Genomic DNA, 72089 nt, shown 5'->3' on the forward strand with positions numbered 1-72089 from the left:
AAGAGAGTAAGTGATTTCTTTCTTGCAGCAAGCACTGGCCACAAATCCATTTAAATTCATGGGCAGAAAATCAGGGATTTCCTGACCAGTGCTCCCTGTGAGCACTGCTCTTCACCAGGAGCACTCAATCGGTGAGTTAGTTTTATAGAGGGCTCGATTAGCTCAATGTAACTTTATGACAACAGGCATGCAGAATGGAACAAACTAAATTTGTAGCTGACCTGGCAGTGAGATCTTTAGATGCATTGCTCTGACTTTATCATTAAACTTCTGTGGTAAGCTAATTCCTTTCAGTATTTTATGCGCTCTATTTTTACATTTAATTACTTTGAATGATTCTCAGTTGCTTCTTATTCCTCTGGACTAAACATTCTCCGCTCACTTACTTAGGCCACCTGGGTTGCTGTGACATAATTGTCCTGCTAATAATGGGTAAATTATGTAATTAGGGACTCATGGTTCCTGAACAAAACACACTCCCCTGTGACATCCACTTCATTAGTTAAACTGTAAGTGTATAGTGGGAAGTGTTAGCCAGTGTGCTTAGCTGGAGAATATATTTTATAGCCTCATATTTCTATGAAGATGCAAGGACTTCTCAGCGCAAAATCAACTCTATTGAATCAACCATGTAACTAAGATAACAACTGGGATGGGCCCAGCATTGACTTCATATTGAAAGCCAAGTTACCATATTCTCCAAATAGATCCAGCCTCTTAGTAGACTATTGTATGATGCCTGTAATTAGCACTGCACAGGCTCACATATGTGAAGATTCACCATTTTGTCAGGCAGTTGAAGGGCACTACTAAGGAATCAATACCCTGCCTGAGCCCAAGCTCACAGCACTTAAGGGGGAGAATACCAGAAGACAGGCATGAATGAACAGAATATTGAATGTGCTGTGCTTGCTAATAATGCTGGTGAGGTTGACTATAACTCCCTAATGGCACTGTTCATCTTTTATAGACATAGAAATCCCCACAGCCTGACCAGCCTCCAATTTGTAGCCAAAGATTACGGATCCAATACCCACTTAAACAGTCTGAAAATTTGCTCACAATGGGAGGAACACACCACTAAAGAGACCATCCTCTGGTGAACTTCTAAAATTAGGTCACATTTACCTCCTCATGATATCCCGACCAATTTTAAAACCTATACAAAGGTTCCTACATAATTAGACTTAACGGGCATCCAATAATTTATATTTAAATAGAACTACTCATATGCAGGACGATCTTTCAATGTTTCACTCAAAGTAAGTATAAGATGTAGAATCCATTGAGCTTTGGAAAAAGATAAGAGATGCTAGATTGGATTACTGAAACATGATGAACAGAAGGGTTTTGAAAGCATGAGGAGCAAGTGCAAGGCAAATTGGGTAGAATATTTCAAACGGTAACAGCATAGTAGCTGAATGAGTGGCTTCCAATTGTGAGAAAAGGGAATGAGGAAAGAGGAGGGATCCAGTGTTAGGAACGGCATATGGAGACATAAGGAAAGAGAAATTCATGAAGATAGTGTATGACTGTGAACCGATGTGATAGGCACAACAAGCCAGGGGCACCTAGAGGATAGTGGCAATAAGAGTCTAGGACTTTCTGCAGATGAAATCCCTGGCTGCACTAAGTTGGATACCTTGAAGATTTTGGAGGGATTGAGGGTAGAAAGCTAAAGTCAAGCCTCGAGCTGAAAATCATGTGGACTACAGATTTAACACCCGAAGAACATACTTTTTTATATAAAGATAGATTTTGTGAACTTTTATACCTGCCTCAGAACTACATTCTCCACGGATACTGTAATAAGCTTGGTGTATCAGACAGGTTTTTTGTTGGAAACAGTAAACTTTATTTTCAGAGCTCTTGATGAAGCTACATGTTTGAACCAAGACAAGGACTAGAAAGCTCCACCCCTAAGATTGCTCACGTTTAGGGCTGATTTGTTTGTACAGTCACATGATCCCTAAAACAGTATGCCAACTTTTATTTACAATCACTACATCCCTCTCCCTTTAACTTGTTTTACATCCCTTATTTACAATAATATTGTAATTCATAAGATATACAAATATATACAGCTCTTGGAATTATAGATTAAGTCTTTGAGGTGGTTTTCTGATTTGGGTAGAGCAACGCAGCTCTCCGACTTGAAATTCTACCACGGGATCAACTTGACCTGGAACTGCAGCATCAGGGACATCCTTAGACAATGGCAGTTCAGAATTGTTTAGTTCAACAGAGATGTCAGGTATGTCGTCTATTCATTGTTGATCTGACACCTCAGGGATCAAAGATTCAACTTCAATTTCAGGTGGAGAAATTGTTTGTTGGAGTGTCTCTCTACTTCTTAGATGACCCACTTGTTTCCTAACAATCCTATTTTCCATGTCTACTTGGTATGACAAAGATCCTGTTTCAGAGACAATTATACCAGGAACCCATCTAGACCCAGTTCTAAAATTTTGCACAAAAACTGCTTCTCCCACAGTAAATTTTTGATCTTTACTGTGAATATCACGATTCACTTTCTGACTGCTCTGGTTCTTCTCCACTTTCCCCTCTATGTTAGGGAATACCAGACTCAATCTTGTACGAAGGCGTGATTTCATTAGTAATTCAGACGGTGTTGAGCCCATAGTTACATGAGAAGTCGTGGAGTAGTTGAGAAGGCATCTTGAAATTCATGGGCTGAATCTTCGGCTCGGCGAGCGGGGGCAGGGCCCGCTCACCGAGACATAAAATGACCGACTCGGCTGTGCGCCCGCTGAACTGTCAAAGGCCCATTAAGGCCATTTAAAAAGCCACTTAAGCAATTACCTGAGCTGCCCGTCCAACTTGAAGCTTGGTGGCAGGCAAAGAGCCCAGGTGGCCTTTACATTTATCATGGAGCCTCATCCACGGGCGGGATGCGTTTTCATGAATGATTTTAAATTTTCCCAAAAATTTTTATTAAAATTAATGCACATGTCCCATCATGTGACAGTTGCACATGAGGAGACATGTCATAACAAATTTTTCACCACCTTATTAAACTGTTTAACCTTAAAACTCACCTCCCATGCGTGAAAGAGCGCACTCCGGACTCAGGCAACCCGCCACACCCCCCGCACCCCACCCCTCACCTCCCACCCCCCCCCCCCCCCCCCCCCCCCGCCCCCCGCCCACCCCGCCGGGTGCACGTCACGCTGGGCAGGTCTTAATTGGCCTGCCCACATAAAATGGCGGTGCCCAGCAGATTGGGGGTGCCGATCGGCAGCACGCCCACCTGCGCCCACCAGGCACAACCCCTCCCCCCCCAATGGGGAGGAAATTCTCCCCCATGTTTCTAATGTTCCTTCAGATAATTTCTTCATTCCTGTTTTAAAAGTTTGTACTGCTCTTTCTGCTAACCAATTGGATGAGGGATGAACAACGCTACTTTGGCATGTTTAACCCCATTTAGTTTCACAAATCTCTGGGATTCTGTATTAGTGAAAGCAGTGCCATTACCTGAAACATTGACTTCTGGGAGGCCACATAGACTAAAACATTGGCACAGCATTTCAATGGTTGCAAACGATGTAGGTGATCTCACTTCATACACATCCATCCATCATTGCGCATCAATGATCACTAAAAACATAGTACATAAAAATGGACCTACATAGTCGATATGTAATCTAACCCAGGGTCGACCAGGCTACTCCCGTGGATGTAGTGGAGCTGAAATGGGCATCTTCTGCTGTTGCTGATACTGGTGACAATGCTTAACCATTTTTTCTATACCACTGTCTATACTGGGCCACCAGATATAGCTTTGAGCAAACATCTTAATTTTCCAAATGCCTGGATGTGCACTGTAAAGCTCTGTCAAGAGGGGTTCTCTTCCTTGTGAAGGGATGGCAACTCTTGCTCCCCACAAGATACCATCTTGACAACTTAAGTCAGTTTTACAGGCCTAGAATGGTTTTAACTCTTCAGGAGCTTATGCATTCGCTCATCATTGCAATACATGTTCTCAGATCCTTGATAAAATTGGATCCCGGTTTGTCCAATTCTTTATCTGCTTTGCACAGACTGGCCCTCAGCAGTCTAGGAAATTCAACACAAGCACAGCTTCTTGAGGCACGGAACATGTGTAATGCTATCTGGCAAGGGAAGACGACCGAGGGCATCTGCGTTTGCTTTATGTGCACCCGGATGGTGCATAAAGGTGTTTTCATATGCCAACAAAATCAAAGCCCATCTTTGAATACTAGCAAAGGCTATCAGCAGAATTGCTTTATCTTCACTAAATAAACCCATTAGTGGCTTGTGATCTGACACTATGGTGAAATATCATCCCCGCATATGCTAATGTAGCCTCTTTATTCCAAATATTATGGATAAGCCTTCTTTTTCAAGTTGTGAGCAGCCCTTCTCAGCTGCAGAGAGGGTACTAGAGACATATCCTATTGGCCTTTTCGAACCATCTTCCATCTTGTGTGACAATACTGCTTCCAATTCCTTGGGAGATGCATCACAGGTTCATACTAATTCCTTTGACGGGTCATAGTGTACTAGCAGACATGATGAATGTAATAGCCCCTTGACTTTTACGAAGGCTTCTCCTTGTTGTGCCTTCCACGGCCACTCAATAATAAGTGTAAAGGGGCTAATACAATAGACAAATTAGGCAAGAACTGTCCATAATAATTTATCACCAATGGCTTAGGCTGAAAATGTGCCCTCACGAGATCTACTAGCTCGTGAAAAGATCTGGGCCAGGATCTTCGGGTCAGCGAGTTGGGGCTGGGCCTGCTCGCCGACGCGTAAAATGATGCACGGTGACATCGGGCATGCGTCCCGACATCACTGTGCGTCATTCAGATCTTGAATTTGGCAAGCGCGCACCGGAATCAGCTGCACTCTCACCAAACTGTCAAAGGCCTGTTAAGGCCATTTAAATATCAATTTAACTAATAAGCTGAGCTGCCGGTCCAACTGTAAGGTTGGTGGGCAGGCAAAGAGCCCAGGCGGCCTTCGCACTTATCATGAAACCTCATCCATGGGCGGGATGAGGTGTCATGGTTTTTAAAGTTTAATAAAAATTTTTAATAAAATTCATTGACACTGTCACATGAGGGAATATGTCTTTAAAGTTTTTTTTTTTCTTAATTAAAATTTTCAAAAATCAAACTAATCTCCCTCAGGCAACTCTTTGCCTCAGGGAGGTTTCTGAGCTCCTTCACACGCATGCGTGAAAGCGCGCAGGCCCCGACTCAGCCTACTATCCCCACCCACGCAAGGAACGCTCAGTGCTTCATGGTGCGCGTCATGCTAAGCCCACCCATGTAAAATGGTGGCACGCAGCCGATCGTGGGTGGCGATCGGCTATGTGCCCACCCGCGTCCGCTCCCTTCCAACCCCCCAGATGGGGAGAAAATTCTCCCCCTGGAACGTGGCAAGTTTGGAGCTGTCAGACTATGGATGAGGTTATGTGTCTTGCTTCCGCAGACACTTAGAAGAATCGCTTTCTGTTTCTCCTCCGCTATTATTTCGTTTGGAACGAAGTACAAACCTAGATGCCCTATATCCTGACTCCAGTCTTCCATGGACAAGTCGTATGGGTCGAATCTGCCGAAGAGTGGCATAACTGGTGAGCATACTCTTCTTTCTTCTCTTAAAATATGAAATTCTCGCATTCCGGAGGTGAGGTGCAACGTCAGAGCTATTTATCCTCGTCACCAATTGTAATAAACTTGGCATGCTGGGCAAGTTTCTTGTTAGAACGTGGTACTTTATCCAATGCCTTTTATAAGTGCAAATACACATCAACCATAGTAGCCTCATCAACCCTTCCATTACCTCATCAAAGAATTCAGTCCAATTAGTCAAACATGATTTGCATTCAAAAAATCCGTGCTGACTTTAAGTTATTCGTCCATACTTTTCCAATTGCCAAATAATTTTGTCCTTGATTTTTGTTTCTAAAACTTTCCCAATCTTAGGCTGACTGGCCTGCAGTTGTTGGGTTTATCCCTCGCCCTTTTCCAAAAGGGGGGTGTAACATTTGCAGTTGTCCAGTCCTCTGTCAGCACACCCCGGCCAAGGAGGATTGTAAGAGTACCGCTACAGCCTCTGCAGTTTTCACTCTTACTTCCCTCAGGATGCGTCCCATCTGATTGGGTGACCTTTTTACTTTGAAGACTGCTAGCCTTTTAAGTATTTCCCCTTTATCCATTTCAACCCTAACCAATATTACTACAGTCTCCTCCTTCATTGCTACAATGGCAAAATCCTTTTCTCTGATGAAGACATGCACAATAGCCCAGACATGCCCTCTGTTTCCACAAAAAGTCTCTGTTGATCTCTGATCAGTCCCCCCCTTTCTTTGACTGTCATTTTACTATTTATAAAAAATTGCTTTTTTACATTACTTCTAATCTGTTCTCATACTCTCTAGTTGTTCCTCTTACTCCTGTTTTTAAAATCTCCTCTGTACTTTCTATGCTTAGCTTGTTTCTCTCCTGTATAATGAGTTTTACAATTGTCTTAACCCTTCTTTCTATGTCTCATTATAATCTCTATATCCTGAGTCATCTGAGGAGCCCTAGCTTTGGATGCTCTTCTTTTCCTCCTCATGAGAATGTGTCTGCTTTGTACCTGAATCATTTCCCCTTTGAAATTCCCCCATAATTCAGTTCTTTTTTGCCTATCATTAATTGGTTCCAATCGACGTGGACCAGATCCCTTTTCAACTCTGTGAGTTTAGCCCTCCTCCGGTTAAACATTTTTATGCTTCATTTTTTTCTGTCCTTTTTCCTAACGAGACTAATCCTAATGATATTATGGTCATCAGTCACCATATGGTCCTCCACTGAAACATGCCCCACTTGCCTTACTTGGACTGGGAACACAGCAATGAAGAAAATTCTCTTGTTCACATTTTAGGAATTCCTCCCCCTCTTTTTCCTTTACACTTACTATGTCAGTACAATTGAAGTCCCCTATTATCACAACTCTAGTTCTTGCACACTTCTGTAATTTGCCTGAAAGTGTGCTCCTTCCCACTATTTGGTGCCCCATATTACGCACACCATAGTGTAATGGCTCCTCCTTTTTTCCTTGATTCTAACTAAATATATTCCACCTTTGACTCCTCAGCTAAATTATCACTCGCTAGTGCTATGATAGTTTTTTTTGATCAGTACCGTTGCAGTAAAACTAATTGGATTTATCCACCAACACAATTTATTCACCGACAAATGATTTGGATTCATTGTTGTTATCCTGTGTACTTTAGTGTAAAATTCCATGTTTACCTTTCCAATACAATATCAGTAAACAGTTTATTTCATGAACTTTCTATGATTCTTATGGCACAACTTCCAATTTCCCTTTCTGCTGCAAATTTGCAGCTCTCTCTTTCATTTTATCCCAGTCACTCTCGGCGGTAAATTCCTTTCTTTTGCCTGTCCCAAGCTTCAAATCCACCACCGTACATGCTTGTCTGCACTCTCGTCGTGGTGAAATGAAGAATTATCTCCTGCTCTGATTTTCCTTATTCTTCCAAATAGGAGCTGTTTACCTTCCTCACTCTTTCCTTTCTCTGACAACATTCAAGTGTTTCAAAATTCCAGCTTGATCTCAGCTGATTTCTATTTCTTTCTTACGTTGCAACAATGCCTACACTTCAAAAGGACTTAGTTGGCTGTGAAGAGCTTTGAGACGTCCTGAGGGTGTGGAAGGCACTATACAAATGCAAGCTTTCTCTTCCATGTCATTCTTCTTGATTTACTTTGTCTTCTAGCAAGGTTTTTTTTTCAATCGTGGTGGTGTCCGATAGTACAGGTCTTCAGCAAGCTTTCTCAATTATGAAGAGCTTATACATCCTAGCCTTTACTAATGCTGGTGTTACAATCCCTGTAGAGATCGATAACTTTTAAAACAAAAATTCATACTTCTAGTTAATAGCTGAACAGCTGACACAACACGATTTCGTGTTATAAGATGTTTCCTGTAACAAAAAGACTAAAATCACTATTGATTGAAAACTATTTTTGTAGGTAACTTATACTTTAAGCTACGGAACAGAACTTTTAACATATCCAGAAAACCACTCCCAGGTATACATTACAATGCCCCTTAAGTAGACAGTCTATTTTCCTAGAACCAGTCCAAAATTACGCTTAGCTCCTGAGTGTTTACTTCTGATATTTCCCTCTCCTAGCTTGGAAACCTTTCACTCTGGAATGGTCTTTCATTGTGTTAGTTTTCCTAGAGACTTCTCTCTCTAGCTAAAGCTAGGAAAATCTTCCAGCCTCATTTTAACTCTCCATGAATTTGTTTTTTTCAAGCTGAGCACAAGCTCACACCCATATCCCTACACCATGAGCCATGGAAACTTCAGCTGCTTTCTTTCTCCCAGACCATTGCAGGCTGCTGGTATCTGTGAGTTTTCAAAGCTATCTTAGAAACCCTAACCCTCTCAAAGCCTATCTCAATGACAATGTGAATCGCATGGGCCTTGCATCCAAGTAGGAATGCTGATTGGATATCCTTGAGACTTCAACTCTCTTTTATCTTGGTAGAAAATGGAAAGCTTGAACAGTAACTGTTTACAACCTGTTTACATTCTCAACATTTTTTGGGACTTTGGAAACTCACAGTCTATCCACTGTTACCACAAAGGCTGTTGCCACTGGGTGGAATCATTTCAGACTTGCACTAAGTTCTGTAGCAGGCAAGTAAAACGATGTTTTACTTGCCGGCTACAATGGCAGATTTTCACACCTATTCATCCTAAACCCACCGCATTAATTATATATTCCTGGGAAGCACACCGTTCCCATGGCGGGCAGCTCTCATTCGCCCGCCATGCCATCACCTCGCTGCTTCATCATGCCGGGCACCATATTTAAAGTCCAGCTGCATGCACACCTCTCAGTGCTTCCAGCCCAGGACTGCTACAAAGAAGATATGGCCCTGAAAGGTAAAAAGACTTCATCCCCCAGATTCAATGACACGTCCCTCGAGCACCTTTTGGGCATAGCCCAGCTCTGGCCGCAGGATGGGTGATGGTCAGCGCTAATGTCCTGCAAAAGAGGACAACCCCCCAATCCAATAGGGGATGGTTGGTCTCATCAGTTCCACCAAGATGATTCACTCTTCTCATCACTCTCAACTCACACTCACAAACCCATCACACATCCACAGGGATCTCACACCTAAAGAGTCAACACCACTAACTCTCACACACACCCTCACAACTCCATCAGGCTCATATCCTCTTGAGCTCGTGTTCTCACCCTGTCCATGGCTCTGCTTACCACACAAACATTCCACGCGGTGCCATGTGTCCTGCTCACACTCATTCAGGAGAAATCTGCTCACATCAGCAGGTAGAGGTCCCAGGCCGGGGATGGAGTGGCCCACGTTAGGGTCCTCACTCACTTTGAGGAGTGCGCCATCACACTGACTGCTGAGGGCACGGACCGTGCCTATGGTGAGGGGTGAGGTCGGCGGCGAACACCCTCATAATGACCTTGCACCACATCATCCCTCCCTCAGCGCAACTGTGAGTGCAGTCTCTCCTGCTTTTGACTCTGCTGCCATGAACTACTTATGTCTACTTTGGTTCACAGGGAGCTCTGCCAAGTGACCAACACCCTCAGCCAGCCGTTCCCTCAGCTCCATCCACATCCTAACCTCCAGCCATTGAAGAGCTGGAAATAAGCAGCCATCACAGCGCTCACCCACCCTCCACCAACACAGAGACACACACCTCGGTGGGATCTAGATCTAGAGCTGACTCGGGTTCACAATCTGGTGGTCACCACATGGGCACATGTCTGCAGTAGAAGGAAGCAGGTTCGTGCGAGCTCCCCGGCACTCAAAGGACGGTTGAGGATTAGGCATCTGTGAGGTCCGAGTCAGATAACGAGCCTCTAGATTTGACCTTTCAACTCATCCTGGAGGGTCAGCAGAAGATGGGGGAACATCACACGGAGCTGTTGTGGCACACAAGTCAGGTGAGTTCATCTGCCTTCTCTCTGATCAAGTGCTGCCCACATTTTGGAGATCTCCATGATGGGACAGCAGATGCCATGGAGAGCCTGGTCCAACAGAATATGGAGATGTGCGCAGACCTGGGCTCCATCGCGGGATCCATGGGTGAGTTCCTGCAGTAGCAACACGAGTGCAAAACAGGGCAACCGGGCACCTGATGGGAGAAGGAGCAGCAGATGGACACCACTAGGTCATCCATTCAGGAATCTCAGAGGCTGTCCTCTTCCTCCCAGTCCTCTTTGTCTGTGAGCCCCTCAACCTTATCCTCTGTCACCACAGAGGGAGTAGCTGGCCAACAAGTGATTCTGGAGGGAGAAGTGTGTGTGGCAGGGCCTTTCGGAGCCTCATGCAAGCACTCTCCCACGCACGCATATCCCTCACGTACCTTACTCGCTTCAAGTCCTGAATATTTTCAGTGCTGCCTGCTGAGGTTCACTTTCGATTGTCCATCTGAGCTGACCTGCTTCTCTGCCCACCCACTGATCACACTCCCATGTAGCACCTGATCTCACCCACCACGACTCTCATTTCACTTTCCATTTAGGCAGCATGGTCTGGATTCATTTTTTTTGTGTGCTCCCCTGCTTTTCCCCTCCCCCAGTCACCCATTACCTTTCCCCCGTTACCTTCCACCTCCCCTCCGTGACCTACCAGGCACAACCCTTTTCCTTCAGTGATGTCCAGCTGAAGGTGCACGTTCCCTTCCTTCCTAAAAATCCCACCCCCATCCACATTCACCTCCGCGACCTCCTCCTTCCCATCCCCAGGGTCCATGTCTGCCTCCGAGTCTCCACCAAGTATCCTCGTAGCCCCTTTTACCGCTAATATCGAACCCTCACCCTCCCACCCTACTGCCTCACTCTGCCCTCGGTCTTTCTCACCATTCCCTCATACTACACCCACCGTCAGTTCACTCCCCAGGAGGCAACCATGGACCCATCAGACCCCTTGCACATTCATCTGGATACTCCTTTGGGCCCCTTGCCCCCCAAGAACTCCTTCTCCTCTCCGGACACTTTTCCCCCAGAACCTCTTCCTGCCTCCGGACCACTCCCACCAGAACCCCTTCCTCCTTTTGGGCCCCTTCCCCCCGCAACTCCTTCCCCCCTTGGAACTGCTTCCCCCCTCCGTACCCCTCCTCCCCAGAATTCTTTCGCCCCTCCGGAACCCCTTCCCTCCCCTTTAATCTTCCCAGACGCCCAGATTCCCCACGCTTAGTCCCTCCCCCTTCCTGACTCCCTCAGACGCTCTTACTTCCTCTGCCACTTTTAGTCCTTCCCCACACCAACTCCTTCCTCCAGCCTTATCTCTTCCTTCAGCTTCACATCTTCCTCCAGTCTTACTCCTCCCCCATTCCTGACTTCCACAGACACCCTCACTTCTTCAGCTCCAGCTTCACTCCTTCCCCCTCCCCGACTCCTTCCTCCACCCTTACTCCCTCCCCTCTGCACACTCCTTCCCCACTCCAAACTCCTTCCCTTACACCTTCCACTCCTGTTATAGCTACCTCCCCACTGCCATCTTCTCCCTCGGTAGCCCTTACTCCCCCGTACTCTCTCCCCACTTCCCAGCCTCACCCCCTGACACCTCTTCCTCTCCCAGTCAATCCGAGGCCTTGCTCTCTCACCTCCTCGACCATCATCCATTGTGAGCATTAAAGTGACTTTCCAACTCCCGTGAGCTGCTTCGCAGAAGAGTCATGCCCATGAGAATCCATCCAGCATACCATGGACATTCCTCCAGGATCCCATTGCTGTTGGGCTCCACCATCTTCTGCTCCTTGGATGTCTGCAATGTGTACAAGACCCTGGTGGTAAATCTGTTGCACATCAGAGTTGTCAAGACATGTTCTGCACCAGCGTGTTTTCCCGCCAACATGGGCGGACAATCCAACGGGGGGGGCGGGAGGGTGGAATGAGTCTGGTGGGCTGGCCTCATAATGATATGTTGATGTATTACAAAGAGGTTCCCGACGCCTGATGGCGGGGAATGTGTCCCGCCATCGACAGGCCGAGCGGACGATCGCAAACAGGTTTCACGATGTTGCGAAATCGATTTTTGGCCTTCTTGCCCATGTTGCCCGCTCACACCACCGAGCACGCCCGATGCCAGCAGGCACGGAAAAGCCCGACCATTGTCTCCAAGTGTAAACATCTTGCACCTTCTTCCCAGTAAAACAATCCGGGCCTCCTTTAATACCTAACAATCAAACCACTCAGGCTTGCTGTTCTGTCAGATTTCAGGACACATCACATGACCCTCTTCATTCTACCTTAAATTAAAGACACAGTCCCAAAACATAGCAATCTTATAAATCGCATAATGGTAATGATGGTCTTAACACAACACACTTGAACTCTCCTCCTGTGTCCCTCCTTGCTTTTCCCTTCGATTGCCACCTAGCTACAAAAAGCAATGGGAATCTGAATTGCCGTCCCTATAACCCACTAAGAATTTTCGTGTTGCCAGTGGGCACATTGGATCTGTGAATCGTGTCATACCAGATAATTAAAAGGTTTCGTTTCTCCCTCCTAGTTTAAAGCGTTATTGCATTCAGTGGGAATTATGCTCGCAGATATATTGTAAAACTACACAGACAACATCTGGTATGTACTCACAGCCTTTGAATCATTCAAGTGGCTCAGCCTGAAGTGAGCTAATGTGGAATTTATCCCCAGGATATTTATGAGAGAGAAAGGGAGAGGGAAACACAATGCTCGCTGCCGTACAAAACATACCAACAAACTGTGTAAAGCATGCTATCAGGAATTAGACAGCATTTTAATGTCGCCATTACTAGGTATAATAATAATTTTCAAATTAATGACAAACAATGGGAGCATCCACAGGGCAGCACTCTGTCACCATTAGTGCTGTTACAAATAGTAATTTACTGAAGTTGACTATCTGACCTATTGCCTTGTTGAATAAATTAAAAGGATTCTGATAAATTGAAATGATTCTTGTCTGCTTTGTTACCACTAATAAAATTTAATGATATAAAGCAGGAGGAAATGTCTTTCCATGTTAACATACTCCATGTATTTTTTTCACAGTCTTTTGTGAAAACATGGTTACTCCAGACAGTCAGAGGTCACTATGCCATAACCTTTATCAACATGTTACTACAGAAATAGAGCAAAGGTATCTCGAAGTAACACTATGAACAGGAAAGTATTCAAAATTATATGCATATTCTTAGAACACACTGAATTCATTTTCACTCTATGTGGAAAGGATATTCAAATCAAACACTAAACTTTACAAACTTAATCTGGAATACATTAAATTTGCAATGCATGCCATGGACCCTTATTTTGGCATTAATGCTCTATAACACAAAATCACCCCTGCAGCTGCACACTTTCATTCCTGAGTTTCACATCTCCAGAAGCTGCAGATTTATATCTATATCTAAAGCTAAATACCGCTATTGGAGCCTTAGGGAACTTGCTTTGTCCTGAGTTTTCAAGGGCAAAGGCACAGGAGATCCATTTAAAATATCAGGTCCAAGTCGGATGAACCCTGAAAACGGGTGCAGGGGATAATGCACGGCCAAGCCATGCTTCTTTGTTGTGATGCAAGCAAGTGCATGCGTTTTGTGCTGTCTGCTTGTTGTGCGAATAGTAACATGCAGCCCAGTGCTAATGGCAGCTGGTGGGGGGGGGGTTATGGACAATGAAGCGGGAACTGAAATATCAGTAACCCGCCGGTGTAAAATGACAGCACGATCTTCTGCTCTCAGCAGCTGTGACGGGATTGCAACTCCCACTGAGAGGCCAGCATGAATCCGACTGGCATCCCCTTACTGGGCTGCAGATTGAGGGCCCGACCGGAATCGCCATCCCAATGCCCGATCGTCCGTGACGCCAGCGGGAAATCACGCCGCTCCAGAACGCGTCTGGACCAACGTGGCATGTAAAAGGCCTGGGGCAGCTCGAGGAAATGAGGAAGAGATGGAGGCCTCTAGTGACCAGTCCCTGGAACACCACATGCTGCACTGGGTGGGTGGAGTATCAGCCACGTGGACCTTCTCTGCACAGCAGCATCCAAAGGGGTGGTTGTTCTCGGTGCAGCAACTTCCCCCAGGGCTCGGATATTCAACCAGGAACTTGTCCCAGGGCTCGGATGTTTGAGCAGCCGCTTCTTCCTGGGTCTGGGCCATCAAGCTGCAGATGGAAGACTGCAGGATGTACTGCTGGGCCGTGAAGGTCTGTCGGCAGTGGGGGGAGGGTTTGGGCGGGAGGCAAAAGGTGGGGAGGAGAGGAATGATAAAGCGGGATGGGTGTGCAGGCCTAGAGGAGGATGGGGGAGGTTGGGGGTGCTAAGGGACAGAGAGAGATTCAGCGGGGGTCTTGCAATGAGTGAGTTGGTACGGAGCGGCAGGGTGTGAAGCGCCGGGTTGGGTTGCGGGCGGAGTGTGCTTGTGCAGGTATGAAGGGGCATGGAGGCTTATGCAAAGATGTGGACGTGCATGAAGGGGCTATTGAGGGAAAAGGGGGTCAGAAGGAGGGGTCAGTGGGGTAAATGGAGGATTCTTGGGGGAAAACTGAGGGAGCTGGTGATAGGAGGGATAGTAATGGTTAAAGGGGGCAGTGGGAGCTGGTAGGGTGGGAGGGTGAGGGTGAGACAACGTCGTGTGAAGGGGCACTGAGGGTTGTTCGTGAGGATATGGAAAGTGACTCGGATTTGGGGGGTCAAAAGGATAAAGGCAGGCATGTCTATCATTACGGGGGTGGAATTTCCGGCAAGGAAGGGGACCCCTACATTAACCTGGAGAGGATGGAAGGTGATGGGTAGGGTTGAAGGGTGAAGCCAGGGAGGTCGACTGTGATTCTGGGATGGTCTATGGTTATGGGGGAGAGGGTGTGGGTAATGGGAAGGGGAAAAGCCTTATCTTCAAAGAAAGAACCCATATTACTGTTTACCAATCCTTGTTACATGATCAGTACATTTGTGACAAACACAAGAACGCAAAACTGCAGAGGACGTGGATGAGGTCTTGGATGGGTCGGCAGACAGGAAAACCTGATATGCTTGCATACAGAAATACCTGACATATTGACAGGTCTACCAGGGAACTTGTTGCCATGTCAAAGAGCATGCACGAGTCTGGCTCCAGATTGGCACACAACTTTCTGAAGAGCTTGGAGTTCATCCTTTCCGCTGTGGAAGTAGTGGCCAACTCCATGGCAACACTTGCAAACACAACCAGGATGCAGTGTCTGATGGGCAATGCCTCATCTTCCATTGTAGCACAAGTAGAAGGCACCCAATGTCTGAGTGTTGCAGCAGAGCTTTCCCCCAGCCATGCTGCAGCCACAGTTGTGGGAGTATAAGGGCAGACATAGGCACCTGCAAAACTAAGGGATGCACAAGGGTGACTAGTTAACTTTTGTATAAAATATTGGATAGTTTGTTGGTTAAAGTTGGTTTGGAATGGTTTCTTATTTGTAGCTTTTACTTCAGCATTGCAGCCAAGACAATGCTGTGGTGGCCAGTTAGAGAGGGAAGGTTAGGTCTGTGACTTGATGAATGGGGGATTTATGCTGTGCTTAAAGATATTGCAGCCAGATGAGGTTACCACAGAAAACCTGGTCGGCCAGCAGCATGGATAGAAGGTTGGTGGATGGACAGAGAAGCAATTGTTAAGGTGAATGGGCACTGCTCAGGAATTGGAAAGGGTTAAAAATGATGAACCCCAAGGTTTATTGCTAATTCCACTTTTGATGTGTCTATATCACAACCACATGTATGAAACTGATTTAGACTAGATATTAGAAATGTCACAATGTCTGGTTGTGGTATTATAGATTTTGTAAAAAAAAAAGCCAATCTTTCTTTCTGAATGGACACAAGAAGCCTCAACAATGGCTGCCAAAAGTCACCTGACCTTTCTTCAACTGTAATGTGGTCAAGCTCTAGAAAGCTCCAAGTAGATTGCAGGTAGACTATCCAAATATGTGAAGATGCTTGAAATTCAATTCGTACTTCCACAAGGGGCAAGCAGGATTTCATTGTGGCTTCCCTGGAGGTGTGAATAGCTCTTTCCTATCTCTTCAAACCCAGGAGAATGGGAACCATTCAAGTTAATTTAAATGTTAATTACCTCGGCTCAAAAGACAATGGATGGGACAATGCTCCTGAGACTAACCCAATATCCAATATGGAAGCGTGGTTTGTCAGTTTGGGAGCAGCCATTTTTGGATTTCATAATCTAAGAAAAGTCTGGAAGCTGCCTAAAGGGAGAACCATCTTGAGCATCATGAGAGAAACACCTTGATACAGAAACTGCTTCTCAACAGGGAGAGACTGTGAATGGTTTCCAGAAACAGCTAGCGGACTGCTAAATCAGGCTACTAGGAGCCACATCCTATAGTACTGCAAAAGTGAAAACTGGAGCATTCGCTCACTCTCAGGACCTGTTCTGCTTCCTGACACCACCTGCAAATGCAAACTCCAACTCTTCAGCTACAGGAACCATTGCAGCTGCTAAACTGAACATCAAATTTCAACCCCATTACTTTGGAAGGAAGGAATTCAAGATATCTCACAGAGACTGATTGAAATCTCATCTTTAAGTACCTTTTTATCTTTATCTGCTTCTAATCTTTGTATCTGTATTTTAGTTAATAACTTAATCACTGTTACTTAAGTAACTTTCAGCAGTAGTTTTTGTAATAAACTAACCTTTACCTTGTTTGAGACTAAAGCTTGTCTGCTGGGTTATTTTTAAATTGAACCATCTGCAAATTAAAAGAGGGCTACATAAACATGCACAAATTCTTAGCCCCTGGATCACTTTAAGGGAAACTCATTTTACATGGTCAGGACCAAAGCATAATGACAAAATTTGTTGATGACACAAAGTACTACAGCAAGGAAGACTGTAGTAGGGCTTAAATTAGAGGAAAGGGGTGACAGCTGACAGATGCTATTTGCTTTGGAGAAACACGAGTTAATACATTTTGGGAACGGCCTAATGTCTGTTTTAGGCAGCCGCCAGGGGCACTAGCAAAAAGGCTCAACTCTAGATCAGGCCAATGGTTTTTCAGGGATTCTTGGGGCAGACACTGGGATCCAGAATTTGGTCCTTGTAAATTCTGCCTGTAAAATCAGTCTCCAAGTTCACACACATGTTACTGCGCTTTTATCACTCATGCTTTTCCAAAGCTCTGTCCACAATTTAGCCCTGAGTAGATTATTCATCATTTGCAGTGCAAAGAGGTTACATCCTCACTGGGGATTCGCTTTTCTTGCTGTTTAGGCATGCAAAAAATGTACCGATAGACATTTTTTTTTCTCTTTGCTGCTACGCATAAGTATACTTTCTTAAAGGAAAGAGCAATCTAAAACGCAGTATTTGAAGCTGTCCAAATTCAGGCATTTATTGAATCAGCCAAAATTAGTCTGATCAAGAGTGCTTTGATTTTGGAATTTGGTTCAGCCTTCATTCCAATCAAATACACGTGCCTGACTTTAGAAAAACAGACACCTTAATTATTCTGTATCCTCAGGTGCCATCTCCGATCTGAAGGTTGGCGGCCTTAATGGTGAATCTCCCTCGATCCCAAGCCAGTTGTACAATCTGGTTGACCTTTTTGACTTCAATTATTAAAGCTGTGTAATCGTCTACAGGGAAAGCCAGTGATCGGGCTTATCTGGTGTGAGCTAATTCATTTTTTAATAAAATCTCAGGGAACGACGTGGAGAAGGAATTAAAGACATTTTCAGTTAATTCTCAGTGTCATAACCAGGCATAAGCCTGTACAATAGAAGTTTCAATGCCCACTTGCCCTCCTCACCATCCACCATCACCACCTCCCCCAACCCCAATGTGTGGAGGACGTTTAGAATGGGCCTGTTGTAACTGATCTTGCTTTCTAAGATTTGTCCCTTAACTTATCTTTATGCATATGTTAGCCCTGGCTTACTGGTAGCACCCTCATCTTTGAGTCTGAAGATTGTGGGTTCACAGAATCACAGAAACTTTACAGTGCAGAAGGAGGCCATTCAGCCCACCAGGTCTGCACTGGCTGTATGACAGAGCATTCTACCTATTCCCACTCCCCTGCCTTATCCTCTTAACCTTGCACATTCTTTTTTTTTAGATAGCCATCCAATTCATTTTTGAATACCTCAATCAAACTACCCTCCAGACTTGTTGCAGACTCCAACCACCCTCTGGGTGAAAACATTTTCCTCACTTCCCTTTTTCTCCTTTTGCCAATAATTTTGAACCCGTGCCCTCTAGTTCCTCAAACCCCACTTGACAGACTTCATTATGTAATATGGTTAACACCTCAACCCAGTAGTGAAGGAGTGTTACAAAGTCAGAGGCGCTGTCTTTTAAATGAGACATTAGACAGAGGTCCTGTCTTCCCTGTCCGGCAGGCATTGAAGATCCCACTGCACTATTCAAAGAACAGCAAGGGTGTCCCCTCCAGTGTCCTGGCCAATATTTATCCCTCAATCTACATCACTGAGCCAGATTGTTTTGTCCTTATCATGTTTCTGTTGGTGGTATCTTGCTCTGCACCAATTGAGGGCCGATTTCCTACATTACAAGAGTGACTAAATTCAAAACTAATTCACTGGTTGTAGAGTGCCTTGCAAAATGCTGAGGTTGTGAAAGGCTCTATATAGATGAAAGTCTTTCTTTCTTTGCAGAGGACTAAAACTCACTCACTAAGCAGGCTCCATACAAAACTGATGTTAATATATGCTGCACATCCCTTGCCCACCTCACCAAACATCTATAATATTACTAGTTACTACAAATGCTACAAAATGCTTCTTGCTGCCTGTTGTGCTTACCTGCACTTCAGCATGGGGAGAAACATAAAGCCCCCCAAAAAAATCAATTTGTGGTTTTAAAAAGCTACAAAAAAGTCTAATAAAGCCAACTTACTACAGAAAATCACATTCTGCCATATTTGTTAGTTTGCCAGCTGGGGGCTGAATTACGTTTTAAGTTATAGGACTGGTGATTTTCTGCCAGAAGCATTTTGTCAGAGCTGGTATTCTTATTCAAACTTTAGATATTCTTTTGCCTTGACGATTTCAGGTTTGGGGCTTGAAAAGCCAATGGCATTCCTTTTCCTTTACCTTCAGAAGTGCACAATGGGCATCCTGGGGTTCTTATGCTTGAAGTAGTGCATCTGAATTACTGGGCTGCCATATTCATTTCCAGTGAGGATAATTCTTCACTAAACGAGCAGAGAAAGTGTTTGGGCTGTAGAATACATTGGCCATCATCCTTCCGGTCCAACACCAGTTCTATTATTGTGCGAATCTATTTTATCTGCTTCTCCCAAATACAACGAATCATTACTAAAGTGGTGGTGTTTTCTTTTGACTGAATATTTTTTCAATTTTTTTATAAAATAATCTTCCGCCTTGGTTAAGACTACAGGGTCCTAATAAATTTGTCACGCTCAAAGTGATTTGTGAGGCACAAATATCATTAGAACCCCTGTTGTATAACTGCCTGCTCTCCTATCTGGAAGTATTATAAATATGTTTCACCATGGCAACAGCACCTTCTATTTTGCCAAAAGCAATCTTACTTATATCCAAAATTGTTCTTATTCAGTATTCTCTTTCCATTAATTGAATGCAGAGCTGATATATATATAATATGTGATAAAACTGTTTCTTATTTCATGAATAGAAGCCTACAGAACACATCAAAGGAACTTTCAAAAAAATGGCAGCAAAATACATCAGATACTTTTGTGGCTAGACATCAGAATCAAATAAATCTGACCTCCCCTACCATCACATTCTGTAAATTGGATTTTTTTAATAGAGAGAATAAAATGTAACATTCATTTTTTTCTCTATGCAATCGTAGCTTGGCTTCTATCTGGTTTCCCTTGCTCGGCACCCCCTGCTGGTTGCTTTGGTCAGCCTTATAAAGGGACTTCTCCTACGTGACCAGACCAGCTTGGATGAAGCCCTCCATCTAAAAGACGAACATATCTTTCCCTTTCAGATGCTGACTCCAGATTCGGTAGTCCTAATTTTAAATTTTTTTTAAATTCTTACTTTTGTAAGAAATTGCTTGTTCTCAAGAATTGGTATGAATTGCATAGATGCATACGATGGGATAATTTGCAGCTAAAGTGAACCTATTCATATCAAACCTGCTTTTGACAATGGCTATCTATATTTGTAAAGTTCCCAGGTAATTTCTTATGTTGTGTCCAGTAAAGGCATTTCATATTCATAATTTTACACATGGGACTGAGTTTGCATGGGAGCATCATTTATTTGTTTAAAATGGACACTGATGAACTGTTAAGTTGGCCGCCAATGGGTTCAGGTAATCTTTGCTTGTTCAACACAGACTATCAAGTTTCTGGAAAGTTCTGAATTGAAGAACCCAGGGTGGGGGAATGAACATACCCAGACAGCATACCCCTGTGGAATTAACTCCTCCCATTGTTCGAAGCTTACCCAAAATGCAGAGTCGATAGACTCCTGGGGTAAACCATTTTTGGCTTTGCGGGCAGGCCCACAGCCGACCCAACCGAGGGTAAAATGACGCGTGATGGTGTTGGGCGCGTGTCCCGACATCATCGCACACTTGCGCGATATTTCGGTCGGCGGGTGTGCGTCGGCCGACAATTCAAAGGCCAATTAAGGCCATTAAAAAGTTAATTAAAATAAACTTTTTGCTGCCCGTTCAACCTTACGGTTGGCGGGCAGGTGGAAAGGCCAAGCGGCCTTTGCACGTTTTTGGAAACCTCACCCGTGAGTGGGATGAGGTTTCCAAAAGCAAATAAAAATAAAATAAAAGCTTTAATTTTTTTACTAATAACATGCCCCTGCTCATGTGACAGAGTCACATAAAGGGACATGTTTCGGTACATTTTTATATTTTTAATTATTTTTTGATACCTTCGTCTCCCTGAGGCAGCTCTGTGTGTTAGGGAGATTATGTAGCACACACCAGCATGCATGCACAAAGGTTGCGCACGCCCAGCTCGCCCTCCTCCACCACCCTCCCCCGCGCAGGCCGTGCTCAGCGCTGCCACTCGCGTTTCATGCTGGGCGGGCCGCAATAAGCCCGCCAGCGTGGAATTGCCTTCCGGGCCCGATCACGGCCGGCGGTCAGCTTACTGACCTCCCCACCCGTCCCTGCCGAGTCCGCACGCCAAAGGCAAAATTCTGCCCCTAGACTCTACGGGGAGAATTTTCCAGTGCCCCCTACACCCCGGGATTAATGGCAGGCTGGTGGGGGAGAATGCAACAGGAGCTGAAAAATCAGTTTCCGCTAGCGTAAAATGGTGGTGGGATCTTCCGTGTCCGACCGTCATGATGGGTCGCAATTCCCACTAGAGACTGGCCTGGGACCAATTTTCATCCTGCTAATGGGATGCAGATGAAGGCCCGACCAGAATCACCAACACCACACCCCCATCTCACGCCAGATCGTCCGCAATGCCAATGGGAAATCGCACCGGTCCAGAACATGTCTGGACTGTAAAAGTTGGGAATTACCTAAAGAAGGCCTAGGGCAGCTCGCAGAGATGAGGAGAAGTTGGAGGCCTCCAGCGACCAGACCCTGGAACACCACTTGTGGCACCGGGTGGGTGGAGCATCAACCACATGGAACTTCTCTGCGCAGCAGCATCCAGGGGGCGCTCTTGGCGCAGCAGCTTTGTCCAGCATTTGGATGTTCGAGCAGCTACTTCCTCAAGGGTCCGCATCATCAAGCTGCAGGTGGAAGGCTGCAGGGGGTACTGGTGGGCAACGAGGGTCTGTGTGAGGGTGTTGGGGGGTGGTAGGTTACAAAAGACGGGAAGGAGAGGAAAGAAGAGGTGGATTGGGTGTGCAGGCCTAGGGGTGCAGGGGAAGTGAGGGTGTTAGGGGAATGAGAGGGATTCAGCGGGGTTCTGGCAATGGGTGAGCTGCTGTTGAGCTGGAGGGTGGGAAGGGCCGTGTCGTAGTGCGGGCAGTAGGCTGGCAGCTTGGGCAGTTGTGAAGGGGCATGGGGGCTTGTGCAAACATGCGGACGCGCATGGCGAGAGCTATCAAGGGGAAAGCGGTTCGGAGGAAGGGGTCAGTGGAATCAATGGAGAATTCCTAGTAGGAAGGGATGGTAATGGGTAAAGGGGGCAGTGGGAGCTGGTAGGGTGGGGGGGTGAGCACGTGGCGATATCGTGTGAAAAGGCACCGAGGGTTGTTGGTGGGGATGTGGAAAGCGACTCAGAATCGGGAGGTCGGAAGGATTTTTAAAAAATTCATTCATGGGATGGGGCCTCGCTGGCTAAGCCAGTATTTATTGCCCACCCTTAATTGCCCTTCAGAAGATAGTATTGAGATGCCTTCGTGAACCGCTGCAATCCAAGTGGTGTGGGTACACCCACAGTGCTATTAGGGAGGGAGCGCCAGGATTTTGACCCAACGACAGTGAAGGAACGGCAATATATTTCCAAGTCAGGATGGTGAGTGGCTTGGAGGGAAACTTCCAGGTGGTGGTGTTCCCATCTATCTGTTGCCCTTGTCTTTCTTGATGGTAGTGGTTATGGGTTTGGAAGGTGCTGTCAAAGGAACCTTGGTGAGTTCCAGCAGTGCATCTTGAAGATTGTACACACTGCTGCTACTGTGCACCAGTGATGGAAGGAGTGAATGTTTATGGGTGTGGTGCCAATTAAGCTATATGTTTTGTCCTGGATATTGTTGAGCTTATTGAGTGTTGTGGGAGCTGCATGCACCCAAGCAAATGGGGAATATTTCATCACACTCCTGAGTTGTGCCTAGTAGATGGTGGACAGGCTTTGGGGAGTCAGGAGGTGAGTTACTCGCTGCAGGATTCCTAGTCTCTGACCTGTTCTTGTAGCCACAGTATTTATATGGCTAGTCCAGTTTGGTTTCTGATCAATGGTAACCTCTATATGCAGCAGGGGTGGAGACAGCCTGCTGGCCCATTAGCCTATCACCTTGGATGACCTTGGTGGCCGTCATCTGTAGGCCCAAGGCCTGAAGGGTTACTTTGGCTGTCCTGCTGTGGGGCAGCTCCTCCCTACGCGATGACAGAGGATGGGGGTTGTAGGGGTCACAGGCAAAGGGCATTCTAAGGGCTGTAAACCTCAGAGAGCCATGAGTGGAGGTCCTGGGGATGTCCAGCTGTCGCTTACACACCCTTTGGGTGCCTGAAGGCCCCTGCCTGACTCTTTGAGGGGAATATGCACCTGGACGGGGGTCAAGGAGCCCCGTCGCTCTCTTACATCCACTGCAGAAACTCACCCATGGCTACTGCGATGGAGTACAGGTCTGCACACAACTCTGGCAGAATCTGCTGGACCAGGTTCTCCATGGTGCCTGCCACCCTCCCATGTAGACCTCCATGCATGCGCAGGTCAGCACCATTTTCTCAGCCATCAGGAGGATGGACTCCTTTGCCTCATGTGCCACCCTGTTGATGGCCTCCAACATCTCTGCTTGATGTTCCCCCACCTCTTGCTGCCTGTCCAGCATCTCCTGGGTGGTCGATTCCAGAGGCTCATCATCGGTCTTGGGCTTTGCATATGCCTCTTCCCCAGCACTTCTCTAAGTGCCAGAGAGCTCAGCTGACACTGCCTCCTCCTGCTGTGGACACGTGTCCATGTAGTGACCACATGAATGTGATACTTTTCCTAAACTAGAACTAATGCCCACGGTGTTGTGTGTCTCTGGGCCGTTGGAGCATGCAGGTGTCTGCTGTGATGCCTCTACAGGTCTACTATAGTCATCAGCAATTTCCTCACTCCTGTCCAGGCTTGTGTTCAGGACAGGGCTTCCTGAGTCTTGAGCCTTGTCCTCTTCCTGGAGGCACCTGTAAGTGAGAGAGGAGAGAGTGAGTAACTGCATGAGCTGCCTCCAACATGGAGGCACCCTTGACTTTGAGTTTTCTATGACATGCATGGATCCCTACTGGATGGAAGCCACTCTCTCCATCTCCAATGGAAGTGTCCCACTCCAACCCTGCCAGCTGTGTTGCCCGCTCCTCGAAATCAGTGAGTTCTTTCATCTGTGGCCGATGTCCTCCCATCTTCTCTTTCTCTCTCTCTACGATTGTGGCTTAACTTCTTCTGTGCAAAATGAGAAGATGGGGTTGAGAGCAATTGTCTCTAATATTTAATTGAATGTAGCAATTTCATGTACCTTTCTCATGCTTCCAGTCTTCCAAATAACCCACCGGATTATGTAACATGCGATTGATGCACTGCAGGTTGCCCAGGAGGGTTCTGGGCCAGCACCTTCCACGAGCCCATGCAGATATAAGGATAAGACTTAGAGAGGCAAGGCGTGTTATTTGCGGTGCTTGCTGGTGCCCTCCATGCCTGAGCCTCACTGTCACCCCTCCCCTTTCCAGGCAGCATGTGAGCTGTCTGTGCGGAAGGCTGAGGGACCCACAGTAGCCTTTCCGTCTGCAGGGTAGATGGACTGCAGAGGGCCTATGAGGCATGACCTTATCACAGTGACATTGAGGCCCATGTTGCCTGTACCATTCATTGAGATGAGTGTGAGCAGCTGAGGGTTTGCTTACCCTGGTGGTGCAGAAGGGGTCATTCTACCTCTTGCGGCATTGGAGGGCACTCCTCTTGTGGATGCCCTGGGCACTGACTGCCCCGGAGTCTTGCTCCTGCTCGGCCTCCTCTTCCCATCTGCTCAAAAGCCTCATGGCTTCCACTTGGCCCAGGAGGGTGTCCAGCGAGGCATGGCTTGGGCACTGGAGCTGAGGTTCCTCTTCTGCCACCTCCTCCTTGAATGATGGTAAGTTGCTGTCTGGGCACCTTATAAATATGGTCCCCGGACATGATAACAGGGAGTGCGCCATCCAGCCTGCCCTGCCACAAGAAACATTGGGAAACTCCTGATGCATAATCAGTGAGGCTGGGGTCACGTGAGACTGCATAAATTCCCAGCAGTCTCCATGGTGGGAAACAGTCCTTAGTCCTGGAAGGGAAAATTCTGCCCTATGTGTCCAAGTTTGCAATTTAACAAAAGAGAGCTGATGAGACCAGTTATCCACAAACCTAAGTGTGAAAGATCACACCTATCTCCTATTGTATAGTGATGGCTTTGGACTCCCAAACCATTCTGGTGGAATAATTGCCAGTATAGGTCATGTGATCAAAACGAGCTTGAGAAAGCAAGTTTTATCTGAAGATTCAGGGACCTAGGCAGACTGTAGAAGAATACGGACAAGACAACAACTACAGGGAAAGGCTATATCATCTTTTCCTTTTAAGAACCATCAGTCATCAGCCAGGCTGAGAACCAGACTCTGAATCTAGCTGCAAGCCATAAAGCAGCCAAAGTACTTAACCTGTTCCAGCTTCAAAGTTCACCTGAGAAGCAACCTCCTAGATATTTGACTACAGCTTGACTACTATTTGACTATCTTGGAACCTGCTGTGAACCCTTCACTTTACAAGACCCTTACATCAACTTTAAATCATCAAATCCATTTAAGAAACCACAGGCCTGCCATGTGGGAGAGCCAAAATGATAAATCAGAGACTGAATTAACTATAATCTTTATCTCTTCATCTGTTTTCAATCTTTGTGTGTGTGTGTGTGGGTATCTGTGTGACTGATTGCATGTGTGTGTGTGTGTGTGATTGTATACTTGAGTGTGTGATTGTGTACTTGTATGATTGTGTGTGTATGTATCTGTGTGTGTGTGTGCATGCGTGTGACTGTGTGTGTGTGAAAGTATCTGTGTGTGTCTGTGCATGTGTGTGATTCTCTATGTGTATCTGTGTGTGTGATTGTGTGTGTGAGATGCTGTGTTAATTCAGGGTAAGTGTCAGGATAAATTAAATTATTTATTTTAAACTCAAGAAAGCTTGTTTCTGAATTATTTAATTGAAATGCACATTCCAAGGGTAAGAAAAGACACACCTCTTTGCACAAAAAACATACTAATCACAGGCAGTAAGAGAACAGTACATTCTGTCTGTGACGCCTGTTTGATTTATTTCACTAGTGTCACAGGTTCATGTGTTAAAGTTCACATGTTTGTCTCCAACAGAGTAATATCCATAGATTCCACGAGGATCAAAGGTCAAGATATGTGGGATAATTTAGTAAACCCGACCATTCACCCTACGATGTGCACTCTTCAGCTCTCAGGAATAGAAATAAGGAGATGTACCAGTTCTAACTTTCTTTAGCAAAACAAAAACAGAATTACCTGGAAAAACTCAGCAGGTCTGGCAGCATCGGCGGAGAAGAAAAGAGTTGACGTTTCGAGTCCTCATGACCCTTCGACAGAACTAACTTTCTTTAGATTTGACATCTTCTTTGGGATTGGGCTGATTTATGCATTTATGTAAATATCTTTAATGATCTATTCAGACACTGATTAATCCAAGGGGTACAGCCCTAAAATAAGACAGGAGGGAATTTTGGATGAATGCAGTGGTCAATGTGCGGTCAGAGGAACTTAGACATCTTAATGCTTCTTTGGCTATTTGGAAACATATTGAGACAGATATGTCATGTTCTGATAAAGTTTTGTGAAAGCTACTGATACTATTTTATCACATTTGTGATCTGCTGCACTTAACAGTACAGAAACCCAGCCTAGAGATTCTGACACTAAGGCCTGATTTTAAGTTCAGGTCAGTTTTTGGTAAGTGGGTGGTGGCATGATTTAGAAACTCACATGGTGCCCCTGAAATAAGTCCTCCCAGGCCTCCTTTAAAGCCTACAGCTAACTTCCTACCCGCCGCACCAGGAAGATGAAGGGTGCAGTGGAAAATCACGCCGAGCCTCCGCCAGGCAATATTGCAGTTGGGAATGAGGTGCAATTCCAAGGTAAGGTCAGCTTAAGCTATCCTTAGGGGAGCAGAGGAGCATTCGTGCTACCCCTGAATTGGATTGCCAATGATCCAGGAATCACCTGGAGTCTCCAGGAATTGAAGATCAATCTCCAGGAAGCTGCTGTGTGCAGCCTGGAGAAAAATCATTGGGACGTTAAAAAAGATTGTGGTCTTTAGCAGATATAAAAAAATGTTTTGAAAATGGGGGGGAAAAAGGCTGTCTGACTGATGGTCAAGTCTCGTCCAATTGGGTAATGAGCCTTTTTGCTTTCCATTTGGTATAGGAATTGGGCAGCGTGTCACAAGGATGGATGTGTTGGCCAACGAATGGCTGGAGTATGGGGAATTCATTGGATCAAAAGTTGGTAACCCTTCTCCTGATCCCAAAGAAAAGTAAAAACAAAATTAACTTTTTGGGCCTCTTCTGGCACCAATCCAGGGCCGGTAATTAATTTGGCTGACTTGATCTGCCCACTCATTCGGTTTTTGCCAGTTACAGTGGATTAAAATGACCCCCCAGAGAATGGCAAAAGAGCATCTTGTCGGCTTACTCCATGAACAAGATTAAACAGCTCAGCACTTTACATGAACCATGCAAAACATTAAAAATAATTCTCTCAGTATCCACCGCCGTTCCTTCGATCTTAGCCCACTCTAGCCTGTGGTGCTCTGGAACTAAGAAGGGTGCAGGAGAAGCGGAGTCTTCCTACCTTCCTGTGTGTAAGTGCTTGTCATCTGCTTGGCACCTGCTCAGATAGTCTGAGTGAGAATAGGAACTCAAGGGTGCAAAACGGTTTTCTTGCCATTCCTTGTGTTACTAGACCAGCTCACTGTGCCACTTCCACCACAATGCCATGCTGTTCTGTCTTTTGGCTGCTCTGCAGTGAGATAATTAAATTAGCACAAGTTACATGTGGATAGTTTTGTCTCTGGATTCAAATCCAATACATCCTGGCCGAAACACTTTCATTAGGAGCCGGAAAAGGAATAGATTTCAATTCCATCTGTTCTGATAGAATGAATGATGATCGAATCCATTGTTACCTCACTGACTGATAAAGAAATTCTCAAGCTGTGCAATGTGACCTATTAAACAAAACCATACTTCACACTGGTTTCAATCTGAAAAGGATAAACACTTAGGAAATAATAATCTCAGGAAATGTTTCACGGTTGCTTGGATGAACTGTGTGATGTTTATTTTCAGATCTTTCGAGTGGCTTCAGGAGGCTGAAATTAGATAAATCCAAAGAGATTACCGTGACACATTGTCATTTTTAAGGAAGAGGAATTCAACCTGATGTGACATGCCCCTTTAAGGGGAGAAAGACTTTGAAGTGGTCTATTTGAACTGACAAGTGATTTTCTGAGTCTCCTTTTTTATTAAGGATGCTGTGCAGTCCAGAAAAACCTGCTTGCCAACCAAAACCTCTATTAGCAAAATGGCACTGAGTGATGACGTTATATTAAAAAAGTATCCTGTTGACTAACATCAAAGATGGCAGCAAACAGCTTGAGCCACTTGTGTAAATTGTTGATTTGTCTTCTCTTTTCATATTGTACCTGCTGATCTCCTCATGGTCCAACACCTAGATCGCTGTATTTGAATTTTAGTATGGCCCTGCTATGGGTTCTTAGAAGCTTTGTTCCTGCTCTGAAGCTACATCTTTCCATTTTGGAAAGGCTATTCTTATGTTTTTGGAACTTTGTTCTAGATTTTTTTAGGTCAGCGTCTCAGGCCGCTGCTAAAGGTGAGCCCTGTCTCTCTCTGACCTGGGTGTTCCTGTATCTGCCCAATAATAAAAAGAAGGGCTTGCCTTGATATGGAGATTTTCGCCACTTCAGAGTACCCCAAAGCATTTTGCAGCCAGTGCAGTATTCGTGAAATGTTTTCTCTCTTGTAAGGTATGAAATACGGCAACCAGACTGTGCACAGCAGATCGTCACAAACAACAATGTGATAATGATGAGGTAATCTATTATAGTGATATTGGTTCAGCGATAAATATTGACCAGGCCACCGGGGATAACTCCCCTGCTCTTCTTTGCATTAATGCCATTTGATCCTAAACGTTGACCTCCAAGGGCAGATAGGGCCTCAGTTTGTCATCTCATTGGAAAAATAACACCTCTGACCGCGCTGTACTTGCTTAGTACTACCCTGCACTGAATGTCTGGGCAATTTGAAGCAGGTGCAGGTGTTAAATGGAAAATCTTTATCATTTCCGTAATTTCCCCGTTGTAAGATTCCCTGACTTTGGATGGTGGTTGAGCAATGCTTCACTCAGCCATGGTTTAAGCTACAAACTGACTAAGTTTTATTAAGCATAAACTGATAGGTCGACAGCAACAACACATTATAGATTCACAGTAATTACAAGCTCATCTATGCTTGCTTGAAAGATTTTGCATGTGCTGTGCTAAACTTCAACATGAACAGGATCTGCTTCAAAACCCCTCAATATAGGCTTCTGGTCTAACTATAGCGAAAATTCCTTGGAGATGGCTCCACTCCACCAATATTACTTGGTCAGAAATATGGTGGAAATTTCATTCAACAATAATTATTTCCTCACCAACTACATGCATGTTCCGATAAGCCTCACTGGATTAAATTCCTTGTCATGGAATGTTAAGGTCAACTGTAATAGTCCTGAGTTCAGCTGATACAGAAATGACCCTGCAACTTTTTGGTTTGAATAGATTGATCCACTAACTTAGCAGAGGGTGTCCCCATATTTCTTCATGGCACAGAGCCTCTGATCGAAGGATAAATTAATTGAGAAAAGTCGATGACTCAGTGTGTTACATGTGAGGTTTATGTCTCTGACTGTAAGGTTCCTATGTGAAATTAGTCTGGGCAGCCTTAAACCAGATCCTTATGAGCAAGGAAACAAAACTGGTCCTAATTCAATGTTAAATCAGTAGTCTCACTTAAAGATAGCTATTGTGAGAAAGGAAAATGTCACACTGGTTATAATAAAGATGTTTTTCCTTCTTGGAGCATTTTACTTGCTTTACTCTTGCTGTGTGTATGTATACCTGTGTTCTGCTCTACATAATGCTGTTCAAGGAAGTTCGTTTACCACCAGTACATTTTTTGTTAAGTAGTGGTCCCAGCATGTGTTATGAAGTTTCTCCAACTCCTAACTTTCACCAATCACTGAGTTCTATACAAGAGTTTCGTTACACAAGTTTGGCTTAACAAGTTAGATTGAATGTCATTGCATTGTCGAAACTATTAAATGGGTATCAACTATTACTAACTAAACACTCGATGGGCCCCTGATAGGAGTAAGCACCTTGTAGATTCTACATGGCAAGGTCATCTCTTGTATTGCTTTGTTATTCTTTGATGAAATCTTCTTGGGGGTCTGGGAACAAAAGCATCTAGTTATTGTCAGTGTTCTTCTGGCATAACAACTACCATCTAGTAGTATCTATACCTATTCCTTGACTAGTGACTGCTTTACTCACAGGGTACAGAGTCTCCACGTGATTTACAGCCATCCTGGGCTTTCTCTCCTCCTCAATTAGGCCCCTCTATTATGCCTAAGTGCTGAACTTCCTACTGGCATGGTATTGAGGTCCAAACCCAAATCTGGTTCAGGCCTCATGTCAGCATGAATGGGCAGGTGGGAGTGGCTGCATTTCCCACTTTGCACCCATTTTGTGCAGAAGTCAAATTTCTCCCACCACTAAGTCAGACATCATTTGTACAGTCGGTTGACTAATTCAGCCAGATCCTTCCAGTTTGGGCATTCTGGGTTTGTGATGGTCTAATTGAAATACCCTTTCTTGAAATTCAACTTAGGTTTTCTTTCTTATCCTTCTCATAAATGTGAAGAACCATTCCCCTTATTTTGCCCTGATTTCAAATCTCAAACGAATAACTTTCCAATATTATGCCAACAGTAATGCCCACTGAAATTTGAGCACGCATTGCACGTTGTTTCCTATTTAAATTAATGACCATAAAACCATGCTTGGATTGTCGATCTGCATTATCAGTTGGTGAGGCTTCCCACTGGGAGTGCGAGTTTGGAAAATTACCTGTGAGTGTTATTCTGTCCTTTTCCTTATTACACATTTCTAACCAAAGAGCTTAGACACAATCGTGTGATGCTGGCTCTTAACCTCCCAGTGTTCCTGACAATAAGGCAAACTCTCCACATATCCTGTTCCCTCCCATCCTTCCTGACTCCCTTTATCTTTGTAAGTTGCATTCATTTTCATCACCCTGGGTTAGCCATGTCTCTGTGATTCCTACGACATTATAATTACCAGTTGCAATCCATGCCTCAAGTTCAACCACTTTATTTCAAGTGCTTGTGACAGTCATACATATACACATCTAATTTTAGTCTTTGTCCCCTTAACCTTCCTACCTATTTAATTGCCGAGTCTTGATGCCTAGGTAACATGACACTCCTTGTGGCGCTGTATTTTTGGCCGAGTCCTGATCACTTCCATTATCCTGTCTGGTCTTCTGTGCAGCCCTGCCCCGACAAACCTTTTCCTCCCCCATCTAATTTGAAGTGTGTCCAATTTTCTATATTCCTCACCAGCCTCCTGGTTCCTACCCTATCCAGGTGTAGATTTCACTCCTGTGCCGACTTTCTTTGTTTCATTACAATAAACTCTGCTTCATTTTTCAATCAACCAACTAAACTATAGGTGTGCCGCTTTTTTAGGGTTGTTTTGTCTCTTTGGCCAAGGTAACAACAACAACAATATACCTTTATATAGTACCTTTAATTGGTAAAATGTCCCAAGATACTTCACACAAACAAAATTTGACATGGAGCCACAAAAGGAGATGTCAGAACAGATTACCAAAAAGATGACCAAACCACCAGACAAGGAGGTAGGTTTTGAGGAGTGTCTTAAAGGAGGAGAGATAGAGAACTAGCGAGGTTTAGAATGGGAATTCCAGAACTATTGTTGTTGTTTTAAGGGCCCCATCATAGCTTCATGCTGTATAATTTGTCCCTGAATGGCCAAACAGCCAATACTGAAATGTTGCCTGACCCCACGCCTCTCCCCCCTCCCTCAACCCCCATCCACCACCTCAACCCTCCTCCTTCATTCCCAGCTTCTCATCAATGTGGAAAGCTTTGGATTCAAACAGAGAATTCAGCTCATTATTTGGCAAGCAGCCACTGACACAAGGATTATGTTCAGACCATCTTTGTGTCACAGATTGCCAGCCTTTCTCCTAAGTATCAAGTCTCCCACACTGGTTCTGTCACCAGCTTACAGTGATTTCATCCTAATCCTATCTGAGAAAACTGTTTAGAAACCCTAGACTTGGAAATTACATTATGGGACGTTAATGCAAAAAACGTGTGCATCTTCAACGTCACTGTTTGAATCCAGGTTTTATGTCAACAGCCTGGCTTTTTAGAGCAATAACCTAAAATAGCAGACCAAAAATAAAAGGGGGGTAAAACTTCATAAATTTGTGTCAACTGAGGCCCAGTACTAGCGCTTTTGCCTCTGAAGAAAAAGGTCGTGGGTTCAAGTCTCACTTCAGGGATTTGAGTTGTCACAATGATGTGACTTATGCATGTGTAATATTAATTTTTAATTTCATCGGCTGGTCAAACATATGTATTGAATTTCTTCAGCAGAACTTTTCTTAAAACAAGAACACTGATTTAAGGTGGCTGCCACAGGTCACCTGACATATCTGGTATTACAGGTTGATCAGTTTCTGGAAGAGTCCAACATGGATTACAGTTAAGAGATGACAAAGCAAACCTCCTATGGAATTTCACACCTGCTGATGTGAATAATTACGATAAAGATGAATTGAAACTTGTAACTGGCTCTCACCATTTGCATTTCTACAATGCTACCCTTCAGGAAGAGACAGAATGTCTGCCAGGAAAATGACTTTAAAGAAGGCACTGATATGTTCTTCCTAGCTCATCGCAGAGAAGAATGATCTATTCAGAAGTGATGGCTGGGACATTAAATAAATAAATCACCTAGGCCATAACATAATAACCAAAGTCTGTCCGGAGATGAGCTAATCAATTACCTTCTGTGGAATACCCAAAACAATATGGGGAGTGAGGTCATATGAGCAAAATAACCCTTTGAAGTGTCTTTTATTTCAACGTGCTAGTTTCTTTTGGACAGTCTACAAGAAGAAGTCTGCCATGGAGCAGTAACACCATCTCTCACTCCCCTGCTCTCAAGTTCAAAGCTCTATCTCTGTTACATTGTGGAATCTATCATAGAGATAGAGAATTTCAATCAAAAGGAACCTCAGGTGCAATATAACTAATTTTTGTAAAAGACAGATTACAGTTTAAAAGAGACTGTCTGCAGAAATTGCAGTTTACATCAACCTCAACCCCACTGGAATTCCAAGACCACCTTGAAAATCTCTGCCTCATCCACAAACATCAGTGAAGGACTTATAACTGAATTCTCTATCTTTTTGCTTTTTATCATTCAGTCTTAATTTGGCCAAAAGTTACCACCCTCTACTGTTTAAGTTATAATTTTGACTGATTGTGTGTGTTCGTGAGTGTGTTTTGCAAAGATCAGGACATGGGTTTACCTTTTTAAATATCTTTATATCTTTACCTGGGTGGGTGTTTAGCGTGATGAAAACTAATCCCTTGTGTTTAAACTCAAGAAAGTCTGTCAGACTAAGTTCTTTGCAATGAGCATATAAATGGCTAAGTACAAACACATTAATGCCTTCATCCTTATATTACAGACAGGAGGGGGTTTAATTTAAACCAACCCTGATCTCTCCTCTCACCACCCATCCGTAAATAGAAAGGTGCTTTTGATTTTTGATTTCCCCCTTTATAAGTGGTGGCTTATTTTCCCCAACCCTTCAGTTCTGGAGTGATGCAATCCTCTGTTAATAACCCCACAGCAAACTCAGGATAGGGTAAAATCAAAGGGTAAGTTTATTCTACACACACTCAAAAACGTGGGAAGGGGTTTGCAACGTATGTGCATTCGCATATTAAAAGAGGGATAAGGGAAAGAAAGGGGTACAAGGCAAAGACCTGAAATGTGGTTGACCCTTAAATGCCCTCTGAAGTGGCCTAGCAAGCTACTCAGTTAGAAGGCAGCTCACCACCACCTGCTCAAGAGCAACTCGGGATGGGCAATAAATGCTCGCCCAGCCAGTGAATCCCGCATCCCATGAATAAATAAAAAAAAACACAGACAAAGTAAGTATTATTGTTTCAGGTAAGTCCAAAGTCCCCAATCAAAAGTCCAATGGTATATCCCTTCAGAGATGTTAGCCAGCTGATGCAGGGTGATCTGCCTGTCCAGTAGTGCTGACTCCCATGTGGGGAGAAGCACGTAGAGATGAATCAGTTCTGCAGTAGGCACTGGTACCAAAGTTAAGACGTTCCACTAGAAAATAGTGTAGATGAGGGCCAGGCAATTTAAACCTGGGCAGAGCTCTGTTTCTGCTGCTGCTTTGTTGATGCAAGATGGATTCAGCTCCACAAGGCAATATTACACGTTTTAGCAGCTTTTGTGGGTGGAGGTGAGGGAGTGTCATGTGGCATAACTCCCACTTCTTCCCCCTGGTTTGGACAAAGGACGTATATTCCTGACCTGGGTTCTTGAGATGGTTAATGTTGCATCTGTTGATAAGGTTCAGCGGTTTCAAGGCCCCTTCGTCCTCACGGACATATCATCTCTGTTGTCCAGAGCTCTGCCTGAGGTTCTTTGTGCATTTTCTTGGAATTTGATTTCTGCAGTCTCCAAGGGCATTAGCGCCTCTTTAGAGATCCTTGCTGTTTTCTGAAAGCTAGAAATTCTTCCTATCGAAGCCGTAGCTATTCAGGCTTCAATCAGTGTAAAGTCTTCGACCATTTGAAAAAAAGATAATTTTATAAAGTAGCCAGGATATATAGACAAATATAACATTGTCCTTCATGTCTTCTAGGCATGACACTTATCGATTACAAAAAAACCCTGTTACAATCAAACAAGAAGTGGGAAAGAAAGGCCCAGACTTGACATGTGTCCTCACCTGTCGTAACAGAGTACAAAATGTAGGCTTGCACTCCAACACCGTACTGAGAGAGTGCTGCACTATTAGTGCTGCCTTTCAAACAAGACATTAAACTGAAGCCCCCACTGTCTTTTCAAGATAAAATATCCCATGGCATGGCTTTGAAGAAGAGTAAGGGTGTTATCCCTGGTGTGCTGGTCAATATTTATCCTTTAATCAACATCACTAAAGCAGATTATCTTGTCATCATCACGTTTCTACTTGTTGGAGTTTTGCTGTGTGTAACTTGACTGCAAAATTTCCTACATTACAACAGTGACTACACTTCAAAGTGCTTCTTGGCAAAGTGCTATGGGAAAGTCTGAGCTGGTGAAAGGCATTATATAAATGCAAACCTTTCATTTTTTAGGAAACTTATTTGAGTGTCCCAACCTGCACAGGTTGGAACTAAAGAAGGAAAATCAGGGGAAATTCCTGAAAAACCAGAACAGAAAATAGTCTGAAATCTTTAAAAGGCTAATCAATAGAGTTCAAATGAAAAGTATTTCACTAGAAACCAAAAACAAGCAAGCTAATTATGGGGTGCCATGGCTGAACAATGACCAAGAAAGAAAATCGAATCTAATGAAAAAATACAGATAAGAAGTACTTAGACATTAAAGGACAGAAGGTTAAAAGACAGTTTGAAGAACTTGGCAAAGATGTTGAAAAAAAACATCAGAAAGGCAAAGAGAAATTCTGAAATCAAATCATCAAGCAATATACAATACAGAATAGTCTTTTGTAGACACATAAAAAAAAGAAAAGTGAAGGTATGGATAAGACCATTAAAGGATAAACAAGATAAACACGTGCTCAAGAGTACTGGGGAAGGGTTAGTAAAGGCTCTAGTTTACATATTTAAGTTCCATAGAAAAGGGGATAATGTCAGAGGACTGGCAAGCAATTAATGTTGTTTCTATTTGCCAAAAGGGAGATTGCACAAACCCTAAAAACTATAGACCAGTCAGCCTCATGTCAGTGATTGAAAAGGTACTGGAACCGATAGTAAAATAAGCGATAGCAGAACACCCCGAGACAGAAACTATAATAATAAATATCATGGATTCTAAAAGACTGCCTCACACTTAACTAACTTGATGACATCTTTGAAGAGTTAACAGAAAGAGTGAACAAGGGAAATGTAGTAGAAGTCATATACTAGGTTTTCAAAAAGGCCTTTGATAAGCTACTAGACATTTGGCTCATGACAAATTTTAGGACATATGGAATCAAATAGCTGAATGAAGAGGAAATTGGCTAAAAAAAATTACTGCAAAGAGTAGGTGGAAAGGGTAGTTACACAGATTCAAGGTGATAGAAAGTGGCATTCCACAATGATCCATGCTGGGACTAGTTTCATAATTTACATGAATGAATTTGGATTTAGGAACAAGTAATCCAGAGTTACAATTTGCGGTTGATACCAAACTGGGGGGATATAGCTAACACTGAGAAAGAACGCAACATAACGTAATAAGACATCAGAAAACTTGCATAGTGGATAGCTAAGTGGCAAATGAATTTTAACATTGATAAATGCAAGGTGATATATTCTGGTAGGAAGAACAAAAACATCACCTACACCTTAGAAAATAAGAAACTGAGGCCAGGATTTTCCGGTTCCTCAAAGTCAACGGATTTTTTGTTTCCCTCCAAATTTTCCGGCCAAGCCCATGACGCTTCCCGCTGCTGCTGGGACTGGAAAACCCTGGCCAGAATATGCAGGAGGCAACTGCTCCAGCAGCAGGAGCAATACAAGCAGCAGCACAAGCTGTCTTCTCCTCAGCCACATGCCCCAATTACCCCCATGAACCCCCAACCCCCACCCTCACAGGGCAAATGGATTGGACACTGAGATCCAGCTGGAAGGAAGTGAAATCCAATACCGGGTCTATGGGTAGAGGAGCCACTCTCTCAACATGTCTGAGCGTTAGTATAGTGCCTCAGGAGGCTCAGGCTCTAATGCCAGGTCGCTTCTGACATTTGTAGCATCCTGGAACAAGGCATCCTCCCCAGTGCAGCAACTGGGCATGGATTACCAATGGCTGGCAAAATGCCTGTCATGGGGGATCATCCCTTGCCATCACCAATGGCCCTCCGCCCACCCACACAGACCCCCAGGGTCTCTGCCTATTGCCAAGGCGTGTGGTCTCTCTCCTGAAGACAGAGAGGTGTGAGTGTTTGTAATGGCTCATGTGCAGAAGAGGGAAGGGCAGCAATTTCTTTTTAATTATCCTTGGGATATTGGCATCACCGGTAGGACCAACATTTATTTCCCATCCCGAATTGCCCTTGAAATGGTGGTTTTGAGCTGCATTCTTGAGCCACTAGAGTCCATGTGGTGTAGTTACACCCCTGATGCTGCAAGGGAGGCAGATCCATGATTTTGACCCAGTGATAGTGAAGGAAAGGTGATATAGAGCGGAATCATCCCAGAATTACACTAAGTGTGGTAACAGGTGGGAAAAAGGACATTTTACCCACAGGCCGCAATGGAGGGTTTTCGCACCCAACCCTGACTCATTAATCATCCATTCCAAGGAAACACCCTGTCTTGCTGGCAGGTGGGCTCCAATTCGCCTGCCACTCCATCACCTCGCTGTTTCCTCATGCTGGGCATCATAGTTAGAGTGCAGCCGTGCGCACACCTCTCAGTGCTTCCTGCCTAGGAGGACACCAGTGGAAATATGGCCCCAAAAGCCAAGAAGAGTGCAGCCTCTCAATTCAGTGACTCATCCCTAGGCCATCTTTTAGACACTGTTGGAGTTCACCACGATGACCTCTGCTCTCGCTCTGGCCAGAGGAGGTCCATCAGTGTCACCACTCCAGCTTGGGAGATGGTGCCAGTGGTGGTCAGTGCCAACGCTGCACAGAAGAGGTTGGCCATCCAGTGCGGAAAGAGGATGAATGATCTAATCCGCGGTACCAGGGTAAGGCAACCATCTCATCACTCTAAATCCACACACTCGCAAGGCCATCACACATTCACAGGCATCTCACTCACTGCCAGCTCAAGGGACATCACCCCTCATTCTCTGGCACACACCCTCACATCTCCATCTGGCCTCATCTCCTCTGGAGGCTGCCTTCTCAGCCCTCACCATCTTGAGGCCACTTGCACAGATCAACATGTGCTCCTGCACACACCCTGGGATAGCCCCCTTCCCCAGTACAGCCCTCACCCTGCAGTCTCTTCTCTTGCCTGATGCCACTTCTCCCCCTTCCCCAAGCAAGCCCTAGCCCTGCAGCAATTGAAAAGCCACCCCTGCCTTTTGGCTGGTCTGGTAGGTAGACACCTGCCCGTGAGCCACCATAAAAGTGACATGGTGCTGCCTGTGAACCTGGCGCTGATGACCATGAGTGCTGCCTGAAGCAAGGTAGGCAAACAAACCTCGAAGTCCCAAGCTAAGTGCAGCCCACCAGGTGCACGTTGCTCATGTTCAATTGTGAAACACATTGGCGTGCATTCATTCCAAACTCATACTTACTCCAGTGTGGGGAGAAGATTCCAGTGAACAGGGATTATAATGATATGCAGATATATTAAAATGATGTTCCTGATGTCCGGCGGCAGGAAACACAGACTGCCGTTGACAGGCGCAGCAGACGATTGCAAACTGGTTTCACAAAGAAGTGAAACCGATTTTTGACCTTCCTGCCCTATTGTCCGCTCACACCCGCCTTGACACCTGACACCAACAGGGATGGAAAATTCCATCCCCAGTGTTCATGGGTGGATATTTCCGTGCCTGCTGGTGTTGGGCGTGATCAGCGGCGTGAGCGGACAATACGGCATGGTCAGTTTTACGACTGTGGGAAACTAGTTCGTGATTGTCCACTCAGTCCACAGACGTGGGCCGCGTTTCCCGCCATTGGACATCGGGAACCTCAATGTAATACATCAGCATATCATTATCAGGCCGGCCCGCCGGAATCGTTCCCCTCCCACACACACACACACACACACCCCCCCCCGGCCCCCCAACCGGATCATTTGTCTATGGCAGTGAGAAAGCACGCTGACGTGTTTCACCACAGCACATAAAAGGCGTGCGCTTGGCGGCCTGCAATTTGGTGGGAACTCAGAGGTGAGTACACGGGAACGTTGTGCAGCGCTCACCAGGGTCACCTGTTGAACTTCAAGCTTGAGGGGTGTCGGGAGTTGGAGTTAAGGGCAGCCTTGCTCTTGAGTGGCAGGGGATGGTTAAAGGCAGCCCTGCCGTTGAACATAGCACACAAGCATTCGGGGTGGAGGGTCGGGTGAGCAAGAGAAGTGGGGAAACCTGTACAAATTGACTGTTCCTCTGCTACTGAGACAGTTCAGGCGCAGCCACATTGATATGATTATGGTTGGGCTCTGAGCTTATCTGCCCACTCAAGCAATGCAGAGGCATCAAAGTGCCACCAAGTGCTCGAGAGCTTCCCTCCACGCCCCACACCACCCCCCTCCCTCCACCCCCCTCCCTCCACCTCCCCTCCCCCACCTGACACATAATGCAAAGTCATGAGCATTTTAGTGGTCAGCAGAACATTTGGACGACTGGACACATTGTACAATCTCCTCGCTAAAGCTGATCATGGAGCAGTCACTGCTGGAGGTGCTCACAGCCCCTTGCAGTGTCAGCATCCCGGTTTGGGCCAGTCTCCCCCATGGTTCAAGCTAACAGGGCAGCTATTCAGCGCACTAATCTCTGGCCATTCAAGTGGTGACCAGCACTCCCCGGGAAGAGTTAAGTAGCTGTCACACTTAACCAGGACAGGTTCTGAGTGCACCCATGCAAACCATGCATCTCTCTCTTTCATCCTGCAGGAGGAGTACATCAGGATCATGGAGCCTGGTGAACTAGCTGTATGCCTGATGGCCTACAGAGCAAGAAGACGACGGAGGAGAGAGCAACTGAGGCTCCTGGCTGCGCAGAGGAAGGAGCAGCAACTTCAGGAAGAAGGGGCAGCTGGGGCTCCTGCTCACACCGCCCAAGAGCTACTGCGAGCCACCACTGCTCAGTGCCTAATGGCACCCAGGGTCTATAGACTTCGCCTTACATTCCTGTAGATGACCGAGAACCAGTGTTGCTGAAGACTGTCTAGGGAACTGGTTGGTCACATCTACCAGTCACTACAGGATTTGGCACCACGGGGACATGGAGGGCATCCACTACCAGTGGCCATGAAAGTGACAGCAGCGCTCAATTTCTATGACAGAGGCTCCTTTCAGGGCTCCACAGGTGAGCTCTCTGGGATATCACAAGCCTCCATCCACAAATGCATCCATGAGGTCACAGGTGCCATCTTTGCGAGGGTACACAGCTTTGTTCATTTCGCCTGGGACCAGGACAGCCAGGATTCAGGACTGATTGGACTCGCCCAGATTTCGGGTTTCCCAAAGGTGCAGGGTGCGATCGCCTGCACTCATGTGGCACTCAGATCTCCATCACAACACACGATGGACTACATCTATCGCAAGGGGTTCCATTCACTGAATGTGCGACAGATGTGCGACCACCAGAAATGCATCCTGCAGGTGTGCGCACGGTTTCCAGGGAGCGTGTACAACACCTACATCCTCAGTCGGTCACAGATCCTGGAGTCTTCCAGGGCCCACAGAAGCTGTAGGGATGGCTCCTCAGGGAGGGGGGTGGGGGCTACCCGCAGAAGACGTGGCTGATGACACCTGTGCAGTGACCTCAGGCTGCAGCAGAGCAATGGTATAATGAGGCTCATGCTGCGGCTCACAACTTGGTGGAGCAGACCATCGGGATGCTAAAGATGAGGCTCTGGTGCCTGGACTGGTCTGGTGGAGTCCTGCAATACAGTCTGCAGAGGGTGTCATGCATCGTCGTCATCTGCTGCACCCTTTACAGCCTGGTGCTCCAAAGGGAAGACAAGCTGGCTGAGGAGGAGATGGAACATAAGAACATAGGAAATAGGAGCAGGAGTAGGCCATTTGGCCCCTCAATCCTGCCTGCAATTCAATAAGATCATGGCTGATCTGCCCCAGGCCTCAACTCCTCTTTTGTGCCAGCTCCTCATAGCCCTAAACTCCCTGATATTTCAAAAATCTATCTACCTCCTCTTTAAACACTTCCAGTGATCTAGCCTCCACAACTCTCTGAGATTGGGAACTCCAGACATTCACTATCCTCTAAGAGAAGAAATTCCTTCGCATCCCAGGTTTAAATGAGCGTCCCTTTATTTTGTAACTGTCCTGAGTTTGAGATTCCCCCACTAGTGGGAAAATCTTCTCAACATCTACCCTGTCAAGCCCCCTCAGAACCTTGTATGTTTCAATAAGATCAATCTCATTCTTCTAAACTCCAATGAATAAAGGTCTAACCTGTTTAGCCGTTCTTGATAAGTCAACCCCTTCATACCAGGAATCTCTTTTGAACTGCTTCCAATGCCAATATATCATTTCTTAAATACAGGGACCAAAACTGTACACAGTATTCCAGGTGTGGCCTCATCAAAACCCTGCACAGCTGTAACAAGACTTCTTTATTTTTAAACTCCAACCCCCTAGCAATAAAGGCCAAAATTCCATTTGCCTTCTTAATTACTTGCTGCACCTGCATGCTAACTTTACGTGATGCACAAGAACACCCAGATCCCCCTGTGATGCACTTTTTTAGAGTCTCTCTCCATTTAAATAATAGTCTGCCTTTTGATTCTTCCTACCAAAGTGCATGACCTCACAATTTCCTACATTAAACTCCATCTGCCAAGTTTTTTCCCACTCACTCAACCTATCCATATACCCTTGGAGATTCTTTATGTCCTCATTACAACATGCCCTCCCACCTATTTTTGTATTGTCAGCAAATTTGGATTCATTACACTCTGTCTCCTCCTCCAAGTCATTCATATAGATAGTAAATAATTGAGACCCTAGGACTTTCCAACCTGAAAAAGACCCATTGATCCTGACTCTGTCTTCTATGCATTAACCAATCCTCAGTCCATGCTAATACACTACCCCCAATACCATGAGCTCCTATCTTGTGCAATAAACTTTTATGTGACACCTTATCGAATTCCTTCTGGAAATTCAAAAACATGACATTTACTGGTTCCCCTTTATCAACTCTGCTTGTTATATACTCAAAGAGCTCTTGTAAATTTGTCAAACATGATTTCCCTTTCACGTCTCCTCCGATGAGGAGGGTGCCGATGGGGATGAAGGTGAGGAGGTTCTCGGAGGTGACGATGATGGGGATGAGGCCCTCGCACTGGCCAGATGAGGCAGGCACGCTCGGGGGGGGCCTCATATCTGTTAAATTTGTGGAGGATGATGCCAACATGCAATGAGGTGACCCCATACTTCCTCACATCATGTCTGTGAATATTTGGCACCAATCTGGCTGATAGCAGTGCAAATGCTCTGTGAGAATGCTCCTGTCATGGAGACGCATTGGAGCCCTAATAGTTGTTTGATTGCAGGAGGAGGATGATGACATGCAGTGAGGACACTCCAAAAATCTTCACATGGCCTCTGAGAATGTTTGACTCCTGTCTGGCCGAGGGCAGATTGCTTGCGCTCTGAGATCAGTGTCATATCATAGAGAAACAGCCATGAAACCTTAGAAGCATCTGACCCTTTGGCTGCCTTCAGCACCTGAGCCTTTCAGGAGCCGGAGTACAGCATCAGAGGTCACGGATGCTGAAGAGGTGGGGGCCAGCCCCTCCTTGAAAGGTGCTGAGAGCACATTGAGAGAATGAGAAAACTGTGGTGCCTGCCCACTACATTCTGGCAGCAGTGACAAGCACCACCAAGGTGCAGACATCAGTAATATGTCCGGGCAGTGTGAGGCTGGACCATAATTTTGTTCCAGAGGCTACACAGAGCACAGGGAAGAAGCCCTGGACTGAGACACCTGCCTTTTATCTTGTGCAGAAAGGTTTCACATCTGAGTGACAAGAACACTGCTCATCAGAACAAGGAGCCATAGGCAGGGAGACATTCTTATGAGGTTATTGACAATAGTGAACAGGATGTACAAGTGATTAACGCCCAGGCTGTGCAAGTAATTCCCCTTAGCTTTCCTAATCCTGGACATCCACAGCAGAGATGCAGGCAGCCTGCTGACCGAGACGCCCTGCCTGTGATGATGTTGGCGGGCATCCTCGGTGGGGAGGGGTGGGGGGCAAGGCTTGGAGGGCTCTGGCCTGCTTTTGGGGTTTTCCAGTGTGCCAGTGACACCCTGCTCGGAGCTGGAGCTGCTGAAGTCACAGGGAGAGGGGAGTCAGATGAGCTGGATACTCCCAGATTCACCTGGATGGATGGGCCTGGAATGTGCACATACTGATCCTCCCCCCTATCACTGCCGGGGGACCCAGACTGACTCCTTGAGGAGCAGGGGTAACTGGAGTGAGATTGAGCTGCCCCGCACTCCTCTCGTGTACACACTGTTGGAGGCCAACTATGGCATCAGCGATGGAGTTGAGCCCTCGCAGCAGTGCAGGAGTAAAGCCCTGGACCCAGGTCTCCCATGGTGGTCACCATCCTACCAGTCTTGACCTCGGTGAGTCGGCATGCCAGCACTATCACTTCAGACTGAAGGCGAACGGACTCTTCCATCATGCCTTGCACTCTAAGGAGTGCAGCGGACATCCCTTCCTGATGTTCCAGAGCTTGCCTTTGCAGGTCCAGCAATTGTGACATGACCAAGTCCAGAGGCTCATCACCTGACTCGATCTCAGCAAAGATCTGGTCTCCATTAGTCCTCCGAGCGTCAGAAACGTGGGAAGTCCCTGCCTCCACCTGCTGTGGATCGCACGTGCAATGTGCTCACCAGATTGTGATCCTGGGGCTATTCTAAAGCTAGGTCCCAATGAGGTGTGTGTCTCTGCACTGGTGGAGGGCGGGGGTGAGCACTGTGACGGGACTTCAGCGAGGGTGTCTCTGGATTCCTCTTCAGAGGTTTCTCCAGGGTTTGTTTGGAGTCCCTGGGTCATGGACTCCGTCGGCTGTTTGGCAGATGTCCCTATGAAAGCAAGGGGATATAATCTGTGCATGGCAATGGCCTGTAAAATAGGAGATGTTACTCTTGCATGGTTGTCTGATGGATGTTGCACTGCTGGACCTTGATAGACCAGCGCCAACCTCACCGTCAGCACAGGACCGGTCCAGATCCTCATCGGCCAGCTAGATGGCTCTGTCTTCAAAGTCCGTGAGGACCTTGATTTCAGGCAATCCTCCACTGGTCTGCGACCTCTACCTCTTGTTGTGTGCCAGCTTGTCCTGCATGAATAGAGATGGAGAAGATGTAAGCAGGACACTTGCCAGGCCAGGTGATAAGTATGCCTGACATGTGTGGGTGATGAGTGGTCCTATGCATGGGATAAGGACAATGACAGTGAGTGTGAGGGAGTGAATGGTGATGTCCTTGAACCGACAGTGAGTGAGGGCCCCGTGAATGTGTGATAGGTTTGTGAGTGTGTGCGTTGAGAGCGATGAGAAGAGTGACTTACCCTGGCAGAATGGAGGAGATCATTCATCCTCTTACAGCACTGAGTGGCTGTCCTCTTTTGAAGGCTGTTGTCACTGACCACTGCTGCCACTGCCTCCCAAGTAGGGTTAGTGCTGTTGCTGCCCATCCTGCGGCCAGAGCGGGGGTAGGGGACATTCCGGCAGGCCTCCAGGGCATCCAAAAGGTACTCGTCGCTGAACCTGGGGACTGCAGTCTTATTCAGTTTCAGGGCCATGTCTTCCATGCAGCAGTGGTGGTCTGGAAGCACTGAGATGTGTGCTTGCAGCTGGACTTTAAATTTGGCACCCGGTGTGATGCAGTGAAGAGGTGATGGCGGGCGGTAGAATGAGAGCCCACCATGGAAATGGTGTGTGGGTCCTGGGAGTGCATAAATAATGTGGAGGGTTTGGGGCGATACAGCATGAAAACCCGTCATCACAGCCCACGGGTAGAATGTCATTTTACCCGCCTGTACCACACTTAGTGAAAATTTGGGAAAATTCTGCCTTTCTGCTTAGTCATTGAGTCTAAACTCACCAAGTGATACAGCATTGGAATACATGGAACAGTGAAGTTACTGAACTTAGATGATATATACCCACTTGATTCACCAGAAGACTAAGGTTTGTCCATTCCAGCGCCAGTACATTTTTAAGGTCCCCGTCTATCGGGAGAACAAAAGTTAACTTTTACAAGGCTGGTGACTCAATCCTTCAGCTTTTAATCATTGTTAGCAATTTCAAAAAAATGAAACGAAATTATTTTTGTTTTACTTATTCTTTCCACCTTATAAATCTCCCTCAATTGCATCTTCCATTCTTCCTTTCTTTATTTCACTTTCTGTACAGGATTTGATCCCTGTAGTTTGCGGCTCCCTAGGCTTGTCTCGTAGCGCTCTTTTGTCCAAACAATTTTTATATCAGTATAATGAAAGGAAAATACTGCGGTGCTGGAGATCTGAAATAAAAACAGAAAGCGCTGGAAGAGCTCAGCAAGTCTGGCAGCATCTGCGGAGAGAGCTGCAGAGTTAACTTGACAAGTACAATATGACTCTTCTTCGGAACTCTTCTATATCAGTGCCATGGATTAACTCAGTGGAGATCCTGACTTCCTTTCTGAAACACATTTGCACATATAAATGGAGAAATGTGGAATATATCCCTGACCCATGTTGATTTTTATTTTCATTGTGCTTTAGGATTATATTGACTGAATTGCCCAGGGAATGTAGGCCACTACGTTAATAATTGTTTTAAGGGAAGCGATCAGATGTATGACATAATTTATACATTGATATTTTGCTTGTACACATGAAGGCTACACCAGCCCTCAGATCTGAAGTCAAATTGCCCATGAGTAATAGTGTGTTACTGTAACAAATTACCACATTAATTTTAAAATCATTTTATCTTTATGGAATTTTAAATCAGAAAACGCTAAATCGTACATATTTAAAGGATGCTGATTGTCAGCATTGTTTGCTCATCAGAACTATTAGCTGTCTGTACTGTTTGTTTTGCCAGTACTATTTCCTCTATCAGTACTATTTGCTGTGTTTGTAATATTTATTTTTACTGGTATCATTCTGCAACTGTGAACAAAGTGATTATTTTTTAAACTATCTTGTTTTTGTTCTCCAATTTTCATCTGTCATTCCCGGAGGTTAAATACTCCTACTGGGGTATGCTTTCTGAGAAAGGATGAAGGGGCTGTATTTATACAACAAATTTTGCATTGTCTGGACAGCCCATTTTCTGAAGCGGTCCACAGTCGCTGAATTACTTTCAAAGTGTAGTCACAGTTATTATGTCAGAAAACATAGCAACCAATTCGCACGTAGCAAGGTCCCACAACCAGCAAATGGGATAAATGCCCCGTCAATTGGCTTTAGTGGTGGCAGCAGTGGTGGTGATGGGTGGGACTTTCCAGGCCTGCTAGCCATTCGGATCATCCAATCCCGCCGAAAGCCAGTGGGCTTTTGGCTGGACCGCCGCAACCCGCAGGGCAGGTCCAGCCACAGTGGGGCTGGAAAATCCTGGTTGACTCAGACAGAATAACTCCCCATGCTGGTGACATGTTGTGGTGCAGAGGTGGTGGTGAAAGTATGAGGCTTGCCTCCCAGAGGAAATAGAAGTGGTAATGTTCAGCAAATGGCAGGATATGACTTAACCGTTCTCACTGCTAGTGTAGGTGGCGTTATATTTGCAGGGGCTAATTGCTGGCCAGCAAGACCACCCGCACGATTCATGTAGTAGGTCTTTTCAATATAAAACTGGGGCCCTGTAAAATACGTAACTCTCTGAAGGCCCATCAAGGATTAAACTGACTGGTTGATCCAGCTGAAGAGGAGCATAGAAGATAACATTTTTATTTATTTTTGTATCAAATATTTAGGGCACCATTTAAAGAAATATCATACAATTCTGAAAGTAGGATTGATTAATTGGTGCCAACACGAATGTTTGCAACACTTCATGATATAATTAACATGTTTTAGCCCTGATGAATGTGTTGACTCATTTGCCAAGAGACACTTTCTATCATCTCTAAAAATACAATAACAACTTGCTTTTACATAACAACTTTAACGTAGTGAAATGTTCCAAGGTGCTTAACAAGCGTGTTATCAAACTAAATTTGACAGCAAGGCCTGGACTTTTTGTGGAGTGGTGGAGGCTCCGGGGACTTCCCAAAAAGGTGGGTAGAACCCAGATCCCACCGCTTTTTCCAGCAGGTCCTATTTTCATTGGGTGGAGGTTCAGGGCCAGGGTGGGGGGTCAGGGGGTGGGGACGGGTGTGGGGAGAGGGTGGTGGTGCGCCAAGTGGAAATGGGAGTGGTACCTGACTTCCAAATGTGAGAAACTTGAACTCAGCAGGGCCAGTTGAACTTAGTGCTGTGTTCAAACAAACCTCATTTTCACTGGAGCAAGAGTCTTAACCCGCAGTTACAGATCTTTAAAGGCACAAATGCTCTTGAAGGTTATTTAAGGTCTTTTAGAGTTATTTAACTTATGTCAAACTTTTAAATGGGTAGCCTTTTAAAAATTGAAAAAAAAATTGCCTGTCTATGTCTGGAAGAGTTGAAAAAACTCAACCTGTCAAGTTATTTAAATAGCCAGCCCTTTAAACATTGAAAGAAAGTATGCCTGACTGCATGTGAGAAGTGCAAAAAACTGTTCTAGCAGCTTCAATATTTGCTTGTTGACACAACCCTAATTGCTATTATTATAGCATTATTAATGCTTGGCTGCTTTACACAACCTACCATTATCACAGTGAGGGTATTGTACGCTCACAGTTTGACAGCTCAAAGGGGTTATTAAAGGATTAGTTGTCTTTGCTGTGGAGTTATGAATATAAATGTTTATTTTTTAAGTACTTGAGGGGTCTTAATGTATTGGATTTCATGAATGAGGGAGAGTGGTCTATAGTGAAGTGTGTAATAGGTGTTTAAAGCTTTATTTTGTTTCATCTCAGCATGGCGCCTGAGGTCTGCATTTGGTGGATAATGGATGAGTTGGCATGGAGGGTGTAAGGGCAAAGAATGGTGGGATGGCATGAGCTGGCACCAAGTTGGCATACAGGCTATAAGGGCACAAGGGGATGGGTAGGGAGAATCATGAGCTGGCACTGAGTTGGCAGAGGGGCCATAAGGAGCTATGAGGGTGGTTGGAGAGTCACGGGCTAGCATGGAGGGTATGAGGGACCATTAGAGGTGAATTGGGGGTATAGGTTGGTATGCATTGGCATGTATGGGCATTAGGAGTGGCTGAAGGTGAGCGGATGTAAGAGGTGAAGGCTGGAGGCCTTAATGTTTAAGAAGACAACTGGGACAATGTTCCAGAGAACCGAGGAAGGCCTTTGAAACAGCTTCCCTTGGCACTTGGCAGTCCCTGTGGCTGCCTCTGATCTATGTCCGTGTTTGGTGGGCCAGACTCCCTTCCACACCTGCAAGACCCCCACCCTCCACCATCCAAAGTGAAGATCCTGCCATTTCTTGCCACTTCTTCCCCAGGCAAGTGTGGCAAGCTGGAAAATTTGATGACTTGTACTTTCTGACACAGGGCTGAAAGTCCAGGCCCAAATCTGACATAAGGAGATGTTAGAACAGAGTTCGGTCAAAGAGGTAGGTTTTAAGAAGCAGAGAGATGTAGGGAGGAGGTGAGGTTTAGGAGGCAACTCCAGGGCTTGGGGCCTAAGTAGCTGAAGTTATGGCTGCCAATGGTGGAGTGATGAAAATTAGGGTTACACAAGGCACCAGAATAGGAAGAGTGCAGAGATCTTGGAGGGTTGTAGGGCTGGAACTGGTTACAGAGGTGAGGAGGTTAAAGGAGGTAGAAGGATCTGAAAATAAGAATGAGATCTTTTAAAATTGAGACTTGCTGGGTCGGGAACCAATATAGGTCAGCAAGCACCAGGATGAGAGATGAATAGGCTGGTTTTTTGGAGAATTTGCTTTGTTCAGTAAGCCAGAAGGGCCCAGATTCAACTACAGCTTTGCCAAGTTAGATTATCCAAGACAGGGTACCAGCTGGGGGTGGGGGGCGGGGTTACTTAACTCCTCCCCCCCAATCCCTATCCAGTGATCCAAATGAAAGTGTAAGGCTCTGGACATTGAGCTAATAAATGATTGGGCCCGCTCATGCCTCCCCTGCCCTGAAATTGCTTGCTGCCGATTACTCTTGGTGGCCACTTGGGTGACACACTCTACTCCAGGAATGGTCAATTACTGTGGAGGAGAGTGCATATTCCAATGTTCTCTGGGCCAGCTTCCACGGCTCCATCCAAAAACTCAGCTGCCATATCCTACCTCTCCCCATCCACCAGCACCCCATGCGCTTGCTGACCTATATTGGTCCTGTCACAACAAGGCCTCGATTTTAAATTCTGGAATTACACCCCAAAATATCTCTGTCACTCTATCCCTCTCTCATCCTTTAAGTTTTACTATGTTGATAGTGCTATATAAATGCGAACTGTTGCTGAATTGATAAAATGTCTAATTTTCAACTCTTTATGCTGTGCCCCTTTCAGCCTGAACAGCAAAAGCACACCACACAGCACAAAAGTTGACCTTACTTCTGCGATGGAGTTAGGGGAAGGGAGATTATATCTAGCTTATCCCATTTGTTGGAGACACAGACTGTTACATACATTTTTGCTAATCAATGGCCTCATATTTGCATAATATGGAAACCGGGTTGACTTTCCTCATCTGCTCAGAGCTTCCAGAAATATCTCTGTCAAAACTGCAAAAGTAGTATATTATGGTAATCTGTCACGGGACTAATTTAAATGTTCTCGGCAGCACATTGGCACCGCAAGAATTGCAAGAATATAAATACTTATTAAAAATTGGCAGGTTAGGTTGTGACTCAAGCAGGAAGCATTGCATATATTGGATGGTATGGCTGCTTGCTGCTGTACTGTTAAAATGGATTTCTACTAATATATTTAGAATGCTACTGAGTCAAAAAGCTTGAAATTTAAACCTGCTCTATGACAAGCTATTAAAATACACCATACTTATGGTTGCATCTGTCCATAACTGTAATCGCTGCTAAAATGGGTCTCTCAAAATGGTCGACAACATTCTGCTACTTCACATTTAAGTTGTGAGTAACCTTAAAGCACAATCTGGTCGTCTGCCTTAAAATAAAGCTGACCTAAGAAGAAAATAATGCTTAATTATATTAATATTCTAGAATTTGCATTACACTTCAAAAGTACTTCATTGGCTGCAATGCGCTTTGGACATCCTGAAGCTTTGAAAGGTGCTAAATAAATGCAAATGAGTCCTTCTTTCAATCTTTCTCCTTTCTTTTTGCTCTTGCTACAGATTTGCAAACCCGCGTCCCCAGGTTCTACAGGGGAATCCAAAGTTGGTGGCTGCAAGATTATCGTATTTCTGTCCAGTTATGGGTATATATGGTTATTTAAGTGGGCCGGGATTTTCCATGCCCGCTGGCGTCGGGATTGGTTGATGGCACAAGCAGACAATATGGCAAGAAAGCCAAAAATCAGTTTCACGATGTCATGAAACCAGTTTGCGATCACCTGCTTTGCCTGTCGGTGGCGGGCTGCATTCCCTGCTATTGGACGTTGGGAACTTCATTGTAATACATCAGCATATCATTATAAGGTTAGCCCGCCAGATTAATCAGCCGACATGTTTCAAAACAGCGTGTATATATATATATATATATATACACGGTGTGCACTTGGTGGGCTGCACTTCACTCGGGACTGCAAGGTTTGTTTGCCAACCTTGCTTTGGTCAGCATTCACAGTCATCAGCGCCAGAGGAGATGAGGCCAGATGGACATGTGAGGGTACGTGTGTGAGAATGGGTGGTGATGCTCCTTGAGCTGGCAGTGAGTGAGATGCCAGTGAATGTGTGATGGCCTTGTGAGTGTGTGAGTTTAGAGTGATGAGATGGTTGCCAAACCTTGGTGGCACAGATGAGATCATTCATCCTCTTCCTGCATTGGTTGGCCAACCTCTTCAGTGCAGCATTGGCACTGACCACCACTGCCATTGCCTACCAAGCTGGAGTGGTAATTTTGCTGCCCCTCCTGAGGCCAGAGCATGGGTAGAGGACATCACAGCTGGTCTTCACGGCATCCAAAAGGCACCCGAGGGCTGCTGTCTTTTTGCCTTTCTGGGCCATGCCTCCTTCACTGCAGTCCTGGGCTGGAGGGTCTTTACTTTAAATGTGGTGCCAGGCATGATCAAGTGGTGAGGTGACAGTTTGGCAGACGAATCAGAGCCTGTCCGCCATGGAAAGGACATGTAACCCGGGAATTCATAATTAATGCAGCAGGTTTGGGACGATGCGTCGTGAAAATCCGCCATTGCAGTCGGTGGGTAAAATTTTGTTTATCCTGTCCACTACCACAGTTGGTGCAAATCTGGGACGATTCCGCCCATGAATTCAGCATCTTCTTTTGAAGTTGATGATACTTCTATTGTCTTATACTGATCGAAAAAGATTCTGTTGTGACAATGTTTCCATTGGGTGGCTGCCACTTTCTTTTGGAAGCTAGAGTTCCTGGGGAATGTGTCAAAATTTTCAAAAGCTATCCCGTAACACGCCTGAATCTGGTATAGATTAGTTGAAGGCAAGCTCATTAATATGGAACGGATCACACTTACAAATGGATCTACTCACTTCAGTTTAGTAGGTTCCAGATGTGTGCATACCCGCCCCTCGAGAGATGCATTCTGTATTCAAGAGCTTGTCCTAAGTATTGTTTACAAGACGAGCTTTAAAAATAGATAATTGGGAAAGATCATCTACTTGAACTGGGATTTTGTCCTTAAGTGTTATAATTGAATCAGGAATTTTATGTAACACAGGAAGTGGTTTGGCTCTGCACGAAGATCAAGTGTGTCTGGAATTGACTATACTTCAGTGCAGATGTCGACAGGAGGGAAATATCAGCTGGATTTACTGGATGTTGATATATGTCAAAGTATTCTCTGGGGAGGTGCTGCATTAATTTTATTGATTTACAAACTTTGACAGCCCTGTAGCCAAGTCATTTTCACATCAACATATTTGCAAGTAAGCACCTTATGTTCTAATAAAACAAACTGAGATGTTAGCTCATCTTGCATTTGTAATCCAGAAATTTCTCTTTTTAATTTTTTTTGAAAGAGTTATTTTCCCAGAGTGACCAATCCCTACTCAATTGCTTTTTTGCTTATGGAAGAGATGATCAAATTTAAATATTCAAGTGTCCACCTACATTTTTTTGGCTATCTTCCTCAATTCTTGAGCTTCTTAGATCACATGCAGTGAGTAGATAGGCTGTCTGTGGGGCGTTAGTGACTTCCTGAATATTGACTGCTTAATATTTTCTTACCAGCCCAGATTCTGTGGTCAGTGATGAAGTCACAGGGCACGCCATTGACCTTGAGAAACTTTGCCCACAAAGGTTTAGCAGGGTCAAGAGTATAAATCTCCTCTGATATCACTTTGAATTTAGTGCCTGCTGCCGAAGATCTGCAGCCTACAGCAACAGGGCAGGCAGAAGGCAGGCTGATCAGCCAATCAGGCTGAATAATTCTCACAGATGGCAAGGCAGGAAGTAAAAAGCAGGAAATACAAAGCACACTTGAATCATTGTACTGAAATTGAAACAAATATCAGAACATAAATTTCTGAAAACAGACCTTTCTAAAAAAAAATCTGCAATTTTTAAATATTGAAATTGATGATATTTCTATTGTCTTATACTAATAGAAAAATATTCTGTTGTGATAACGTGTCCATTGGGTGGCTGCCACTTTCTTTTGGAAGTTAGAGTTCCTGCGAAATCTGACAAAATTTGATTCTGCGCTTGTAAATTAGTTTTTCAGGGCCAGAGAAGTTGTTCAATGATTATAACTTGGTACCCCATTGAAAACTCAGCTAATCCTGATTGAACATGGCTTATCCTTTTCGTTGCTTCTTGTGGCTAGAATAGTGTGTGAATAATTTAAGATCACCACAAATGTATGATTTCTAATTGATTCCCTCTGCTAAGATTGTAACAATGTACCCTGTGGAGGTGCAGATTACACTAATCGCTGCTGCAAAAGATATGGATGCGAACTGACTCAGGGAACATCTGCGTTAATACCTTTCCAAACCGTCAATGGACACACATCTTCCTCCAAGGCTGCAAAATACAGTAGATGTGAGGTCCTTTATTACTTGATAAAACTTTTATAAAAACATCCCATTTACATACTCGGATCAAAATGAGTGGGCTTTTTGGGGCCAAAAGGCTATTCCAGTTCATAAACTTTCCGATATAAATAACAATCTATCATCTTTTTCATTGTCCATGCTGGTGCTGGTAGGAAATGAAATTCTTAAACAGAGAGGGAAAACCTGCATTGCTCAAAATGGTACACAATGCAACCACCACCCCCCAAAAAACCTACCAGGTTGCCGAGCAGGAGATCTATCGGGCATCTGACTGGTGATGTCCCCATGCAGCTTGGAGCCTAGATGGTGTAGCAGGTATGTTGCTAATAAGGCAAACCTATTTGGCTAACGATTTCTATCCTGCTGTATAGATATATAATTTCAGTGCGCAATTCTAGACACAAGTAGATGGAGTTAAGATACAGGTCAGCCACAACCTAACAGGCTCGAAGTGCTGAATGGCCAACTCCTTTTCCCATGTTATTCCGGCAGCATAAAAAACATTTTTTGTTCGCTCAAGGAATTTCGCTTTCTTCCATTGCATGGCGCAGAATTTTACAATGTTTGCTTTCATTCACAAGGTGGTCTCAGTAAAGAATCCTGCAGCAAAGTATCATTCTTCAGGTTTTGTTTTCTGTATTCTGTCTCTTGGAAATTTGACAGATCATTGTCGGAAATAACACACCTGTCTTTTTAAAGGTAATTTTTCTTAGCTTTTCAGACATTCCATGCTAACACATGTCTAAGCCAACATTCATCCTTCAGCCAACATTACTAGTTGGTACTAATTTGGTTTGCAGTCTATATTATAACCATTCTTGTGAAAGGAATGCAATGACCAGCGTCTTTTCTCTTCACTATGCTGCTGTGTTCTCCGCCATTTTCCAACATGTTGCATTTAGCTTATTGTATTCTTGATTTCACAGCAGAAGGTATGGAGACCAGAGCTAAATCCACGTCAAGTTGATAAGAAAACACCACAAAAACACTGGGGTAGCTGTATCATGTTTCCCTCTGGTGGCCAAGTGAATAATGGCACTGTCTGGCGTTGCACGAAACCATACAGAGCAAAAGGTTCGAGATTTCAACAAGGACAACAGTTGGAACGCTATTGCACACTTAGGTTTCTTGAGCTAGGGAGGAGTAAAGATATCAGTCAGGGAACTACTTTTAATTATTATTCACTTTAGGAAAATATATAAGTGGATATTGAGTGGAACATAGGAACAGGAGTAGCCAATTCAGCTTACCTAGCTGAATTCAAACCCCCCCCACCCCCCACACACACACACACACACCTTAAACCAGCTTATATTTCACCCCTTCCTTGGATTCATCTAGCTCTGTTGAAGGGTCATGAGGACTCGAAACGTCAACTCTTCTCTTCTCCGCCGATGCTGCCAGACCTGCTGAGTTTTTCCAGGTAATTCTGTTTTTGTTTTCGATTTCCAGCATCCGCAGTTTTTTGTTTTTATCAGCTTACCTAGCCTGTTCTGTCAAACAATTAGATCATGACTGATCTTCACCTCAACTACATTCACTTGCCTTTGTTTCACGTCCAATGATATCCTTACCCAACAAAAGTCAATCAACCCCAGTCTTGAAAATTTCAACTGATACCAGCATCCAGGCCTTTTTGGATACATACATCGGGTTCGACTGCGATGCCTGCACAGTTGGACAGGCTGCAACCATTGACAGTCTAACCTCACGGATAGGGAATGGTCACATGAGCTGAGACCTATTATGTGCTGTTATACATTCTCCTCAGTGACAGCCATTGCATTCTTCAGAGAAAAAAAGTCTAGAAAACTGGAGGGGGAAAAAATCTCAGGCATAAACTTTATTTGCGACATTTCATCTCTCCTGGAGACTTGTTCACTGGCTGACTGTATTTCTAATTAAGACTGAATTCTTACAAAGGTTGAAAGGAATGTGACATGAGAACTTAATATTAATTAAACTCAGGTCTTCGTCAGATTTTCAACTTCTGTCCTTGATTTTCTCATGTCTTGTGAATCAGAGGAACAGTAATTACTCACTTACAAGGAAACTGAACTCGCCTCTTCCATCTGAAGTGGGACCTAATCAGTCGCCTGACAGAAGCGGACAGTCCGATCAAAACATACAGCATGTGTCGAAGGGGAAAGGAGGGGGAGGAAAAGGAGCATAACAAGAGAAATTCATACATTCTGTTAACTCATTCCCTGCAGCTACATTACAATGAAAACACTGGCAACAGCTTCTGCCTCCTCTTCAGTTATTTAGCAAAGCTTCTTTATGGATTCAATTGTTGTTAAATATTCAAAATACTAAAAGAACGTCTTACATCAGCACAAGTATCCCTATTGGCCTTGGGCCGAAGGGGAAAATATTTCCAAAGGCATGAATAGTGAAAGCCAGTTCTGAGATACTGAGAGTAAAAACATGACCTTGAATCGTCACATTTTTCAATTTGGAGATTGATGTTGCTGGAACAAGTCTCCATGTAGTGAAAAACATGCAGAAGGCTTAAAAAAAACACAGAAAATGCACAGGAGGTGATCAAAAAGTGGCAGCTTGGTTATAGCATTTCAAGTTGGGACCCTTCCTCAAAATGTTTTTTTTTGATTTTAGAAAAGACTCCCGTGTTAACCCTTTGCAACAAATAGCAGCAGACTGAAAACATCTTGGTAGAGTTGCACAAGTCGAAAAGCAGAATACTGCGGGCACTGGAAATCTAAAATAAAAACAGAAAATGCTGGAAATACGCAGCAGGTCCGGCAGCATCTGGAGAGGGAAGCAGAGTTAACGTTTCAGGTCAATGACCTTTCCTCAGAACTGGGAAAAGATTAGTTACGTAATAGGTATTGAGCAACAGTCTTTTGTCCTTGTCCCACTCACCCCCTCGCTCAAAACGTATTACATCTCTAACTTTTTCCAGTTCTGAGGAAAGGCCATGGACCTGAAATGTTAACTCTGATTCTCTTTCCACAGAGTATTTCCAGCACTTTCTGTTTTATTTGTGAAGTTACAGTAGGATTGCTGTATTATCAATGTATTTTTAAAAAATTCTTTGATCTGGTGCATTTCTCATTCTCTGATTTGCGTGTTGTATGTTAGCTATTTGAAAAGCTAGATTTCGCAGTACTTAATGTGAGATAGACGGGAGATTGTGTTCGAATTTTTGCACCACGTCATGTCTGTTTGCTTTGGGTTTGCCAAACACAATGAACTTCTTGCCTAATTACCTCCTTCGTTAAAGAAAATTGAGATTTGACCTGAGCTATTTTGAGGGAGTAAATAAATTTTCCGCTGGCAGGAGAGCCAGTAACCAGAGGGCGTGGATTTAAGGTGATTCGCAAAAAAACCAACAGGAAAATGATATGTGCTTTTTACACGAATTGTTGTGATCTGGGACAGGATGGTAGGAGCAGATTCAATAGTAACTTTAGAAAAGCAATTGGATATATAATTGAAGGGGGATAAAGAACTGCAAGACTATAGTGAAAAAGCGTGGTGAGGGGCTAATTGGATAGCCCTTTCAAAGAGCTGGCATAGGCATAATGGGCTGAATGGCTTCCTTTTGTTCTGTATGATTCTATGATTTAGCTGCAAACAGTTTGCATCACGTACTCATGCCTAAAGAGCTAAAGCTTCGCTGATGTGAGGTGAAACTTTGAAAAATAAAGCGCTATAAGCCAAGTTACTAGAGTGTGTCCCCTAAATGGGCCCATACTGTTTTTAATATTTTGCATATGAAGATTGCTGTTGCAAAGCTATAGACCATTGTGTGCATGTTTTAATATGTATTTATGCTACATCATCATCATATAAAACTACCAAATTCTCTGGCATGGAAGTCGCAGCACTCTCCGCAGCAATCTGCTATCGCCATTTCCTAGCTAATGCAACTGGTAAGACTTGACAATAGATCAATAGAAGTTTTAAAAAGGAGTTTAAAATTGCAAGCAGGGCAGCAATACAATTTTGCAGTTGGCTCAAAGGCCCGGGTTAGAGAGGTGCACAGTAGTCAGCTCTTAGTAAATTAACAAGAACATTATGGCTTGGATTTCGCAGTCAGCAATGAAACAATGGAAGTCACTGCTAATCTCGAAAAAGTTACCCAGAAAGATTGTTTTTCTCTCCTTTCATGGGATGTGGGCGTCGCTGGCTAGGCCAGTATTTGTTGCCTATCCCTCATTGTCCTTCAGAAGGTGGTGGTGAGCAGCCTTCATGAACTGCAGTGCATGTGGTACGCCCACAATGCTGTTAGGGAGGGAGTTCCAGGATCTTGACTCAGTGAGAGTGAAGGAACGGCGATACATTTCCAAGTCAGGATGGTAAGTGACTTGGAGGGGAACTTGCAGATGGTGGTTTTCCCAAGCATCTGCTGTCCTTGTCCCTCTAGATGGTAGACATCGAGGGTTTGGAAGGCACTGTCAAGGGAACCTTGGTGAGTTGCTCCAGTGCATCTTGTAGATGATACACATTGCTGCCACTCTGAGCCAGTGGTGGAGGAAGTGAATGTTTAAGTTGGTGGATGGGGTGTTGATCAATTGAGCTGCTTTGTCGTGGATGGTGTCAAGCTTTTTAGACTCATAGATGTTTACAGCACAGAAGGATGCCATTCGGCCCATCATGTCCACGCTGGTTCACAAAGATCTGACCACGCTAATCACATTTTCCAGCACTTGGCCCACAGCCCTGGAGGCTATGGCAACGCAAGTGAATATCTAAATACTTCTCAAATGTTACGAGAGTTTCTGATTCAACCACCTTTTCAGGCAATGAGTTCCAGACTCCCAGCCCCCTCTTGGGTGAAAACATTTCTCCTCACCTCCCCTCTTAGCCTTCTACCTCTTACCTTAAATATATGCCCCTAGTTATTGACCCCTCTACTAATGAAAAAAGTGCCTTTCTATTCACCCTATCTATGACCCTCATAACCTTATACACCTCTATCAGGTCCCCTCTCAATCTTCGCTGCTCCAAGGAAAATAACCCCAGCCTATTCAATCTTTCCTCATAGCTTAGGCCCTCCAGCCCAGGCAGCATCCTGGTAAATCTCCTCTGTACTCTCTCCAGTGTAATTGTATCCTTCCTATAATGTGGTGACCAGAACTGCACGCAGTACTCCAGTTGAGGCCTAACCGGCATTTTACACAGTTCCAGCATAACCTCCCTGCACTTGTATCCTATGTCTTGGCCAATAAAGGCAAGTATCCCATATGCTTTCTTAACCACCTTATCTATCTGCCCTGCTACCTTCAGGGATCTGTGGATGTGCACACCAAGGTCCCTCTGATCTTCAGTATTTTCCAGGGTCCTACCACTCGTAGTGTAATCCCTTGTCATGTTAGCCCTCCCCAAGTGCATTACCTCACACTTTTCCAGGTTAATTTCCATTTGCCACTGCTCTGCCCACCTGACCAGTCCAGTTATATCCTCCTGCACTTCACGGCTATCTTCCTTACTACTTACCACCCTACCAATTTTCGTGTCAGCCGCAAACTTCTTGATCATGCCGCCTACATTTAGGTCCAAATCATTTATGTACATCACAAACAGCAAGGGCCCTAGCACCAAGCCCTGCAGAACCCCACTGGAAACAGACTTCCAGTCACAGAAACATCCCTCTACCAGCACCCTCTGCTTCATGCCTCTCAGCCAATTTTGGATTCAGCGTGTCATTGTGCCTTGGATCTCATGGGCTCTTACTTTCTTGACTAGTCTGCCATGAAGGGACCTTATCAAAAGGGACCTTGCTAAAGCCAACGTAAACCACATCAAATGCATTACCCTCATCAACACTCCTGGTTACCTCCTCAAAAAATTGGATCAAATTTGTCAAACACAATCTTCCCTTAACAAATCCATGTAGACTATCCCTGATTAATCTGTGTCTCTCCAAGTGCAGATATATTCTGTCCCTCAGAATTCTTTCTGGTAACTTCCCCACCACCAAGGTTAGACTAACTGATCTGTAATTTCCTGGTCTATACTTTCCTCCCTTTTTTAATAGTGGGAAAATGTTAGCAGTCCTCCAGTTCTCTTGCACCTCATCTGTAACCAAAGTGGATTTGAAAATTACTGCCATGGCCCCTGATATCTCTTTCCTGGCCTCCCTCAACAGCCTGGGATACATCTCATCCGGACCTCCGGATTTATCCACTTTTAAGGTGGCTGAGCCTGCTACTACCTCTTTTCTCTCTATGTTAATTTCCTCTAATATTTCACAGTCTTCCACCCTGATGCCTACACCTGTGTCGTCCTTTTCGATTGTGAAGACCGATGCAAAGTTTTCATTGAGGATTGTACCCATGTCTTCCGGATCCACACATAAATTACCTTTATGTTCCCTAATTGGCCCTACTCTTTCCCTACTTACTCTCTTGCTCTTCAGAAATTTAAAAAAACCCTCTGGGTTTTCCTTTATTCTACCCACCAATGCTTTCTCATGCACTCTCTTATCTTTCCTAATTTCCTTTTTAAGTTCCGCTCTGCACTTTTTATACTCCTTTAGGGACTCTGCTGTATTGAGCCCTCAGTATCTGCCACAAGTTTCTCTTTTTCTCTTAATCCTAACCTTTATGTCCCTTGACATTCAGGGTTCTCTGGACTTGGCCGACACCTTTCTCTTTACGGGATCATATTTGCCTGTACCCTGTACTCTCACTACTTCCTCCTTGAATGCCCCCCCCCACTGCCCTGACACAGTTTTGTCTGCAAAAAGCTGCTCCCAGTCCACTTGGGCCAAATCACATCTCAGCTTAGTAAAATTAATCTTTCACCAGTTTAGAACTTTTATTCCTGGTCCAGCCTTATACTTTTTCATAACTTCCAAAATCTAATTGAGTTATGGTCACTATTTCCAAAATGCTCCCTTACTGATATGCCTTCCAGCTGCCCGGGCTCACTGCCAAACATTAGGTCCAGAACTGATAAGTTCTCAACTTAAGAATTTTTCTCCCTCCCTACCTTGCATACTAAACTATCCCAGTTAATATTTGGGTAATTAAAATCCCCTACTATTACTGCCTTATTATTATTATTCTTGAGTGTTGATAGAGCCACGCTCATCCAGGCAAATGGGGAGCATTCAATTGCACTCCCGACTTGTGCCTTGAAGATAGTGGACAGGCTTTGGGGAGTTGGGAGGTGAGTTACTTTCTACAGAATTCTAGGTTCCTGGCCTGTTCTTGTAGCCACGGTATTTATATGGCTGGTCCAGTTCAGTTTCTGATCAATGGTAACCCCCTGAATGTTGATAGTTGTGGGATCAGCAACGGTAATGCCACTGAGTATCAAGAGGAGATGGTTAGATTCTCTCTTGTTGGAGATGTCCATTGCCTGGCACTTATGTGGAACACATGTTGCTTGCCACATATCAGCCCAAGCCTGAATGTTGTCCAGGCCCTGCTACATATGGACATGCTTCAGTATCTGAGGATTTGCGAACAGCACTGAACATTGTGCAATCATCAGCGAACATCCTCATTTCTGACCGTATGATGGACAGAAGGACTTGATGAAGCAGTTGAAGATGGTTAGGCCGAGAAGACTATCTTGAGGAACTCCTGCAGCAATGACTTGGAACTGAGATGATTGGCCTCCAACAATGACAATCATCTTCCTTTGTGCTAGGTATGACTCCAACCACTGGAGAGTTTCCCCCCTGATTCTCATTGACTTCAATTTTACTCCTTGATGCCACACTCGGTTAAATGCTGCCTAGATGTCAATGACAATCACTCTCATGTCCTCTCTTGAATACAACTATTTTGCCCATGTTTGAACCAAGGCTGTAATAAGTTCAACAATTGAGTGGCCCTGGTGGAATCCAAACTAAGCATTAGTGGACAGGTTATTGATGTGCAAGTGCTGCTTGATAGCTGTTGAGAACACTTTCCATCACTGCAGATGATTGAGTGTCAGCTGATGGGGCAGTATTTGGCCAAATTGGATCTTTTTTCCTGTTTGTGGACAGGACAAAGCTGGGCAATTTTCCACATTGTTGCGTAGATGCCAATGTTGTAGCTGTACTGAAACAGCTTCGCTAGGGCATGACTGGATCTGGACCCCAAGTCTCCAGTATTATTGCCAGAATGTTTTCAAGTTCCATAGCCTTTGCAGTATCTAGCAATCTCTAGGCTGTGGATTTTCCCTTTCCTGCCATCCATTTGAATCTAAGGCCAAATCAGGGGGAATCTCCATGTGTCCAGCTAAAGTGATGTCATCAAAAGAGTAGGTGGCCAATCACATGTAAGTATTCTTACGGGCAGCAAACCAGGAAGAAGAAATACACAGAATTTTTCCACCAATTAAAATTTGTAAGGAGTGAAATAAATGATTAGGGCATAGACATGGAATTCAGATAGAAACTAAAATATTATAAACAAACTTTAAAAATAAAGTTAAAATATGTATTTTGTATTATAATAGAAATGTGACATTCCACGAATATAAAATTAGTTTATCATGGCCAGCGAGGCTAACCATCAGTAATTATGAGCTTAGTACAACTTTAAAAACCCAGTCAACACCTCAAGGTGTAACTTTTTCAAAGTTATTACAGCGAGAGAAATAGCTTAAAAGGGCAAGCTCTCATCAGTTCAGTGATTTTGAGTTGAGTACAGTCTGGAGGATCTTCAAAAGCTCCCTGACAGCAACTTTTGGATCTTTGCTTTTAAGTGCATGTGAGCGGGCTCTACAAGTTTCTATCAGTTTCAGAGAGGAATGACAGTGAACACTGACAGCTCCACTCCCATTACCAACATAAAGCCTGGGTGTATGTTCAAAAGCTTTTTAAAATGTGCTGGCTAGTGCCCTTGTGTGCAAAAGTACCAGCTTCATTCTTGGATCCTGCAGAAGAGCAAAACCAGTGGAAACTTCCAATGGTGCTGAATGCCACCCTGATAATACAGTCGTTCCTGTGAGCAGGGCTGGCTTCTAATGCGCCCTGTTTTTGAAATCAGTGCTAAACGCCAGGGAACTTCAATTTGCGCTGGATGCAATTTGCATTAAAATTCCACAATAATTTGCATTGCTTTCGCCAATTTCAGGTGAGTTGCACTGAAATAAACAGTACGATAGAGTGGAAACTCTACCTCAGGGGTCATCCTCCTGATTTTTTTAATTCATTCTTCCGAGGCGAGAGTCACTGGCATTTATTGCTCATCCCTGATTTCCCTGAGAAGGCGGTGATTAGCCTTTTCCTTGAACCACTGGTAACAGCTTTAATACAGCTGAGGGTTGCTTGCTAAGCCATATCAGAGTGAGGGATATGACTCGACTAGGCTGAATTTTATGGTGCCTACAGAAACAGGATAGGAAGTGGGTCTGGGAGGGATGACAGGGTGGGTGGCCAAAAATCAGGAGGGAGGACAGAGTGAGTGTCTGTCGCTGCCCCTGCTGCCTTGGCATTCCGCCAATAATGGGGAAGCTGAAGGGCTGTCTTTCTACCCAGTGGCCAAATGTTCCACCTGAGGGGCCAATTAATGGCCTCTTCCCGCTGCCACTGGCATTTTACCTGGTGGCATCGCAGCAGCACCAGCGGGTTGGGGGCCCACCTAATCAGCCACTCAGTGGCTCACCTAGGAGCAATGGTTGACCCAACGGCAAAAGCTCCCCCGCCCATCCTCACTAGCCAACACACCTCCCCCAACCCCCAGCCCTCCCAGCACTTTGTTGGGATCTAGCTGACTGGCCCTGGTGATCCCCTGCCTCACTTACTTTGCTGCAAGGCCACTGTTCATTGGTGAGTCTCTCCGGTGGGCGTAGTCCCAGCAGTGGCCACCATTCCTGGTGTTGCGGCTGAGACTGAAGAGCCGCCAGCCCTCCAACTGGCAGCTCATTAGCTGTAAGATCGGCATAAAACACAACTGGGGCTCTCCTAAATGGCCGAGGGTGAATTGCCCCAGGCTTTCCAGCCCATCATCGGGACCATCACTGCCCCCACAAAATCTCGCCCAACCACGTGATTGTGGGACTGGAGTCACAGATAGGACAGACCAGTTAAGGACAGCAAGTTTCCCTCCCTAAAATGATTGTTCACAGCTTCATGATCACCTTTACAGCTACCAGATTTTTAAAAATTTAAACTGGATTCAATATCTCATTGTTGGATTCTGGAATATTTGGCTAAATCTCTGGATTATTGACCCATTACACTCCCCGTACCAGCATGTTATATAATATTTGTAAAAATCCCCACCCTGTCACCCACTTTGGAAAATGTTTGCATGTAAATATCGGATGCATGAAAATGATTCAGGGGGCTTCCATGGCCAACCAGCCTGCTGACATATACGGCGTCTGCTCAGCCAAGAAAGATGATCATTTGAATGAGGTATAGGAAAGCTGTTGACACCAAAGCTCTGCGAGAATTGATGCTTTCAGGATGAGGAAGGGGAAACCTACTGGTTAAAGTCAGGGAATTACTTTGTCTTTTTTGGTTGACAGCAAAACTTTGGTTGAGATCTTTGTGGGAAACTATCCGTTTCTTCGAACAGTGTCAAGTAGGTTTTCGTTCAACAAAGCATATACATTCTGAGTTAATTTATAAACAATTTGGCTTGAGACTGAGCAAACAATCCCTCTGATGCTTCAAGCATACTTCCAGTAGAAATGGCAAAGCTGGCTGCTGAAATACATGCGAGAGCAGAATAAAGTTATATAGAATATCAAAGGTTAACAGGGTTGACACCCTGGATTGAAAGTACGGTACCACAAGAGTAAAGATTTTTTTTTAAACCACATTGTTTCTGTCAATTCTGAAATGGTCCAAAAAAGAGCTATTTAGAACATGCGCTTATCTTCTGATGTGACAATAGATAACCTAAGTGCAACAGACTGACTGCACTGACATTTGGTTCTGTGTAGGTTAACGGCATCTTTGCAGGCATGTTGATTTTGTTTAGAAATCCTGTGGGTTCCCGCTCATACCCTGTCGTGTTTGTCTGCCCAACTTCCATTCCATGTATAGAGAATGGGTCTAGTGCCCCCACTTTGGTCGATTTTGTGGGTGCGGAGGTGAACCCACCTGTTCTGGCACAGTCCAACGCACTGCTGTCTAACGGAAGTCTGGGCTACAGTATCCCCACACTGTCCTACATATGCTCTTTGCAGGAAACATCACCCTGCTACTTTCTTTACTTAAAGTGACAGCATCAGTTTTATATTGTCCTAAATATCAATGTGTGCTTGCAGAAGATCATGTTGTGATCTATGTTTCTGGTACAAAGGACTTCTGATATCTTTGTGCCGATCACTGGCTGTGTCATTTCATATGCAAGTTTTTCAAAGGGTCTGTAAACAGCTTTTTAAAGATAGTTCTGCACCAGAATAGATTTTGTTGCAGATGTTGTTGCTTTTACAGTTGTACCCAGGTGGATTCTATCTGGCACCTAAGTTTTCAATGCTAAATTTCTTGGGGAAAAAATGGTCTCTCTATTAATATAAGTTTTCTTGTCAGTATTTTGGATAAATACTTTTCAAAAATTAGGAGTTTGCAAGTATTTAGCTCAACTCCAACTACTAACCATAGTGCATGATGCTAAAAGGACTGCTGGGTTTTCAATATTGACCCTATTTTTAAATTAAAAATGATTCACCCTTCACTCCACGTCAGCTGGAGAGACAAGACCTGATGGTTAATCGAACACCTCTGTTAATAATAAGTGATTGGTCACACAACAGGAATCAAGCTTGGGAGTCAATTCAGGTGCAGACTGTTTAAGTAAACTCACTTTCATTTTATTTTTTTTTATTCATTCACGGGATGTGGGCTTCGCTGGCTGGGCCAGCATTTATTGCCCATCCATAATTGCCCTTAATAAGGTGGTGGTGAGCTGCCTCCTTGAACCGCTGCAGTCCATTTTGTGTAGGTACACCCACAGTGCTGTTAGGAAGGGAGTTCGAGGATTTTGACCCAGTGACAGTGAAGGAACAGCGATATATTTCCAAGTCAGGGTGGTGAGTGACTTGGAGGAGGACTTCCAGGTGGCGGTGTTCCCATCTATCTGCTGCCCTTGGTCCTTCTAGATGGTAGTGGTCGTGGTTTTGGAAGGTGCTGTCAAAGGAGCCTTGGTGAATTCCTGCAATGCATCCTGTAGATGGTACACACTGCTGCTGCTGCTGTGCGTTGGCGGTGGAGGGAGTGAATGTTTGTGGATGTGGTGCCAATCAAGCAGGTTTCTTTGTCCTGGATGGTGTTGTGGGAGCTGCACTCATCCAGGCAAGTGGGGAGTATTCCATCACACTCCTGACTTTGTGCCTTGTAGATGGTGGACAGGCTTTGGGGAGTCAGAAGGTGGGCTAATTTCATCCCTTTGTAAACCAAAGATTTTAAGAATGATTGTGTGTTCGTTGATTTACCCCGTAAATGATGTTAAGTAAATCTTGCCATAGCATAAACTGACCAAGTAATCTAATTACCATAAATTATAAAGAAAAATTAAAGAATACCAGTACAGTGTATGCATAGTAGTAAAAATATTGACAAGTAAACATACTAACATCTGGGCTCTGTGTGGTACTGTGTATCTCTACATGTTCATCTTACACAAACCCACAATTCATAAAGATGTAACCAGACTTTTCAGTGGGCCTGTAACAGAAAACATTCTTTTTTAAGTCAATGAATCTGAACTGAAATTATTTTGAAAAGAAATGAAAGTAGTCACATGAAGGTTTCACTCTTCTTGCTATCTATTACATTATAATTACCTCATGCTATAAAACAAAGAATAAAAGAACAATTCTATTTAAAATAAAATGAACAATGGATTCCTTTTTGCAATTGTAAAATAATTTTAAAGATCACCAACAGTAACATTGTAAATATGTATATACAACTTTGTGTGCGTGGATAAAATAAAATTCATCTTTACAGTGCTGCAGATACTGCCTAGTATGTTAAAAGAAAATTCTGAAATGCATCTGTTTCATGTGTTCTTTATTCACAGAATACCTCACAGCTGGCAAATGCTACTGATTGTACTGAAATAGTCAAACCGAACCTGGTCATTTTATTTTATCCTATTAGAATACATAGATTTAAGATGGACTTAAGCTTCATTAGCAATATAGGTATATTTGATAAATGCTGCAATATAAATGATACTGTTCGATGTTTAAAATTATTTTACTTTGAAGTAATTTGACATAACATTAATAACAGGAAACGTCATTCACCAGTCAACTGGTCAAAGGATATCTTTCTTGAGCTAGTTATAACATCAGGTATAATGAACATCTAAGCAATGTGCCAGCATTTGAGCTCCAGGTGTTCCTTATTTGCATTCAAATCTAAAGAAACAATCCACTGAGACCCATCCCTTTTCTTTTTTAACTTTGTTCTTTTCAACTATTTAGCCATTTTAATTTTAGAAGCTACTGTAGCTCAGTGATAGTGCTCTTGCCTCTGCATTAGAAGGTTGTGACTTCAAGTTCCACTCTGGAGACTTGAGCACAAAAATTTAGGCTGACATTCTGGTGCAATACTGAAGGGACTGCTGTGCTGTCTTTTGGATGAGATGTTAAACCAAGGCCCTGTCTGCTTTCTAAGGTATATGTAAAAGATCCCATGGCACTATTTCAAAGTGGCTAGAACAGCAGCTACACTTCAAAAACGAACTTTGTTGTCTCTAAAGTGCTTTGGAATATCCTGAGGTTGTGAATGGCACTATATAAATGCCAGTTCTCTCTTACGCTGAACTCCTTTTCTGCCTTTATTTCACAAGTGGCATCCCAAATCTGCATAACTTGCATAAATAAAACTCTCATAACTTCTCTCTTCATTCTTTTGGTGATGATATTAAATTCGTGCTGTACAGTCATTGACTGAATGACCAATAGAAATAGCATTTTTCAGTATTTATCTTATTGATCCTTTATAATTTTGAACATCTCTATCAGATCTCTTCACATGGTTTGTTTCATTTTCACAAATAACTGTGCCTTGAGTTAACTGGTCATGAAGTTATGGTACTGTCATGGAGATGCCTGTCAGGCATAGATTCCCATTTTTGTGGATAAAAGGGAAAAATAATGGGAAAAATTAGGAAGCAAAAATACAAAAAAGCACTGAGCTATTAGCGTCAGGCCCCATGAGACAAGTTGCCAAGCTGGCACCAAATTCCATTTTGTTCAACTAATGATGTTCCAAAGGTTCCTTCACTGAATTTATAATAGCTGTCAAACCGAATGCCATCCTGATCCCAACAGCATAATGGGTCAATACAGCATTACTATGCAGCAATTCTAATAGTCTCAGAGCCTGTTTGGATCATTTTCCCCTGAAATAGATGTTTGTGAAATTTATCAGTTCCATGTGGGCCAGTTATAACATCTGTTAACAAAAAAGTTACAGACCCCTTTTTTCCTCCCCACACACAGACACGCATATTATTCTGACATGTGTGGTAATCCTTTCTGGCTTCAATAAAATCAAGTTGAACTGGTAGTACTGCCAACTTGGGAGAACATTCCTGTGTGTAGTAGTGGATTTCTGGGAAATCTGGAGCCACCAAGAGAAAAAAAATGCCTTAAGTGTCTGAAATATGGTGTGTGAGATTAGTCTCCCCTCTTCTTCACTCATCTTCCCGATTTCCTTTTCTCCCCTCTGCCCGATTTCCTTAATTCCCATTCCCTTCCAAAACCTAAGTGAGTCCCCCCCCCCACCCCCCTCAATCTCTCTTTCCAATACACAGCTTTCAATCCAATGGTACATGAAAAGCTACTTATTTTGCTTAATATAAAAGCCATAGTTTTTCTTTCAAGTGGTATACAGAATCCGAGAACATACTAAATGAAGTAGCTACCTTTTGTTTCACATTATTTATCCTTAATGGGAGTCTAATATTTTTATTTAGTAGGCAATTGATTGAACAACATTACAGACCCTGAGTTGTACAGAAACATGTCTATGTTTTTGTGTCACAGTACTTCACTCGTGTTTCTAGTTTTTAATTAGTATTTTTAAGATTTCAGATTCCTTAAATCTAGAAATAATATGGTGACTTATCATTGATCACAAGCCACATACTCAAAGGACATGTTTATAGCATTCCAACAATGACACTTTAAAGAGAATTATTTACAATGGATTTTCTGGGATGTCATGCAGATTCTGTCATCCTTTCCAAAGATGAGCATATGGTGAATATTTTACTTGTTCCTTTTAAGGGGCAAGGCTTTGAGATTTTGTTGCGACCTGAGGTATTCATTTGTATCGTTAACCCGGAAGGTGCAGTTTCTTATTGTGTTGATGATCAGACTTTCATTCAAATTTAAGCCTAAAGCAGTATGATTTTGATGAGGGGCAATGGTCATAAAGAATACCTGGGAAATGACAACAATACTCCCTTCCCTGGGAAATGACTCAAATTTGCATTCATGAAACATTTACCAATTTATCTTTAATGGGCCATTACTGCAGATAATTGAATGCCTCTCTTCCAAACTGTTGGTTACAGGTTTGAATCCCCGAGCTGGCATTTCAATCTACCTGCAACCAGCGCAACTAAACAAGCTGGTGATGCCTATTTCATCTTGATAGGGGAAATAGGCAAATTACCTAACCTAAGAGGAGCTCGCTCAATGTCCTGCCAGTTTTTCTCCCTCTCTCAGCATCACAAAAACAGATTATCTGGTCATTATCACCTTGTTGTTTGTGAGAGCTGTTGTGTTTTTATAATGATATAAAAGCCCCAATCATTCATAAGGGGTTGTGTAAACACATTGTGGGTTCATTTATTAAGACTAGGCACATGGGAACATCTATACAAATGTATAAAGCTTGAAGACATATCAGCAGAGCTGTCTGTGCTGTGCTCTGCTTAAAAGCAAAAGTGAAACTAAAACTGGATTGCATGACATAATTCATTCCAGCGATGCCATGCTGCAATCCCTTAAAGGCATATTAAAACAGGAACTTGCTGTGCATGTTTCCTACAACAGTGATTACACTTCATAAGTAGGCCATCGGCTATAAAGCGTTTCGAGATATCCCATGGTCACGAAAGACACTATGTAAATGCAATAGAGGTAGAGAAATTTGATTAATATGATTCTCAGGAGTTCTGTGGAGGGCAATGATGAGGGCCTCCTCATTAACTCTTTCTTGTAACACACATAACAGCTTACATTTCAAGGTTATAATGAACTCCAGGCAATGTCATAGACCCTATGAATGAAGTTGACTAGTTTATGAATGTCCCCCAAAACCTAAGAATGTGCCATTGGCTTGAACACCCTGATGGCTAATCTAACAATCTCTTTGTGACTTCTATCATTAAGGTGTGCATCGTCATTGATTCTTAGGAGAACAAGGCTGCCCTATGAAGAGAGATTGAGTAGATTAGCTCCATATTCCTTGCTTTTAAAAGAATGAGAGGTGATTTCATTGAAGCATTTTTTTTTTGAGAGCTTGGTAACGTTGATAGTGAGAGGCTGTTTTCCCTGGCTGGGGAGTATAGAGCTGGGGATCGCAGTTTCAGGATTAAGGGGTCAGCCATTCAGAATTGAAGAGATGAGGGAGAGGTTTGCCACTAAGGGTTGTAAATCTTCAGTATTCTTTACCCCATAGACAGTGGATGCACAGTCAATGAATATATTCAAGACTGAGATCGATAGACTTTTGGGAATCAAGGGGTGTGGGTTAAGGCGGGAAAGTGGAATTGATGTTAAAGTTCAGATGCGTTCTTATTGAATGGTGGGGAAGACTCGAGGGGCCATATGTTCTTATGTTCTGTACTTTTTTCATTTTATTTTATTCTGTCTGACCTTGACACTGTGACTGCCAAAGTTTGGCATGTGACAGGTATGTCAAACTTTGGTGACTAGAGATGTGCCTTTTGTGTGTTATAGAAGATTCAGATCATGGATAAGGGTCATAACATCAGCAGGCAGGAAGGATGTGCTGCACGGATAAACAATTTTTTGATCTTGCACTTGTTTATTACAGTGTAGTGCAGGTAATATGCAACACTAGCAGTTTGAGACACCCCCAGCCCCTGGAGTTGAAAATCAGATTAAGCTGAAAAATAACATCAAGGTCCAGCTACGAGATAGACGTGCTTTGCAAAGGCCTTGCAGAGTTAGGAAGTTAAAACAAAAAAGTGTACCCCATATTCACCTCTTGGTACTTGGTTCCTAGAATTACTCAGCGCAGAATGAGGCCATTTGGAGTACCCAAACCATATAGTCCCACTCCCATACTGTTTTCTCATAGCCCTGCAAACTTCCTTTGGAAGTATCAATATCATTGGAAATATTGTTGCAAAAGCCCATAGTCCAAGCTGTTCTGGCACCTACACTGATGAAAGTCATGCTGCGGTGACTCATTCAAGAGACAGGTGGAATCATTGGAATGGGAGAAAGAAAACGATAGTTATAGACTGTTTAAAAATTAAACTGTCAATGATCACGATTTCTATAGAAGGCTAAGTCTATACAACTCTATGTGAACAGCATGTATAATATCTGTTATTTGCATCTTCCTGTGTCATACTTAGGTATCACACTTCTGTGTCACAGTTATATATATGGTAATTTCCTGTAGTTGATTCGCTCAAATTTAGTATTCATTAAACACCAACAAATCACAGCTGAGCAGATGGAGAACATAGTAATCATCACAAGAAAATCGGGTAGATAAACTTCCAATAAGCAACTGATAAAATCATGTGAAAACAAGGAATCCGGAATAAGTGGTCATAAAAAGTTACCAATTAAAGAAAAACGATTGGAAATCTCCAAATATATTTAATACTACCTGCAGTCATCATCTTGTTTCTCTATTAAGCCGAACACTTACTACAGGAAATAAAATTATTATAAAATTAAATTATTACCATGATAAAGACTTTTCTTAAATTACAAAATTTTCGGAGAGTATAACAGTTTATCACACCATAGCATTTCTTGTGTTCAACATGTCTTCAGCAGTTTTCTCTGTCACAAACCTGCGCCTATTTGAGAAGACTGAGTCATGGGTTCGAGTTTTCAGATCCCATCAACATTAGCTGAACAGGCTCACATTAATAAGCTGCAGCTCCCCCTGTGTACTGTGCTAGAATTCTTTAGTGATTGACATTAAGATTTGCAGGCTTGCCAGACTTGCTGTTTGTCATCCCCACCCTCTCTTTGCTCTTGTGTATCAAAACAAGTGAATGAGAATGAAAAACCACAGCAAAAAACATTTTTATGACAGTAAAGGTAAATGTTTTTATTAAACATTGAAAATATGAATTCTGCAACTTTTTCTGAATATTGCTGAAAAGAGAGAGGTTGCCAAAGAACAACAGGTGAAGCAAGCTGTTTCATGCTGCTACTATATAATGGCTGCACAAGTGGTATTTCCCACTAACAGGTTGCTGCCATCAATCCAAAAAGACATATACCTACCATACAATTGAGCAATATCATGTATGAATTTCAGTGCCAGTGCAGTGCCAGGTGCATAAGCCATACATCGCAGTGATTGGCTGATCAAATCAAACAGTGTTTTCCTTTGAGAGTTCGCAATAGGCAGAGTACAGGCTGTACTCAACCAACCCACACTTGCAAAACCCAAAGCAAAGCATTGACTGTTATGTATGATTCCGTGATTTGGCACCACTTGCTGAATGTAATTCTGAATGCGCTAATAGCTACACTAACAACTAATTTAAGATAATCAGTCAAGCTCATAATGTGGTTTATTTGCGCTTGCCAGAAGTGACACACATTCATATGCAGGGGCTGGTTCTCTGCAAACAAAAGGAATGTGTTCAAACCTTGTGCCTTTTTTGAATTACCAGGAAATGGGGGGCCTATGGACCCCCCTTGCTTTCTCCATGGCAACACCTCAGGCAACCTGAGCAACCTTGCCAACCAATCGGCACCCTTTTCTGCTGCAGTATAAATTGTTGCGATCATTTGAAATTTGGCATTCTTGCATTTATTGTGATGAATGTAAAACAAAATGCTTCAGCAACATGTCTCTTGTTTCAGCAATGTTCAAGTTCTGTACTATGAAGCAACTTCTTCTGAAG

This window comes from Carcharodon carcharias, chromosome 20 (genome assembly GCF_017639515.1).
Source record: "Carcharodon carcharias isolate sCarCar2 chromosome 20, sCarCar2.pri, whole genome shotgun sequence".
In the NCBI taxonomy this organism is placed as follows: Eukaryota; Metazoa; Chordata; class Chondrichthyes; order Lamniformes; family Lamnidae; genus Carcharodon; species Carcharodon carcharias.